The sequence below is a fragment of the Microchirus variegatus genome (assembly GCF_963457635.1).
Source record: "Microchirus variegatus genome assembly, chromosome: 11".
Taxonomy (NCBI): Eukaryota; Metazoa; Chordata; class Actinopteri; order Pleuronectiformes; family Soleidae; genus Microchirus; species Microchirus variegatus.
The window spans coordinates 19,539,979-19,612,067 of record NC_139812.1 but is presented as its reverse complement, the minus strand read 5'-3'; the positions used below and the strand labels follow the sequence as shown (position 1 = coordinate 19,612,067).

Below are 72,089 nucleotides of genomic sequence, written 5' to 3'. Positions count from 1 at the left end.
AAAGGACAATCAATCTGTGACCTGGTTGCCAGTAAAATAATTAAACCGATTGAACCAATTAAATTTGGTAAAATAAATTGCACAGTTATGCAGGGTTTTATCCACTGCTAATAATAACAATAATAATAATAACAATGACACTTGGAGTAAGTTCACCAACATAGTAAATGGTAAATGCATTTCTGCTTCCCATCTTCTCTGGTAAGTTTGAATATTAGTCATACAGTATTTACTAATATATTATCAACACCGCAGTATAGGCAGATTGCTGGTTTTCAGCAAATGTATTGTTCTTTTTGGTTTTCTTTTTCGAGTGTAAAAAAACTACTTTGCAAATAAGCTTAAATCTACATAATACAGCATTTACACTCTTTCTCCCCTAAAAATCGAAACAACAGCCACCCGGAGTGAAAATAGCCAGTTGTCCACCCCCCCACCCTCATTGTGCTGTCGATAATTTTTTTCCCCCATGAAAACACTGGGGCTTGCGCACTGGTGTTTATTTGCATATCATTTTCTAGTAATTGATTTTTATTGCTCCAAACTCATTAACACAGTTCCACATGCTGTTGTTTTCTCCTTTATATACAACATGGCACTCCTTTTCCTGTGTGTACGGGTTTGTGTGTGTGTGAGCATGTGCATTCTTCCAATCCGAGGCTCTCTGAATCTGGGATTTTAACCTCTGTGAATAAAACTACAATATCACAGCTCCCTCCCTGCAGTGTTCATCATGGAACATGAAACATCCACGGGGATTTGATTACTGAAATTACATTCATAATTACCCCAGACATTTTAATAATGGAGCTGATTAACGAATATTAGAGAGCATTTGGCAATACTGCCGATAGCAGTGAGGGGAGGATGATGTGAACGGAGATGCGTGACAACAACCAGCAGAGCAGATCTTACCGACACACCCAAGGTGATATATCTGAGAAATTCACTATTTTACGAGATTAAGGAAACATCCATCCATTATCTACTGCTTTATCCTCCACCAGAGGGTCGCGGGGGGTGCTGTGCCTATCTCAGCTGACATTGGGCGATAGGCGGGGTACACCCTGGACAGTTTAAGGAAACATGTTGAACTGAAATACTGCAGAATAGATTTTATTTTACCCTTTGGTTGTGTTGGTATTTTGCAGCAGAGCAGCTAGTTACCAATGTCAGAGATATTGAACAATACTATAGTACTACCTTTAAGGTACTACTTAACCATTTGGTCGACAACACTTTAAGTTACTATATCTCACTGAAAAATGCACAAAGCTGAACTCACTAACACTTAATGTGAATGTTGTGATTGTTGTACTTTATGAATTATGCAAACCAGATTTACTATGAACAGACGTCTCAACCGTTTCTGATTTCTGTATCTGATATACTGTTGGGTATAATTAAAATATATATATTGATTGTCATTATTGTTATCAGAAGTAAGTAAAATAAAATAATAAAAAATGCAAAGAAATAACTTTCCCATTGCTTTTTTCTAGGTGCATACCTTAAAGGGTTAAAAAGCCTCACTACCCCTCTGAAAAACATCTTGGATATAGGAGAAGAAAAACAAGGCTTGCTGCCTCTCTCGCTCTCTAGCTCCTTATTGTTCCAGTGTTGACTCCTTAAATCACGTGATAATTCTCTGCTGCCCGTTTCTGTCATGAGACAATGAACCACATCGGCTCAATGACCATAAAGTTAAACAGACAGTGGGACAGCTACGTATGAGTGTAATGTTGAGTACAAGTGCAACGGCCAGACACGGTGCTGTGGACTCCAGCTGGAAAAACCTGCCCTGTTAATAGAGCTTACAGTGCCATGGGAAGAGGGGTTGGCGACTGCCCATGAAAGGAAGAGGGCAAAGTATGCAGACCTAGTGGCAAAGGGCAGGGAAAGCAGATGTGTCCGTGAAGCTCTATTGCTACAGGGAGACAACCTCCACAAGGCTATCAAAGGAGGCAGAGAAGGCAGGTTTCTGACTATTGCTGAGAAGCTGCGACCAGTCTTGGGGAGTTAATAACACCTAGAGAAGGTTAGCTGCAGGGGGTGGTACCAGGAGATGTTCCAGGATGAGGGGTGAAACATCAAAGAGCGGTGGTCCCCGTCTGATGATCCTGCAAATCATTTGGTATGCGGTCCGGGTTAAGCCCAATGTATACTCCTGCGTAAAGCGCTCTACGTAGGTTACGCAGAGCACTCTGCGTTGACGGAGAGCTTGTCTGAGAGTCTCTGCGTCGTCTCCGACTGCACAAAATATTTTATTTTTTTTTAAGTGTCCGTCACTCCGTCAAGGGACAACGGAGACGGCAAGAGCTGCGATTGGTCCTCAGGAGAGGCCGAGCTAAGCTGCTCTGTGCCGGCCACAGTGTGCACCGAGCGTCCACAGAGGCGGAGCTGATCACCGCCGACAACGTCTCTGCCAAACTACAAATACGTCATATCTTAATACACACAGCACATGTTTAGACTCTAAATGGCCAATTTCTCGCCTCAAATTATCTTAAAACTGCGTTCCGTCACACAGAAAAGTGAGAAACAGCCACTGTTTCAATGTTATTCAGCTGCAGTCTTTCTCGGACGCCATTGCTCACTGTAGCCAGAAGCACCACAGCCTTGTGTGGCGACCCCTACTGATCGGGCGGGAAATTGCAGCGCGTATCTGTCACCACGACGGAGAAGTATGAAGGCTCGAGTGGTCTCCGTGGTTACGCAGTTGGAGAAGTATAATGTGGCCTTTAGGCCCAACTTCCCGGCCTGTACAGACCTCCACCTCTTATGTCTGTATTTGGAAAATCTGGCAAGCACACTGATTGACGTTACTGTTTAACACTAAAGGTCCGCGTGTGATAACACAAGAGCATGCGCTGATCCGATTGGGATGGAATAAAATAGAACGTCAATTAAGTTTTAAGTATGAATGAAGTTTTAGTTTCACTCCCAAATCTTGCATGACCACACACTCTCCTTTGCCATTTCAAATGGAGTCAGTGTGGATTTTTACGACGCCCACCCAAACGCTCTCACTCTGCAGCACTTTAACCCTGTGGCTCAGGAGGCCCTCATACATTATTCTGTGTCCATTTTCCATGTCTGCTCACTGGAACACTGAACTCTAATAGCAGTAGGTAGGAGTCTGCCCAGCTCTTCGGTGACAGCTTCACCAACACAGCCAGCTGAAGGGCACGAGCTGTACCCTGACGTACAAAAAACAACATGGTGTTCAGGGCACGATAAGAAATATGGTGCAACAGGGAAAAACAACCCTAAAGCAAAGGTCATTGCAGTCATTTAAAAAATAGTTTGCCATCATGGGGATATACATTTTGTTTTAGTCCATAGAAGGGTCTTCAAGAGTCTATTAGTTCTCCCTTTGCCAACATTTAAACTGAAAAATGTAGTCCCCTTTCCCCTGTGTGTATTTGTGTGTCAGCAGGAGTGTGTGTCTGTGCATCAGTGCGTCTTGCATTTTGATTAATCTGTGAGGGGAGCGAAAATAACGGGGTGAAATTGTGAGTTATTGTAGATTATTACAATTTGCTTTCTCTGGCACTCACTGAAAAATAACCCAATTATTTTCCAAGGTTACTACTTTTCTTTCTCCCTTCTTTTTTTTTCTTTTTTTAATCACAGCCCTGGAGTGAAGGGAGCCCAGAAGTAGCATTTGAAATCTAAAGAAGCACAGAGATAAGCTATCACTAGAAGAGAGGCTGGAGTTAAATAATTCAAAGTCCTCTAATGAAAGGCATATCTTGATTTGCAGTTATCTGGAATATTCATGTATACTTTACATACACTTGCCTGGCATTTAGTTGTAATTTAATGTACATGTTGTCCTTTTCAAGAGCATTTCCATGTTATTAATTTGTGAGGTTTCTAAACATCCCAGTTTGAGATATTTCCTAGCCTGGCTAACACCAGACTGCATCTCCATCTCATTTAAGGTTGGATATTCAAAGTAGTAATACGAAAAACAAAAGAAATATGACACTTGTACTGTATATAAAGTGCATCTTAGGGTTGAAGAGACGGCTTCTTTTCTGCACTTTCCCAAAAGTAGCTTACAGTCTAGTATCTAACATCTAAGAGAGTTTATTGCCTGAAATTGAATATATTACCCAAGACAGTTTGTTTAATAAATTGCTTTAACATATATGCAACAACTCTATGTAAACAGTGACAATAAAGTCATCTTACTTTACTTTGCAAAGATTGTGATCTAGTGCAGCCATGTTTTACAGCAGCCAAAATGCACAAAACAGTCAGCCTATCATTTGTGGGTTTTGCAGCATAAGCTTCCTATATGCAAATGAAGAATATAACGCCTCTGCCTTCACAAACAACGGAGAAAATGGGGAAAAGAGTTGAAGTGAGTAGTAAAATAGTGTTTCCATCATGGCTGAGCAGAGGAGTGCTCACCGTTGGATTCTAATACTTGGGACTTTTCAGTCCATGATGGCTATTTTGATCTTTAACCTTCTTGACCTCAATTACATGGACAAACATTTGGTGCTTTTCCACTATACAGTTCAAGCACCACTCGGCTCAACTGATTTTTTTGGCTTTTCCATTCGGGATAGTAACTGGAAACTGGTACTTTTTTGGTACCTGGTCTGGTGAGGTCCCAAACGAGTTGAGCCGATACTAAAATGTGACGACGACAGACTGATTGATTGGTCGGAGACTGCCATCGCTGAGAGTGTCATGAGAGCGACATCTGACACAGGAATCAAACCAAACGATGCCGAACTGTAGATCAGTTAAAAAGACTTAAAAATCCTGCAAATGTGTTCATTCTCAATATTTAACAGAGGAGTCTGGTGTTCGGCCGCTGATCCTGACCTGAATCTCAACTGTTAGGCCATTTTTCAGTTCAGTGACTGTGTCAGACAGAGTCTGTGCTCCTGTCACTATAGTGTTGTGTCGGTCAGGAGTGATTTGTTCATTTGAGTGAACGAACTGACTGGGATCACTTCATGAACTGATTCGGTCCTTTCTTAGTTCAGTTGAGCTCAGCGTGGTGGCCGGGAGTGGAACTGCCACGTTCTGTGAATCACTCGTGAAGTCGTTCGCCGACGCCGTCACTCACTCGTGAATCTTCGGCAAACGACGCCAGCCAACGTGCGCCGAGCGGGGAGGGAGTGACTAGTAAGAAGAACTCTGTCTGCCGTGCTGCTGTGATTCGTTCGCGCCGTCAGTCACTGACTCAGTCATGATTCACGAACGAACTGACACACAGAGAGCTGGTGAACTGTGGCTGTGGACGTGAATCTCGTCCGTGCTGTCACTCACTCTATGACCCGGGGGGGGGCGAACGTACTGCACTCAGGGAGGGGTAGAGTCACGTACCAGGGCACTGGGCTCCTGCTTAACGATTCGGTGAACAAATCTTTTGAACAAATCATTTTAATGAACTGATTCAGGTGATTCAGTACACTCAAATTAACTGCTGATCCCATCACTACTGAACTAATCTTTATTATTACTAATTTCTAATGATTCAGTACACTAAAACAACTGCTTTTCTCGTCAATACTTAGTGCATGGAGCATATAAAATAACGTAACAACAGTTTTGCGCAGCCCCACTATGGCGACCCCATACTATAGTAATGGGAAGAAACGTGCCTAATACCAAACTGTGTAGAGTCGAGACGAGTAGTGCTAGAACTGTATAATGGAAGATCGCCAATTGACTGAGGCCAGGTGGTTTGATTCAACTTTGAAACGACAAGGATCAAAGATATGCTAATGTACTGCATGGGTAAAAAGGGACAGGGTGGTCCATGTTGGTGTCCAAAGAGAGGTGAATTCTGCCTGAAAGTTCCTGAAAGGGAGAAACATTTTCACATGAATGTGTTTAAGTAAAAGAAAATGTCCAACTGTGAGGTAAATTAAACACATGTCATTATTAGGCTTGCACAGTCGTGATTAGTGTGCGTCTATGATCTTGTTTTGGGAGAGAGGCCAAGGACTGCCTGAGAACCTCCTACGCTAACTCCGAGTGACACTAATTAATGGCTGCTCTGATGGCTCCTTCTGCAGAGGCACCTGGACAGCAAACAAGATTTCAAGGTGAAACGATGACACTAATGTAATTTTTTAACCAAGCAGGGTGCACAAATACCCAATGATGTCCAAACACGAAGAGACACTGTACTATCCATTCCTAATACTGTGCCCATCTGGTTAAATATGTTCTTAATTTGCATTTAAGACCCTTTGTCCCTCGAGCATAATAAAAGGAGTCGGAAGCACAGTGCAGCCAATGTCATGTGGAACAGATGTGGTGATAAGCCAAGCCCTGGTTCCTCATTAAACCGAGATAGGTTCCCTGCTGTATTGGTTCTGACCCAAGTCACTGGAGTCAAGTAAAGAAGAAAAATAAACCTTAATAAGTCTTAACTGAACCATAGGGAGCTTGTGTGCGAGATAAAGAAATTGTCATGATTAAGGGGTAGAAATGCAAGGCATTCATTTTACGGGTAAACATTTACCCTTGTGCATCGCTGCACACTTGAACACATGGGGATATAGGGGCACGTCGTGCTACAATATCACGGAAGCAGTAATGATCATTACTTTATCTGCAACACGGTGGTTTAAAAACAGCTCCTCGGAGGCCAGTGAGGGTGAGCATAAATGCAAAGGCAAACGAGACATCGCGGAAGTTCAGAGAGAAATATGCAGAAGAGGTAGCCAGCGCGAGTGGAGATGCATGGTGTTCCAAGAACAAGACATGCGGGACGCACAAATCCATCACACGACTTATTTTCGGCTTTTAGAGAGTAATTTGCTGCCCACGTGAGAAGGTTAATGCATGTTTTACATAATCCCCACATTGAAACGTTAAAACAAAACCACATTCTGTGCACAAAGAAAAAAGGCAACTGTCAATCATCGACTAATTAAGCCAGAGATAGTCGAGGTTGAACTACATCATACGAGGTTGAACTACATCATACTTCCACAACGGACGTTATTCTTCTTCTTCGGTTCAATGTACGACCAGGACGATCTGCTGTTCCGGAGAACCGGTGTTTACGTAACCGGACCAGGTTTTTTCAGAGATCTCGCTGAGCCAGATGCTATAAGCAAACAAAAATGTCCATATATTGGCTCCTTGTGGCTTTAGAAAATGGTGTGATCACAAAGAAAAACTGTCTGCTGCAAATCACACAAGGTCTAAAAACGGTATGCTCTCCATAGTCAGCAACACCAGGAGGCTGCAGAACCTGACACGGGGCATCATGACAAATATATATTATACAAATCTCAGAAATGGGCCATTTGCCTTAACAGAAATTGTCAAACACAGGAATTGGCTCCTGCACACTATATGGATCAACTAATTTGGCCACACTAGATGTTAGGTATTGAATTCAGGTGTTTCAATCAGGGTTTGGGCCAGGCAACTCATCTACAACGAAAGGGCAATCTGAACACATACCAAAAATGCTATGATTCCAACTTTGTGGCAACAGTTTGAGGAATGCCCTTTTCTATCACAACATTACTGTGCCTCAGTGCACAAAGCAAGGACTTTAAAAACATGGTTTGACAAGTTTGGTGTAAAAGAACTTGACTGGCCTGCAAAGAGTCCTGAACTCAGCCCCATCAAGCACTTTTGGAATGAACTGGAACAGAGATTGTGAGAACAACATCAGTGCCTGACCTCATATTTGCTCAACAGAATTCCCATAGAAACACTTCAAAATATTGAGGAAATTATCCAAAGAAGAGTTGAAGCTGTTACAGCTGTTACAGCTGCAAAAGGGAGAACAACTCTATATTAACGTACTGTACATGCATCTGAATACATATTTACAGTCCCTGTTGGTGTACTGGTCAGGTGTCTGAATACGTTTGTCCATATTGTGTATACACTACCGTTCAAAAGTTTGGGGTCATTGAGAAATGTCCTTATCTTTGAAGGAAAAAAACTTTTTCTCCAATGAATATAACATTAAATGAATCAGAAATACACTCTATACATTGTTAATGTGATAAATGACTATTCTAGCCAGGTTTTTAATAGAATATGTACATAGGTGTATAGAGGCCCATTTCCAGCAACCATCTCTCCAGTCTAATGGTACATTACATGTTTGCTAAGGCTATTGGATGATTAGAAAACCCTTGTGCAATTATGTTAGCACTATTCTATTCATTTTGACAGTTTGTTTATTCATATTCTACTCTTTTGATGAATAAAAGTGCGAGTTTTAATGGAAAACACAAAAAAATTGTATAGGTGACCCAAAACTTTTGAAGGGTAGTGTATATGTTCATATGGAACACAAAATGTGAAATTCTCCAGATAATGTCTAGTGTTAGGTGGCTGCAAAAAGCTCATGTTACGTTACATTACAGTCGAGTGTAGTTTGTACTCGTGTTGAACACACTTAATAAAATTGAATTATTATTTTTGCTTACCACGCAGTAGATAAGAGTTTCTTATCAGCATCTGCTTCCACCTCACATGCAAACACAACAGAAAAGCCCTCCTTCACTGCACTGCTAATCAGCCGCAGTATTAATGGAACATCACCCCGGGCTTTTTCCCCTCTGTTAGCTTCTTATCACAGCCGTGTGACAGGCAGATATACACACATGTACTGTGCTCCACTCAGAGACAGGATTACGCTTCAGCTGTGGGGGCGGGGGCTGCAGATAGAAAGATAATATAGAATGCCTGAATCTCTTTTTTTTTTTTTTTTTAAACTCATTATATGCTGTTTATAAAGCTGCAGAGTCAATGATAGACGGGAGCTGTAGCACAATTTCACCCAAACACGGCAGAATTCTACAGCGAGTTGACAGGCTTCCCCAGAACATGCAGCCAAGTCAGACAAACTTGTCGTCTTTCTTCGCGGATGCTCATTTTACCTCTCGCTTACCTCCGTGTTCTGCTTCCACCTCTCGCCACAGGGATCCGTTTTAACTGAGCAATTCTCTAATGATCTCCCAGCGAGATGCAGAGAGTCACTCATAAGCATGGGCATGGTCAGAGTGACACGCACACACACACACGCACACACACATTCTTGTACTTGCCACATACTGAGGACCAGCATTTCCACTTTATAAATCAACACAATTACAAATATCTACTTCATGAATGACACTTCATGGTTTTTTTTGGTCCAAAATTTGACAAAATCTTTGACAAGAAATGTTTGATCCAACATTTGACAAAAACATCATACTATACTATGTCATTCAAAAGTCGAAATACACATTTGAAAAAAACATGGTGGTCTAAAATTTGAAAATAAAATTTTGGTCTAAAATTTGAAAAAAAAAATTGGTCGAAAATTTGGAAAAAAAACATTTTGGTCAAAAATTTGAAAAAAAAAATTTGGTCGAAAAATTTAAAAAAAAAATTTGGTCGAAAATTAAAAAAAAAAAAATTGGTCTAAATTTTGAAAAGAAAATGACCAAAAATTTTTGGTCCAAAATTTGACAAAAACGTCACACTATACTATGTCGTCCAAAATTTGAAAAAAAAAATTGAAAAAGAAATTTTGGTCCAAAATTTGACAAAAAAGTCATACTATGTAGTCCAAAATTTGACAACACACACACACACACACACACACACTTATCCGAGTATCCTCAGGGATAATTGAGGGAAAGTTCTCTCTTAGTTCACCGAATCATCTCCATTAAAGCATGGAGCCGTTACTGTGCTGCTACATTTGGTGAACTGGTGTGCTATGACGGTACACACACACACACACACACACACACACACACAGACACACACACACACACACACACACACTTGGCTGCACATGTCGAGAACCTGTCCATGAAACTCCTCACAGCCTTGAGAGACGGAGAGTAAGGAAGCTTCAGACGGAAGAGAAAGAGAGGGACTTGAGGAATAAACCTCTGCCAACATTTTGACTGAAGTTCAAAATCCTTCTCCTCACACTCAAGGCCCAAACTCGAGATCACTTTGCAGCAGTCATCACAATCCAGTCCCACTGCTCCTAGACTGGTGATAGGCAGTAACCCTCGTACATATACCAATAAGCATTAAGACTTTAAGGTACTGTTGTTGCTTATGTAGAAGTATTTTTGAAAGTATTTGAAAGGATTGTCACGCATTTATACAACTTCACAAGAAATCTGAATATACAACATGTAAAATATAAAACATGCAGTGATTGTTGCCTTTATTAATTCATTCATCGACTCCTGCTTCTTCCTCCACATGAGGGTCACAGGCAGAGGCGATTCTAGAGTCTGTAGGGGCCCTAAGCAAACATTCCCAGGGGGCCCTTCCAACCAGTGTTCCTCACCATTATGTTACAAATAATCCAACACCAACGAAAAATGTATGAGTTCAAAATGATGAACTAACATGGAAAAACCTTGTATGTGAAAATATAAATGTAAAGAACAATAAAATACTGTAAATAGCTTTTTAAAAAACTATATTAAACTTAGTAAAAAAAAAATACATTACACTGTAAAGAACCCACATTATAAAACAACATAAATATATAGAACAATAAAATACTGTAAATAACTGAAAAAAAACATATATAAACTGAGTAAAAAAGATATGCATTACACTGCAAATAACCCCCTAATTTTCCAACTTGCAGAACGATAACTTCAGGTTGTGAGGTGGTTCCCCTTTAGGGAGGTTTCCTACTGAGATGTCATTGCAAATCGCCCATTGTTGTTTAAGGGGGGCGGGGAAGCGGCTGGTCACTGCACATTTCAGTAAAAACAGCCCTCAGGTTCCGAGTGTCGGGGGCCCCCTGTCGGCTCGGGGGCCCCTAGCAGTTGCCCGCCTTGTCTGTTCACAAGCTGTGCCTCTGGTCACAGGGCTACTGGAGCCAAACCCAGCAAAAGGCATGCAGTGAAAGGTGGGGGTTCACCCTGGACAGGTCACCAATCCATTCTCCCATTCACACCTACGGTCAATGCATAGATTTGGGGTTGTTTTTATTTTAACTTAATATCTCATATTTTATAATTGTATTATTTATTTCAATTTATACATAAAAGTCCCAATATTTGGCATTAATAAAATACTATTCCCTATCATCTAAAAGGTCTATACAATAGAGTGTCCAATTAGCCTCTGCATGTTTTTAGACTGTGGGAAGGACCTGGAGAAAACCTCCTCACACACAGAACATGCAGAAAGTCAAATAGAACCAGGATCCAAACCAGCAACCCTCTTGCTTTAGGCAAGTGTTCTAGCCACATTGTTGCTTTCAATCTTTGCGTATAATTCTACTTTACTTTCATCACAGTGTAGTTAAGTTCTTTTGATTAAAAAAAAAAAAAAAAAAAGATCTTCAAGAACTGTCCTTTTATGAAATTCTATAAGCAAGAGATTGAATTAGATCCAGTTTTCTAGAGATAACAGGGGACCAAACTTGGACTGAGAATGTTCTGGGAAAAAAAGAGAAAAAAAAAACCTCTTCAATTAATCATACAAGTCTGGCTGAGAACTTGTCATGTGTCCAAATCTTAGCTTAGTGGGCTATCAAAATCCTTCGGTCCCAGATTCAACAGCGAGTGCCAACGTATTAAACTGCAGCCCATGTTTACCGTGCTCTGCCAATGTCCACACTGGCAGCTCATAGCTTCCCCTCACTGCACAGCAGTTAAAAAAAGTGCCACAGCGTGAGGGAAGCAGCAAACACCTACTTGTGTTAAAATCCTCTCAAAGCCGCCACATTATCTCCACAGCACATGTACTTCTGAAGCGCTCTCGGTCACATCAGTAGACCGGGCTGCAACAGGCCGACCGACTATCAGAGTGAAGCCTCTCATCTTAAAGAGCTCATGGGAGAGAATGTTCATTGACTATTCATGTGCAATATCGTATTGTGACTACAGGGATTATTCACTTAGTTCATTTTGAATATAGTTAAAAGAGAAACTTATCTGGACAGTACGTCACTTTCTCTCTTATATTCATTCATTCATTCTCATATATTCCAATCACTCAGTGAGTTTTATACTGACGACCTAAATCCACACAGTTATCGAGCAATATTTTGATTTTTATCGGGATTAAAAGCACTTACAACAAGTCAATCGTGGTGAATTTCTATTATGATGAATGAAGGAAAACCTCAATATGTCATGGGAGTGACTTGAAAATCCCGTCCAACTCCCCACCATACAGTCCTTGTGATTAATTTTCTTAACGTGCCACAATGGGGAGCTGCGTCTCTCCTCGTGAGATATTATTCTGTGATTATTTTACACACAAAAAATGTGTGTAAATCTATTTGTGACTAAAGACCAAAAATAATCTTTTTTTAGTCATTAAATCGCAAAAAGTTGGCCAGGTTAATCGTGAAATAAACTTTTAAAGTTGTCCTATGCCTACCTATTAATGGAGTGTTAATTATTCAAATTAAGAGTTTACATTTAGGTGTAAAATTAGCAGGATATAATAAATTACTTCAGACATTTATGCAGCATACGGCTTCTTCCAAAAGACTGAGTTGCAGCGATACAATTTAAAAAAAATGCACATCCTTGTAAAAAGTTTCTAATCTTGTGTGTGTGTGTGTGTGTGTAATATCTGCATCTATTCATTTTCTTGTCAACGCAAACGTTGCGTGTGCACGTATATACTCACAAGTGACAATATCTGCTTAATCACATCATATGTTGTTCTCATCGCTCTTGGATATAAACATCATCAATCACCTGAGGAGGTGACATTATTTAATACGAACATATTTGTTGGATTATTGAAAAGATTTTATCAGCGTGCGACTGAATCAAGTGCGGCGCGAGCATGAAGGGAGACTCTCTAGAAAAAGAAAAAAAAAACACACACAACAATAATAAGGCAACACATTTCAATTCAGTAAAGACCTTTCAAGGCAGCGCGTATATGATTCACACCGGTTATGATGATGAATGTGTCCGTTAGATGAAAGATTAAAGTTTCAGGCAATAACGTGGGTCTTATTTAAAAGCCACTCATTGTTGCACGTCCTCTTTCTACTTTTCCAGTAATCTGAGATCACACATGCAGATCAGTGGACATTTAGAAAATGATGGTTATCAAACAGAGGAGGTAAAAAAAAATAATAATCTCATTTACACATGCTTTTTTTGTGTCACACTCCTCCTCTTAAGTTTGTTGGAAACGCTCAGCCACACTATCTCATGTAGTTTATTGGGTAAGAGCTCGTTTGGAGCTGGAGCCTGAAAATCCCACCGTCGATAGTAAACCCTGTTTGAGTCAGCACAATTTATATAGTTCCATTTTAACTTTTTTTTCACCCCCTGACTAAGCTCGCTTTTCAAAAATCATGTGTCTGCATCTCTTGAGTCCAAAAATATATGTCGTGTTCGGTTGTTTCCCTGCGTGGGGAAAATACTGGCAAATAAATCAACAGTAATCAATGTTATGCTTTTTGTATGTCGTCCAAACTTTGACAAAAATGTCACACTTTAGTATGTCGTCCACAATTGGATAAGAAAGTCACACTTTAGTATGTCATCTCAAATTTGACAAAAATTTCATACTTTAGTATGTCGTCCAAAATAGGACAAAAAAAAAAAATCATACTTTAGTATGTTGTTTCAAATTTAACAAAAAGTAATACTTTATTATGTTGTCGAAAATTTGATAAAAAGTCATACTTTAGTATGTCATCTCAAATTTGACAAAAAAGTCACACTTTAGTATGTCGTCCACAATTTGACAAAAAGTCATACTTTATTTTACTATTATTATTATTTTTATACTATTGGAATATTCATGTTTTTTTATTATTGATAGTGTGTGAAAAATATCCTGAAAAGTGGTCAAATGTGAGCCTTCCCACATATTTCAGAGTGAGACTAACCTACCTGGATAATGTGATTCATAGTCCGATTACTCCTGCATGTATACGATTCCTCGGACTGGAGTCAGACTTTGGCGTTCTCTACATGCACCACAATATCCTCCCCGGTCTTTGACCTGGAAGAAGGAGGAGACGACGTATGAACTGCAGTACCATTGTCGGAAAAGAGCAATGACACGATGGCGTCTGCGAGACTATTGGACTAACGAAGAGACAAGATTTATGGTTTAGAACCACAGCACGATCCTTCTCACCGTCCATCTCGCCGTTCCTTGCAGGTGCATGTATACTCGGGGTCCGCAAATTGTCCGATTGACTGCCTTAGTCAGACTATGGTGTTAGCTTGATTAAACTGTGCATGTAAACGTACTGATTGCAGTGAACTGACTCTGGCATATTACAATGGGAAAACTTGTTTTATGACTGCACCTTAAATCAGCCCCCATTTTATGTCCTGTTGCACAAATTAAAAAATGGTATTAAGCATCTTTAGCTCAGGTAATTTATGCTGCCTTCCATCGGGAAGTGGGAACTGGTAACTGTGAGAGATGTCACGCATATTATTTTGTGCAATAAAACATCATAACAACATGTCTATGGTTAAAAAGTTGGACATCTGAGTTGTGACTATATGGAACGCACCATTATTTAGCTGTAAGCGATAGGTTGAAGAATACAGTAAAGTAAAGATGATTTGTCACATGTGAAATTACACTGAATTTTAGCAAAATGTCATGTAACATGAGTAGAATCAAAATGAGCAAAGTCCACCTTTAATGAGAGCTTTAAATGGTTCAGTTAAGTGGAACTAATTTTCCAGATCTGCCACGTTTTGTATCCACTTTTAGTTGCTTTTGTCTGCAGTTTCTTGGCATGGAGCAGAAATTCAGTCCTTTTTGTGTATGCATGTACATGTCCATGCACCTGTCTCTCTGTTGGCCCTCCATACGTGCATGCAGGTTTGTTTACCATATGCCATAAGGGCTCTTTGCAACAGAGGTACCATTATCCATTTATCAAGCCTACAGCATCAGTGTCTGCCGGTTTTCCTCCGCTCTGCAATTTAATTTACACTTCAGACACAGACTCTCCTCGCTCTCAAAGCCCTCGTTGATATTAAAACAGGAGCCACAACTATAAATCTACTAATGCTGCTGAGCCCCTGCATGTCAATATGCTCCCATTTTTAAAAGCAGCACTTTTGATACGATGCACGACTAAGAAATTTAAGACAGATGGTGGGGAGATAGCGCTGGAGATGGTGAGTGAAGTCGGAGATTAAAAGGCATGTAGTACACTCTTCTGATCTAATCTTCAAGCTTAAAGAGTGACAGACATTGAGGAGAGAAAGATGGTTTCATAAACAGTCAGTTTTCTCACGCCCTCACACATTTCCTTCACCTCTTTTATGGCGGCAGAGCAGGATGTGCCAAGTATGGACTGTTTATGGAAGACTAATTAGTAAAACTTTGGGAATATTTCCAACTTTGCTTGCTTTTTTCCTAACCTTTATCGTCAATATTATAACATGACATGTAATTAAAGCGGCTTATCTGCTTATTTAATAAATAAACAACTGACTATATTAGTCTACTTCTACTTCCCTTCACTTTCAGTGCAGTCTTTACTTGGATAAACACACAAGCAAACATTAGGCAAAGGTGTCCATGTGACACAAAGCAAAAAAACACACAAATATATTCACACACAAGAAGAAGAAGAAGAATCCCACAAAGAATAAAGCTTGTAGACTCACCGTTGAACTGTAAAGACGAATTGGCAGGAAACAAAAGAGGAAAACCTGACACTTTAAACAGGAAAGTGAGATACTGAGACACAGGTAAGAGGGAACACTTAGCAACAGGTGAGGCTAATCAAGGAGAAACTCCAGGGCAGGAAGTGAAACTAAGGAAGACACACATACTACAAAGTAAAACAGGAAGTTATTTTGACAAAATACATATGGAAAGACCTACAAAATAAGACCAATAAGGCAAAACTTAAATTAAATACACTAGTCCTATGGGCACCGTAACCCTAACCCTAACCCAAGTAAAACTAAACTTAAGGGACAGGAAACAGCCACAGAGGCTACTGGTACAGGGAGCTAACAGCAGTTAGCATTTGGAAAAGTGATAATTTGCAGGCTCTAGCAGGCACATTGCCGTCATATATAACACGTATCCACTGGACAGATAAATCCTCTGAGGCTGGAAGTTTGTGTAGGACTCTGTGCTGCACTGTGGAGCCAAGAATACGGACTTCCGGTTTTCAGACTGATAGCGCTTGTGTGTTCTGACGGCGCCCCTGCCTGGTGTGGCGTGATAAATCAGCGATGTTAAAATTACTCAATAATAACGAAAAAATCAAGGACGCACACCATCGTGCCACGCTCAACCCATATCCAACATCTTAGGACATCTGACTAACGGTCATCGAGATATGCCCGTCACAGTCAGACACAACCTGCTTGATCGATAGATAGATAGATAGATAGATAGATAGATAGATAGATAGATAGATAGATAGATAGATAGATAGATAGATAGATAGATAGATAGATAGATAGATAGATAGATAGATAGATAGATAGATAGATAGATAGATAGATAGATAGATAGATAGATAGATAGATAGATAGATAGATAGATAGATAGATAGATAGATAGGAACTTTATCTGAACAGGAAAACAAAATCAGTTCAGAGTAAAACAGGAAATGGTGAATAAATTCATCATATGATACAAAATAAAACAACACGAAAACAGAAACATGCAGTCCAAATAAAATGGCCACTGTGCAATTTGTCTTTATTTATTCAACACTGACAAAAACCCTGTTTCAGTCAGCACCAAACCAGGTTTAATGCTCAAATATACCCAGGATGTGGGGTTTGTAAATGAGGGAAAACAAATAAAACCACAAAGCAAAAACATCAAAAACACAAAAAGACTTCTGGAGAGCCAGGGGGGGTCAGCTGTTTTTTGTTTTCCATCAGAAGATCCACAGGCTAAAGGTTCATAGGAAGAAGAGGTACAAACACACACTGACAGGAGGAGAAGTCAAACATTGATCCAGGTCCAAGACTCTGCGGTATCCCTCACTCCCGGATCCGATCTTCTCCACAAATGAGTCTCCAGACAGCTGCCTTCTTCATCCTCTAAATCCTTCCTACCGCCTCTTTCGACCTCTACCTGATCAGCCCTGCTCCTGGCTCCTCCGTTTGCCCACAGGAAATCATTACATCCATTGTGAAACCCTCCACCAATCTCCTCCGTCCCCTGAGCTCCACCTTCTTCCAATTAAGGGATATGCCGGCTGACTGCTAGACACTGCATCTCTGAACTCATTCCTATATACTCCCAAGGTCTCCAAATTCTGCAGTGACTAATGACAAAAGCCAATTAAGCCTGTAATTTACGGCCCGTCAGACACGTGACGTTAATATGAGCGGTGGCGTTTTCGTTTGCATGTTGTAATAAAGTTCCTTTTTTGTCAATGCTGTGGGGAAGTTTGTGGCTTCAAATCATGCCCAACTAATGTGTGGTGATATCAGTTCAGTGGTGTTCTGTTGCCATGTCGTTTGCTCATAATGAATGTGCGGCGTAATGCTGGATGTCTACCCAGGGACCTAATTTATCACGCAAAAGGCCAACAGTGTCAAAGTCATTTCCTTGTGAGATGCGGCCCCACAGCCAATGAGTCCAAAATACACAGGTATAACCATATGTATTTTTTTTTTTTTTTTTATGACTATTATCCTCCCCAGCAATCGCGCGTGGGAAATCTAAATGTAAAAGGCTTGCACGGGTTTGCTGGAAGAATAATTCAACAGGACAATTCTCCTATCATTGGAAAATGCCTGTGATTATCTTTAATCTAATGTGGTGTGAATATTTCATGGTTTTGTATTGGAGCGATCTCAGTGTTGATGGTAATGGTGAGTGTATAGTAATGCAGTGTGTCCACATGAGCTTTTTTTCACCTTCATTTTGAAGAGGAAAGTGCAATCTGTCAAAAATGGTGAGTTGAGTATTCTATTAAATACATCACATTAAAGATTAGAAGGATATGTTCTCACAGCAATCATCACATGTGCTTTTTATTTCAGTAACTCACCGAGACTGTGGCAGGTGTCACGTGCGGGTCGTGGGGAGTTCACCAAATAAATTTGCAGGATTTGCTGCAGCCTGTTAAATATTTTCATGCATCCATCTATCATCTACTTCTTTATCCGATTTTTGTTTGTCCAATTTGCCTAAGATTCATTTTTCAAATATGCATCTTTTGGAAATGTCTGGTTTTGGTGTGACATAAATTAAATTAGAATCGTTTGAAACTGTGATTTGGATCATAAAAATTGGTTCCCTACACAAAAACATTTGGTAAATGCCTGAAGAATTGGACCCATTCACACATGATCGATGCGGCAGGAGATAATCTGGGGTGAGATGTATACTCACAATAGCGGGAAAATCTCTGGAGGATCCAGGTTTATCTCCTGCTGCGTACTCACACGTGCTCATTCGGACATTATCCGGACATTAGATGAAGAGGCTGGCAGGCAGAGGCGATTCTAGAGTCTGTAGGGGCCCTAAGCAAAAATTATCAGGGGGGCCCTTCCAACCAGTGTTCATCACCATTATGTTACAAATAATCTGACACCAACGAAAAACCTTGTAATTAAAAAGTATGTGAAAATATAAATGTAAAGAACAATAACATACTGTAAATAGCTTTTAAAAAACTATATAAACTTAGCAAAAAAAACACATTACACTGTAAAGAACCCACATTATAAAACAATTTAAATATATAGAACAATAAAATACTGTAAATAACTGAAAAAAACTTATATAAACTGGGTAAAAAAGATATGCAAATAATCCTCTTCCTTTTCCAACTTGCAGAACGATAAATTCACAGAGGTTAAAGGTGGGGCCCCTTTAGGGAGGTTTCCTACTGAGATGTCATTGCAAATCGGCCATTGATTTTTAAGGGGGACAGGGAGGCGGCTGATCACTGCACATTTCAGTAAAAACAGCCCTCAGGCTCCGAGTGTCTGGGGCCCCCTATCGGCTCGAGGCCCCAAGCAGTTGCCTGCCTTGCCTGTTCACAAGCTGCGCCTCTGCTGGCAGGTGAATCTCACCAGAGCGTCTGGAGTAACTTGTGTGGACATTGCATTCTTATGTCTCTGGAGAATATGCAGACTTCATGTCTAGAAGATGTTTAAATGTATTTCATTTCCATTTTGAAACGGCTCCTGAGTAGTACTCTATTTCCACGAGTCAAAAAAACTCATTTTAATCCCAATTATAAAGTGTTTTTTCACCAGTGGAAATGTGTTGGTTGGCATTCGCTCCCAGCACAAATAACTCTGCAAAAGCACAAGGGTTTTTATCTGCTTTGGCTCAAAATGGCATCAGTGGGAACTCGCTTATCTCTTCTTCTTCTTCTTCTGCTCATCCTTTTTTTGCGGTGCAGATCTACAGTACGACACGCATTCATCTCCCAGCCTCTAGCATAGCAAGAAATTTTAAATTTGGGACAGACCTCGATATTGTTTATTTTGTGAATCAGATCATCGAGAGTTTTCAGATTCATAATTCATACGTGTGATGCAAGAGCGAAAAATCCGGGTAATACCCACTCGTTTTAGTGTAGAAGAGGCTTAAAGCTCACATAGAGTGGTCCTGTTACACATAATATGTTATCTACTTACATACATTAACTTGTTTTTATGGTCAAAAACCTCCTAGTTGCTGTAAACGAGCCGATAGAAATCTCTTCTTAATGACGCTCTCGTCAGCCGCGCTGTTTCAGACATAAATCTCACCCCCAGAAGACAGAGTGTGTTGTGATTGGCCAGCCAGCGTAGAGCCTTCCCAACTGTCTTGTGATTGGCCAATATCCGGAAGTGACATAATCAGCACACCCTCTCTCAGAAGCGCAGCTCCCCCCTCTGGAACGGTGGATGCACTGCTACTCATTATCAAAACATTGATTTAACAGTGTTTAAAAATAGCTTCTTCACGACTCCCCGCCGCAGTCCCTTTTATGACTTTGACCCAGAGTCAGAAGACACTGTCGCTTGTGAAACACCTCCACAACGGACATTATTCTTCTTCTGCGGTTCAACGTACGCAACCAGATGTACCCGGACTAGTGCCCGGAGCAGGACGATGTGCTGTTCAGGAGAACCGCTGTTTACGTAACCGGACCGGTTTTTTTCCGAGATCTCGCTGAGCCCGAGATTACAATAAAACACAGCGTTCTCAGCAGTGGCTGAACTGTTTGTTTCGAAACTTCAGGGCTTCGTAAACAAGGTAATGACGCAGTTACACACTAAAAACAGCGTTAATTTGAACTTTCGGTCCAGGTCCGCTCAAACAGAACTGTGGTCCATCGTTCACTTGCCCTAACTGGAAATACTAAAGAGTGGATGTCTGACCTGAGCCTGGACCTGATAGGAACTAATGAAATCATCCATCTGTTTCTGAACTTTTAAGTAGGAGTCCTTTAGCTAATCTTCTGAAACTTCTTGTAACACAACACGAGAGTTTGGAGCGTGTCTGCTTTACATTCAATCTGATCCTGGTGGCAGCTGACAGTTAGTATTTACATCTCCAGTATGATGTGTTGTTGTTGAGGCAAAGAAAAATGATAGATTCAGGCATTTTAGAGCAGAACATACAGTATCTGCGAGTGTGGGGGAGGAGGGAGCGAGAGAAAGAAGACTGTGTGTGTCTGTGTACGACTGCCTGTATGTGCAAAAGCAGGGAAGACGGATGCTGTTGTTAATGCATCTGTTGCAGCCATCATTGCCACCTATAAAAGATTACAAGCACAATAACGCCGTTTCTGAGAGCACACCAGACATGATTTCAAATGCCACTGAGTTTTAATGTCCCGGCGAGGCATCGTCGTTTCACAGCTCATCGCCGGTTTGCCTGCTCCTCCTTGCCTCCCTCCTCTCGTGTATTTGGGGCAAACTTCACAAGAAACCACGAGCTACATGCTCAACAAACACATGCACCAATAATTTTTTTGTGTACGTAACACGTGCACCTGGATTTAAAAAGGGGGGTCTAATCATGCCGAGGTGCTGTCAAATTCACCTCCAATCGCAGGCCTTTCAAGTGACAGCATCAGTGTTTTTGTGGATACAGAGTCAAGTAAAATAGGCCAAGGCTGCAAAGGGGAGGGATACATGCGTGATCAAAGCGTACACAGACACTGGTTTGACTGTTCCGTGGTGCCGGGGTGAGACAGATGTGTTCAGAGGCAGAAGCATACATTGCATTTGCAAGTTGATTTTTTTTTTTTTTTTACAGCGATTATACCTGATGCCTGGGACAAGAGAAACAGAGGCAGAAGAAGAGACAAGCCGAGGCTTTAAGAGAAAGAGTGAGCTCGAATGCCAGCGCTGGAGGGAAGCCGAGATGTAAATTCTGGGCTGATTAATGAAGAGGCGCTGAGGTGTAATGAGCAGGAAAGGAAGGGAAAAGGAAGATGAGGCTGAATCCTGTTCTTTGATCTTCAGCGGGACTCAAAGCTGCGGTGAGCACACACACACACACACACACACCTGTTTCCATCACATAAAACACATAAAATGTCTTGTTAACTGGTGAGTCCTATTGCCACAATCACAGGAGGAGAGAGGGTTTGATAGCAGGATTCACATGCACTGTACTTTGAACCCCGCAGGATAAACGGTTAAGCACTTCAGCCGGCACAAGATGTGTGCAAGAAAAGTGATGGCACGACCCGCCTTTATCTTCTCATGACCAAGCCCAGCTGTGACTAAAACTCTGTGGCTGCACCAATAAAGCCACATGCTGCCCACCTGTGGTTAAACACAGTACTACACTTCTTTTTTTCTCTACTTTTTATTTATGCACACAAAAAAACAGGGGGGTTCATAACTAATATCTAAAATATACTTCTCTGTAACACTTTAGATTAGGGAACACATGTTCAACATTAACTAGGTGCTTACTATATAAGTAGCATACTAGCCCTTTATTAGTAATCATTTAGCACATATTAACACACTTATTCTACCTCTATTACGACATGAATTAAGATTTTTCCTACATAAGGTGTTAATACGTGCTTAATATTTACTAATAAGGAGCTAGTATGCTACTTTTATGCATGTTAGTAAGCACCTTAGTTAATCTTAAGTGTTACCTAAATTTCATTAAAAAAACCTTAAGAGATGGCTGTGCTTACTATATTACTATATACGAGTCAGTCGGTCGTGTTTTTGAAATGATGAGGTGATTCGATTTTCCAAAATAGAGGAACACATTTATTAGTTTAAAAATATGAAATGAGGATTAAAAGTCTGTGTTTTTGCCATCTACGTGAAAATTATGAATGCAAAATAAAGACAGGTTTTTAATATTTTCTTGAAGTCTTTCTGTAAAGTTGATTTAGGAAAAAGTTGCATTGTAAAAATGTTGTAGTGGGGCATCTTTAGAGGGTTAAGACAGAATTTGCCTCTTTAGTTTTGTTGCATGTTAACGGAAGAATGTATAATTTCACGTAGCTTTTCCGAGTGTTTGTTTTTGATTGCTTTTTCTTGTGAGAACAGGATAGAAGATGGAGGGGAAAAAAGATGGAAACCATATTATCTCCCAAACCATGTCCCACAATGATCCAAGGGCCATGAATCCGGTTAATAGTGTGATGTGAGTCAGTGTATGGATCACTGGTGTAAAATATGCTGCTAAATGAGGAGGCACAACTAACTGTAAATGCTCTGTTCTACAAATGGCCAATGAGGCAGTTATATTATATACAGTCGCGCAGACATTTCATCACATGCTGTGAACGCTCATCTGGGTTCATTAAGAGAAGAATTAAAAGTTTCCCTGCATGTTTAAAAAAAAAAAAAAAAAAAGTTCTGGGATAGTGCTTTGAAAATGTATTTTCGTTTTCACTGCAGTCTTGTTTTTGCAGCAAGAAAACCCAAACGAGGGCTTATCTGCATGTGGTTTGCATGTTGTTCCAGTGTGTGTGGGTTTTCTCCAGGTTCTCCAATTTCCTCACACAGTCCAAAAACATGCAGGTAAATCGGTCACTGTAAAATTGACCGTAGGTGTTGGAGAGACTGTTTGTCTCTATGTGGCCCTGTGATGGACTGGGGGGGGGGCCTGTCCAGGGTGTACCCTCATGTGGAGGATGAAGCGGCAGACGATTAATGAACGCATAAACGTAAAATCGCTCATAGCTCAACGCTTTTTGTTTTCCTGTTGAACACCAAAGCTTCCCTCCCCTCTGTTCTCTGAGAAGTTGCCGTGTGACAGTCAGTACCGATATCAAGATCAATTTGTCACATGCATCGTTTTTCACTCATATAAGCCACAGTGAAATGTCACTCTAAGTCGCTCCAAGACTGTACAACATACAAAAATATAAAGAAATAAGGAAACATATATGAAGAAACTAAACTGAATATTCTAGTTTGTACAGACTATAAATATCTGTGTGGGTATATATATATATATATATATATATATACACCCATATATATGTATATATATACATACTAAGTGATAAAGGTCTAAGGGCCAATTCCAATTCCTATCTTAACCCTCAATCTTAACCCTGAAGCTCAACCCTTAATCTTAACTGGCCCTCAAAACCAAGTGTTAAGTTGTTGGCTTTCGGTTTTCATCATTTTTATATCTCTATTAACAAAGAAAATACTTAATTTGTATCGCACTCGTTTCGCTGCTTTCGGCACCATCGTTGTTCTGTCAAAACACGCAATGCATTCTGGGTAGCCCTTGCTCCCAAGGGTGGTCTCGGAAAATCTCAATATTGAGGGCGATACAACCCTTAAACTTGCCCCTCAACTTAATTTTTCTGAGAATCGGGACAGCACTTGCACTAGAGGGAGCGCGCATTTTTGAGATTGAGGGTTAAGCAAGGAATTGAAATTCTAAACATAACAAAAAATGAAAGTGGCGGTGATGTTAAAGAGACATTGTGCATTGAGAAACATTGTGCTATCTGTATTGATTATTGTCTCTATTGTGTTATCATGTTGCGTATCGTCCATGTTGTCCAAAGCTATGGTTATTCAGAAAAGTGGTACGTTCCGATTGTGTGCACCATACATGTGAGTGAGAGGAGACGGCTGCCTTGTGATGCCCGATATGTATGACCATGTGATTTTCATTGAAAAACACAACTTAGATTTGATGCAAGTGGGAACTCTGGAATAAAAAGGAAAGCTAGGGAAATTATGAAGAAATACATTGTCTATTTTCTCTGCTCCAGTGAGTTTTCATCCATACAGTTAGCTTCTTTGGCTTTTCTATGAAGATCTATGCTGCCTCCCTCTGGATATTAAGCGTACTTACAGTGATATACATTTAGCATATGATGTTGAATAAGTTAATCTTGTGAAAACGTAAGGGGAAAAATGTGACCAGGACAGTGCAACACATCCTACTGCCACAGATAAATGTGGATGCAGTGCAGACACAGTGGAACTTCCATCATGATTCGATTAGGTTATTGGTTTCACAAGCTCGTCTTTGGCTTCATCATCACTGGGGCTTTCCGAGCATAACCAGAGGCGCAGCTTGTGAACAGGCAAGGCAGGCAACTGCTCGGGGCCACAAGCTGATAGGGGGCCCCCGACACTCAGAGCCTGAGGGCTGTTTTTACTGAAATGTGCAGTGACCAGCCGCCTCCCTGTCCCCCTTAAAAAACAATGGGTGATTTGCAATGACATCTCAGTAGGAAACCTCCTTAAATGGGCCCCACCTCACTTTAACCTGTGTGAAGTTATCGTTCTGCAAGTTGGAAAATGAAGAGGATTATTTACAGTTATTTACATTTTTTCAGTTATTTACTTTATTTTATTGTTCTATATATTTATATTGTTTTGGAATGTGGGTTTTTTACAGTGTAATGTATTTTTTTTAGTTTATATAGCTTTTTAAAAGCTATTTACAGTATTTTCTCTAGGTCATCGATGGTAAAACTGTCTACAGCTACAGACAACAAACCTTTTTAACCCTAGAACACTATCGCTCAAATTCAAAACACCATCACTAACGTCGGGTGATTTTTACCCGAGATAATAAATACACCCAATAAAAAGTACTTGTCATCAAAATATATCAAAATGAAAGAAAAACATAATGAGGGGACCATATAAAAAAATGCTCCAAAATTACTGGAAAATAAGGAATTTGGGAACAAAACATTTCTAAAAAAAATAATAATAATAATAATAATGAAGATGAAAACTTGGTTTTCATGAAAATCACATAAATGTATTTGCTCAGGTGAAAACCAGGGTTCTATGGTTAAAGTGGATGCATTCGACGCACATGAGGAAACCGGCAATGTTCCTCATTTGTTATGCTCTGAATTATCCTCCACGTACACGAGGAAACCAGATAAAAGTGTGTTTTATTGATTTCCCCAAATGTGAAAGCAATTCAGTATCTTACTCAAGATAAATCTCATTCTAATGAACACACTGACAGAATGTGTCAAAGGTCAGTGTGAAAAAGGAAAAGTGATGCCTGCTGGTGCAAGAAAATGATCTGTCAATTTCTTCAATTAAGCAGCAACTTTTTTTCATTTCCATGCAAAAAAAGAAGCACTTGAATCATTATAAATAGATGGTGATCAATGTAATAGTTGAGTCATGAAGGAATCGATTCATGGTTGCAGTCATTGTGAAAGAGTACAAAACAAACTTAGTTTGCTTTTCTCGTGAAGAAGAAAAATGATAATATAGATAAGTTTGAATATTGAAAATGCACACCAAAGTACATCCCCAGTGCCACAAGGGGGCGCCTGCATCTTTTGTTTTATTTTTTCACGCAACAAAGTAAATCATAATTAAAGACACACAGTGACATGACTGTCATTTCCTCCTGACTTACTAGTGTACATAAAATGACACTTTTCAATTATATTTTAAATTCAGAATTACATCAACTACCATTCATTTTAAAGCATGTGTGTGTATAGTTTATCTGCAATTACTTACAACTTACTTATTTCTTATACATTTACTGATTTTTTTTTCTTTCTTGATAGATAGATAGATAGATAGATAGATAGATAGATAGATAGATAGATAGATAGATAGATAGATAGATAGATAGATAGATAGATAGATAGATAGATAGATAGATAGATAGATAGATAGATAGATAGATAGATAGATAGATAGATAGATAGATAGATAGATAGATAGATAGATAGATAGATAGATAGATAGATGTGGGTTTGCAGTTGCTCTTCTCTTTGCCTTTTCACACTCTTTGTCCGCATGCGCGTCGTCGTCGTTCGGCTCCTCCTCTCCGCACTCAGTATCCGGAAATTAACAATCTCGTGATGTCAGGGGAGTTCTCGCATAGAGTTCAGACGAGAGCTGTTACTTTTTGACGGAAAACTATTCGGCGGGTTCGACAGTTGTTGTTTTTGTTTCTGTTTTGCTTTTTAGCCCCGGTATCGTTTACAGACATGGGGCTGCGAGAGTGGAAGACTGTCGGTGTATGTATCCTTCCGCACGGAGCGTAACAACAGCGGGATGAAGCGCCCCTCTCTGCCCCTGGAACTAGCGGGATGCTGTTCATTTAGCTTCTCCGGGCTCACAAGCTAACAAGCTAATCAATAACGAGTTCGCCAGAAACGGAGGAGGTCATGGCGCAGTTTGTCTTGGAGCAGTTGTCAGATTTCGGCGACTACAATGACAGCGAAGAGCTAAGTGAAATACTGGGACTAATTAACGACGCTCTGTCGGACGTTCGCCTGAGCCCAGATGATCGTCACGTCCATGTCATCCTCCGAAAGCCTAAAGCCGGTCTTGTGACTTTTGACAAGTATGAAAGAGTCCAGCTGGTCCACAACCAGAAGAAACAGGATTTGCGTTTGACACGGACTGTTCCCATTGTGGATATTTTATATTTGGACCACAATAACAACAACAATGTCAACAACAGTAGTAGCAGTAAAGGCACAGCCACAGTTGCAGTGGTTTATGAGAATGGAAAAGCTGAGTTCTGGAGGTTCCAGGAGTGCAGAGCTGGCTGGCATCTCCTGCAAACATCGGATTTGTGCAACAGTCCCCGGGCCAGAGTGGTGTCAGTGTGCGTTTGCTCCAGTCTGATCATCTGGTGCGAGGAGAGGCCACCTTCAGAGAGCTCCCCTGGCCTCAGTTCCACCAGGAATAAGCTTAGATACTGTGTCTGCAGACGTGATTTTGAGGTGGGGGAGGGATCCGTCATCTTGGGAGGAGTGAAAATCGCCCTCCACAACAATCCCAGGTTCACCTTGGTTGCCTCAGGTGAATATGTGCATCTTCTCCCTGACTTGAGAGTGAAACCACAGCTAAGCTTTTCAAAAATTTTCATTTCCTGGTCCCCTCGCCTTAACTCTTTTAGGATCAGTGTGACATGTAAAAACACTCCTCTAAAACTGCTCTCAGCTAAGGAGTCTGACTTTAAGAAGTTGGTGACAGACTCTCTGGGGTATTTATCCACTCTCGAGCCGCCTGAGATCTTCAGCTTCTCCCCCACACCGTGTGGAGGTCTGCTTCTGCTGCTCAGCACAGGGTGGCTGTGTCTCCTCCAGAAAGATGGGATGCTGCGGCAGGTTTACAAACAGGCAGACCGCTGCTTGGCAAAGTACGGCACACACACTAGTCTGTGCATGTACAAGGACACGCTGGCACTGCTGGCGGGGCAAAACCTGCATCTCATCGACGTGAACTGTGGGAAGGAGCTGCAAACTGTTGCGCTAAAGAGAGAGGGATTGTTATATTCAAACCGGGCTGAAACACGGACACCTCACCTGCTCTTAGAGACTGGACTTTATGTGGTTGTGAACAAGGAGACAGAACCCAGCAATTCTAAGGTGAAACCTGAACCTTTTCACCATGGAGCCCTCCTGGTTGAAGCTGTGTTTGAGGAGGCGTGTAAATATTACCAGCAGAGGAGCCTGAGCAGCACCCAGCTCACTGTCGACACACTGAAGAAGGGAGGCAGGTTCCAGGCTCCCATATCTCTAGCCTCCATCCTCAGGAACTACTTTGACACAGGGTCAAAGTTGAAAGGAGCAGAGCTGCACCAGAATGGAGGAGGTGGATGTATGGCAGGGCAGGACAAGTTAATGGGCTCCTTGGAGGCAGAGCTGAAAGCTCTGGTCTCGCTGGAGGAGCTGAAGGGCAGTTTAGTGAGGGGAGGTGTTAAAGAGGTGGAAGCGGTGTGTGAAAGTCTCGTTGAGAAAGAAGTAGCCAGACTGATGTCATCCCCAGAGCTGGATAAGGAGTCTCTGCTTTACCTCAATTCCATTTTCAGCATCTTCCCTTGCCAGGCATGGAGGGCAGCACAGGCCGCCCTCCAGCTACGCTACAACAGTGAAGGTTCTCTGTCCAGCAGTGCTCCAGCTGATGTGTGGAAAACTGTCCTCAGTTCTGCCTCAACCTCCAGACTCCCAGCTGCAATTCGACTATCAAATGGTGGGCCAAAGCACAGTCACAGTGATTCCGTAGCCAACTGTAAAGTCAAATCACCAAGCTCCACTCCCCCAGCTGCCCTGCCTGTGTTTGAACTCCTCTGCCACTCAGTTTTACACTTCCGACCCAGTTGGCTGCCCAAGTTCCTTGAGCTTGCACAGCAGCAGCAGGGCTCAGTCGGTCTGGGCCTGAGTCTGGGCTCTTCCTCCTGGAGCTTCTCTGGAGGCAAAGGCAGGGAGGGTGGGGACAGCAACGTGCCACTCTACAAACGAGCTCTGTGCGTGCTGTCCAGTCCGAGCTCAGATGCAGACCAGCACCATGACCTGGAGGTAGAGCTGCTCCTGGTCAGCGGGCGTCCTAATGCTATCCTGCAGGCGATGAGGGTCCTCATGGCCAAGCAGGAGTGGGAGCGGGTCACCCAGGTGGCGCAGAAGTTCTGCAAACAGAGTCCGCTGCTCAACAAGGAGATATTCACTACTCTGCTGTGTGAGGTGGCCCATCACCGGGATCTGGATCCATACCTGAACCTTTTGTGGACTCTCTGCCCTGAGGACCTCACTGTCACAACCATACTCAACTTGGTGCTGAAAAGCCTCCCCTCCTCCTTCTCCGTGTCCACTTCAACCTCCTCATCCTCTGCTCCCTTTGCAGACTCCAACAGTAGCCAGCTGACCATCGGGCTGTTGAAACCTCTGCTGAAAAAAGTCCTTCAGCGGGAGACCAAGCCCAGCCAGCACTATGCTGACATCCTCCAGTCCCCACTGTTTCCCCCTCCAGCACCTCCACGTGAGTCCGCAGAGCAGCTCGCGACCACCGCAGATCCGGAAGCAGACTCTGCTGAGTGCAACAGCGTCTCCGCAACCTCTCAGCAGCAATCGCCCACACATACAACTGCTCAAAGGGCCAAGGTAACACTACCTGATAATCCTTTGTGCTTTCCATGAACAAACAAGCACATCCCCAAAAAAACTGTCATGAAGTATTCAAGATAAAATCTGTGAAGACAGTGTTCATGTGTGTTGACAAAAACATTATAACAATAGGAGTTATATAAGTTATCAATAGTGTTATGCAGTTAGTGAAGAGAGCTTTGTCAGCAGAATGGTAATTTCACATGAAGTATGACAACTAAAAAGTATGAAATGACTACTGAAGATCTTACCCGTGTAAATGAGACAGGTAATTCTCATGTGTGCAAACAGAATTTGCAATTGTTATTTATCTCTGACGCCTTAAGTGCACGTGGACGAGAACGTTAAAGCATTTTTTGCATTGAAAGAGCGTTGTCTTTGTCAAAATGTCATCAGCAAATAATAATAATAATAATAATAATAACAAAGATAATAATACTAGTGGGTAGAGCGGCACAATTAATCACAGAAATAACTGAAGTTTCAAAATCTAAAGACAATACAGTGACAAAACGGTGTTATGGAGACATTCTGCAGTGCTGCAGAAATTTACAGACCCACAAATCTCTCTCCTCACATGAGAAAACAAGTTTGTCAGCAGACAGTTTTTATTTTTATTTTTTGTCTTTTGTGGGAAAATGAGAATTAAAACAGAAATATCGGTCAAAATAATTGCAATATGATTATTTTTTTTAACTCGTGTTGCATCTCTAATAGTAACCTGGTGAGTTATGTGTAAAGCAAAGCCACTAACTCCGATATGTTGGGGTTTATTGTGTCTGTGTGTAGAATAGTTGCCCAGTCCAGTGTAGCTTGAGTCTGCTAATTGCAGAAATTGCCTTTCACTCGCTGATGTCAAAGTGCATTCCTAATCTACTGACTTTTATCCTGACAAACTGCCCTTTGTGTTTGTTTGGTTTTTTTTTAAGTGCAGATTGACAGGAGGGGGGAGGGGTCCAAGGTTCCTTTGCTTACTTCTAGTGTTTGTGTTTAACATATTGTACGGTTTTAAATATTAACCCGATTGCGACTGGGGTCAGGTGTCCTGTGAAAAGACTGCTTGTTCCGGCTCCTCTCACTCTCTTGACTCCATCTTGTCCTCTCTGTCCAGCTCACATGACATTCCAGACGGAATACCCAGAAAAAAGTGACTCACAGTCCGACTTTAAATTGAATTAAATTAAATTCAAGTGCGGGCTGGGCACATAACGACTAACACAGGGCGGCCCTGCTGCTTGCGTAAGGTCCAGTAACGTTTGCCTTCCTTCATGGAAGCATCGAGTGTAATGTTATTAGACCGCCATTTTCTCCATGCTCTGAAATTCATTGCACTTTCAAATCACAGCCCCAGTCAGTGTTGCTCGTTTTGTACGTTGCATTTGTTTTTTTGTTTGGTTTTTTTCAGATTAAGTGCTGTGAACAAAAGTATATTTAAGTGCCTGTTTCTTCTTTGCCTTCCTATGTTGTTTTTTACTCGCACATAATGGTGGAGCCTGTCAAAACAAAATGTTATTTATGTTGCCTCAATCAAACAAATCAACGCTACTGAATTAGTAGTAGCCTTTAGTTATCTCTTTACGCGCGAGTAACAATCGAGACTCCAAAAAAGCTGCACAACAGTCGTGCCGTTTTTTCCCCCCACAGTGCTGCTCTTCATTTACAAGATGGTGTGACATTTGTGCCCCGTCTTCTAAACTCCAGTCCCGCTCCACACAAAGAACCAAAGGTAGATCAGTGGAGCTGTGACGTAGAGAACACATTTCCCTTTTGTTTGTTTGTGTTTTTAAAAAGGTGTAATAAGCTGTCGACGTGGGGAACAGCTCTTATCCACTTATTCTGGTTTGATTTTTGTCTTTATAGTGTATTTCTGATCTCTGAACACCTCAACAAGCATGAAAAAAAACCGGTGATATCAGCTCAGTGCTACATGTGTCACTGCTGAAAGTAAATGGTAACTCCCTGACTTCCTTAAGCAGGCCACTGAGCCCGCTATCTTTGACTTGTCACGTATTAACTATTAATTGCCTTTGAACTTTACTTCTGGTTTCTGTTAACAAATAAAGTCTCGTCTTCCATTTGCCTGACAGAGTTTCACATCTGCATGGTTACTTTGTCTACTTTTGGCCATGCAGTATTTGAAATAAGATAATGTGTACTTATAAGTATTTATAAAAAAAAAGGATGCTGTATGCTATTAAACCGAAGACAAAACACTTAATGTCCTGAGTTTTACTTTTTTATTTTTTTTTACCTTAAAGTAACAGTGTTAAGATAATGTTTGATGACTTGTAACTGTATCTCCAAGCACAATGTGCAAGTTTGGTGACTGGGTAGGAACTTTGTTTTAATGATGAATCAAATGTGACAATCAGGGTCCAGAGGTGATAAAGTATAAAACTGAACTGAGGTCATTTAAATAAAATCATATAAAAACAGCTTTTTATCATGGCATGTTTTGCTACAGCCAAACATTTACAGCGTTGCTTTACTGGCAATAATAATCTGTCATCGTCCAAGTACGTGTTGTTCATTGTCATCTATCTGTCAAATCCCTGTTTGACAGACTGCTGGTACACTCGCAGATTTATGAGATTAAAAATTGCAATTCTGTGAGAAAAAAGTCACAGATTTATGAAATTAAAAGTAACAAATCTGCAAGAAAAAGTCACAGATTTATGAGATCAAAAGTGGCAAATCTACAAGAAAAAACAGATTGATGGGATTAAAAGCAGCAAATCTATGAGAAAAAAGTTGCAGTTTTATGGGATTAAAAGTAGCAAATTACAAGAAAAAAGTTGCAGATTTATGGGATTAAAAGTAGCAAATTACAAGAAAAAATTGCAGATTTATGAGATGAAAAGTAGCAAATCTATGAGAAAAAAGTTGCAGATTTATGGGATTAAAAGTAGCAAATTACAAGAAAAAAGTTGCAGATTTATGGGATTAAAAGTAGCAAATTACAAGAAAAAGTTGCAGATTTATGAGATTAAAAGTAGCAAATCTATGAGAAAATTTGCAGATTTATGGGATTAAAAGTAGCAAATTACAAGAAAAAAGTTGCAGATTTATGGGATTAAAAGTAGCAAATTACAAGAAAAAATTGCAGATTTATGAGATTAAAAGTAGCAAATCTATGAGAAAAAATTGCAGATTTATGGGATTAAAAGTAGCAAATTACAAGAAAAAATTGCAGATTTATGGGATTAAAAGTAGCAAATTACAAGAAAAAGTTGCAGATTTATGAGATTAAAAGTGGCAAATCTATGAGAAAAAACTTGCAGATTTATGAGCAACAGTCCCTTGTGCAGATGTAAGTGAAATAAAAGTGTGACACTCAGGTCCAGTAATTTGATTATAAAACTGAACTGAGGTCATTTAAATAAAATGGTATGAAAACAGCTTTTTATCATGGCATGTTTTGCTACAGTCAAACATTTACAGCGTTGCTTTACTGGCAATAGTGATAATCTGTCATCTTCCAAGTATGTGTCGTTCATTGTCATCTATCTGCCAAATCCCTGTTTCACAGACTGCTGTTGATCTGGTTTGTTCAGCTGTATCGGGATATTCCGCTCACACCGCACTGCAAAAGACACACTCACCCTAAACCCACTTTATTATTAGGTACACCTTTACATCTGCTGGTTAATGCTAATGCTATCTCAGCGAACTATTCATATAAACTGTATTTTGCTGTACTGACAGGCTGCCTGCGTGATACATCTATAATTAGGGACTTAAAGTGAGTTGCTAGCATTACAGCAACAACATGACTTAAAAAAAAACAACCTTGTAATATGAGATGCCAGACAGAATCTCAGGTTGAAGAGGAAAAGCAAGTGAGACAAAGAGCAGGAGATGGATGGATGGATGGATGCAGGGAGGAAGTGGAGGGATTTTAGGTGTCAGTGCATGTCAGAGTCTTTTTACCCTCTAACTAACGCAGCGTTTCCCAAATTTTTTACCTGGGAACCCATTTATTTAAAGATGATTCAATCACTGTGTCCTAATTCACAGTATAACGCATGACGAGCAAATTTGCGTTATGTTTCTGATTCATTTTGATGCCATTTGCAAGAGATGTATTTTTAAATCTCAACTTAATTTAGTGTAGATGTTTAATAATTATGTCATTTGGTGACACTGTACCTCCTCCTCCTCCTCCTCTCCACCTCCACGCTTATTTGCACAGCTGTGATTGTGACCTCACATGCCCATGTGCAAACTGGCTGTGGGATATGAGAGCCAACAGCGGCACACACACACACACACACACACACACACACACACGTACATTATCAGTGCCCTTTTCTCTGCTTTTGTTCGTAGCAGTAAGTGACTTAGTCAAAAGGGTGGCCTCTATTTCAGGAGATTAATGGGTCGTAGCTGAACATTCCTCCTCTGGTTCTCGAACCTTGAAAACATTCCTATATATTTACACACTTTAAATCCTTCCAGTCGATCACACACACAGACATGGTCCACATTACATTGACCTACATTGATAATCTGGAGGCTTACACAACCTTAAGCATGACTACTACTGGCCTCATCCTAACCAAACATGTATTTATAGTCACCAGAGGTGGAAAAGTAACTCAAGTTACTGTATGGAATACTTGTTTTGTGTATTTTGTTTTTTTTTAAGTACAATTCAAAATCAGGATTTTGTATTTTACTTGAGTACGTATTGACTCAAGTATTGTACTTATTGTACTTTATAAATCCTATCCGTTTACTGAGTAAAAATATACAATTCACAAAACACAATGAAGACCTACAGGGGGAAAAATATACACCAGAACCAGACGAATGATGATGTGATTAGCACCAGCACTGGTGCGTGAACATAGAGGGCGCGCAACAAAAGTGACGTAATATCCTGTGTCACACCGGGCGCGTGAGCTCCAAAATAGTTTTGGATTTCTGAGCCCTTGTCATATTTCTACTACCCTCACACCCCACGCAAAGTAACTAAGTAACTTTTACTTAAAGTACATTTCAAATTTTACTTCTAATTGAGTACATTTTCAGATGACTACTTTTACTTCTACTTGAGTAATATTTCATCCAAGTATTGGTACTTTTTCCACCTCTGATAGACTTGTGTGGAAAACACATAGCAGCTGTACGTGGATATGTCCGTCCATCCATCCATTTTCTACCTCTTTATCCTCCACATGAGGGCTGGACAGTTCGCCAGTCCATCAAAGGGACAAACATAGAGACAAACAACTGTCCACTCTCACATCCATGGTCAATTATGAGTGTCCAATTTACTTAATCCCCTATTTTGCATGTTTGTTTGTTTTTTGGACTGTGGGAGGACACTGGAGAACCTGGAAAGAAAACCTTTTATACTCAAGTACTGTACAGTACATGTCATATACAGTACTGTGCAAAAGTTTCAGGCACCACCAGGTCTGTTTTTTTTTCCTGTCTGTCAAATTCTGTGGTTATTGGAATGTGGAATGTGGAATGTGACTTAAAGCTGGCTATCTGGAAATTACTGAGAAATGATTGTAGTGTCTAATAAGCCCATGAGGGCTGGGCACCATGGTGTTTGACACTTGAATAAACAAATCAATCAATCAATCATATATATAAGCGAGCTGTCAATGAGTTTAACTCATGCAACAGGTGTATATAATGCTCAAGCATGTCTTGAATAAACCTGGCGTAATCTGGGTTTTTTTTACAGCAGATATTTCTTTACATGAAATAGTAGGACAAACACAGGATTTACCAGTAACATTAATTAAGGTTCCACTCCAGTGTTAACAGAGCTGTGTTCAAGTGTAAGGGTAGTTCATGCTAAATACTTGACACCTGTAGACAATGTTTATTTTATTTATTTATTTTTTATTTATTTATTTTTTAACAAAAAACTGCATATATATTTTCTGGATGTGTTCCAGTAAAATGAAATAGAAATACTGATCCTCAATTGTCGTTATAGCATTGCTAAAACAACAAATCTAATGGTGGCCTAAGACTTCTGCACAATACTGTACGTTACGACTTTTACTTCCATAAAATTCTAATTAAAGTGATTTCAACTTCTACCAAAGTCGTTTTCAAGACAAGATCTCTTTAAAATACTTTATACAAGACTGTATATGCATGATTCGGTATGACAACAAACAATATTTACTTGAAACAACATCATGAACATCTTAAATGTGATATCATGGCATGTGTTATAATTTTAAGCTCATTTTTTGCCCCATCACTATTTAAAAGTTGGGTTTCCTCTAGACGAGACTAGACGCTTATTGCCTCCCCGGTCATTTGAGTTTGACACTCCTGCTTTAGCTTTAGCTTTAGCAGTTGACTGAATAGCTGCATTTAGCTTATAAAGTGTCTGGAGTATCATCACCTGGCGTGTTCTTCTTCTTCTTCCGCTGCAGCCCGTCTGCTTCAACGCGTGTTCAGAGACGGTCTTGACGTTTTCTCTTTTTCAGAGCATTCCTCGTCCTCTTAAAACACGTCCACGTGCCCTGCGTGGAGTGAACTTCTGCCACGTGATTGGCAGAGTAGATATCTGTGCTAACGAGCAGGTGAACAGGTGTTCCTAATAAAGCAGCTGGATGACTGTGTAAGGTTCTTGACTGAGAGTTAAACTCAGCAGAAAATCACTCCATTACCTTATTCTCTCCATTGACTTCATGTGTGCCTTTTAGAATTCAAACTTTTAAGGTTTGTTTTCAAAGCACTTAACAGTCTCGCCCCAGATCCATTTAACTGGAATTTTAGCCCAGGTCAAGATATAAACAGCGCCAGATTCTGGAATAAGCTCCTCCCCCCTGAGATTTGTGTTATCACTGACCTGGGCCTTTTTAAATCCAAACTTAAAGGGCCAATGTGTAGTATTTCTGGGTTTATATAATCCAAAATCCACTTTTTTATACATATTATGTGCTCCTGCAATGTCTTGTCGCTGTATAATAGTTTTTGTTTCATTTTCGTAGTGTTTCAAAAAGTCATGTAAAAACACTTGGTCGCAGGCCGCAGTTGCATAGCCACTGTTAGCAGTGAGACGCCATGTTTCTACCGGAGCCTGTAAGGACAAACGCGAGAAAACAAATCAAGCGTCTCTTTACTTGTAGCGGAAGTCCCGCCTCCACTCTCTCCGCTTCGTCTGCTACGTAGCTCGCCCTCTCCCTCGCCTCACGAACCTCATCTGCTGACACGGAGAAAGACGACGAGGACGACATTTGACATTTGCGACATTGCGGATACCGTAGCGCTCAGGGAAGGGAGGGGGTGAGCAGAGGAGCAGTTCTTTGTTGTAAATTTCAGCTTCTCCTCTAGATGGCACTATAAACTACTTACTTCACCTTTAAAACATATTTATTCAGAATGGCTTTTAATACCCAGTAGTGTGATGACAGTTTTTAATCTTTTTTTTAATTATTCTTGTGTTTTTTTAATTGGTATTTTCATGTTGTCATTGATGTTTTTTGTGAATTCTGTGTTTTTTACCGCCTGCCGTTTAATTTGTAAAGCTACTATGTTACATAATGACAGAAATGACAATGTTTGTTGTAGTTTGGCCAACAAAGAAATCAAGGTTAAATGAGAAAAGCTTAAATCTGCCTCTCCACCTATTTTATCCCCCTATTTTTTATTTTGTAAGGGTTGTGTAATGGTAAATTCAATTTCTCTGTCTCAGAGATACAACTGCCCATCACCCTATACCATACCAGGTCCTTTGTGTGTAGTGTATTGTATATTGTGTATTGTGTCTAGCCTGAACTGACACCTTCCTGTAACGTCCGCAGGGTGTCGGCTCCCTGATACCTACAGTAGACAAAGAGGTGTGAAAACACCGCATAAAATGGCAGACTCTTTGTCTACTGGAGGAATGCAAAAGGGGAGTTGCTCAGGTATAAATGTGGAGGGTTCACTTTGCTCAGGGTCTTTCTCCAGCCAGGATCACTCCTGTGAAGATTGACCTATATTCCTTGCGACGAAAATAAAAACTTGTCGGCCGGCAGAAGTTCTCGATTTCATTCTTCACCAACAGCAGAGAATTTCCCCCCCCTTTTTTTTTTTGTAAGGGTTGTACTATTTATATTGCTTTGTGCGGCAAAAAGCGACCATCTCTTTGTGTCTAGTCCTTGTGTCGTGTCAATAAAGATATTCTATTTTTCTGAGTGTATGTGGGACATCTGTGTGCTCTGTCTACGGACTTCACGCTCACAAGCGACCGATCTGACGTGAAGGGCATCGGCTGCGATGTTAGATTCTATAGGGGATCAACTTGGGGGATTCTGTCGCAAGAAGATTTCCGCGTGAAAAAGCATTTTCCGCGCTTTGTGCGGACAAACAGAGATTCCACTTGTGCTGCAGGCAAACGGTGGAAACATGCGAAGCAGCACTCGTCCAGGACATTTTTTTTCTATTTGTATTTATTTATTTATTTATTTATTCATTCATTTAATAATTCACAGAAAACGTAGCAAAACACGTTATATCAAACACAACGTTTACAAAAATAAGACGCATGTTTTGAAATCGTAACAGTATGGAGCTCAGTAATTTGTCACACAGACAAAACAAAGGGTAGAAATGTATGTGCCTAAAAAAAATAAGGTCTCTCATCATTAGTGCAGTATAATTTGGTCTCTGCTCTCATTTTGGTCTCTCGAGCTTAATTCTATTGTTTTCCTTTAAGACATAACTAAAAAAAAAAAAATCATCTTCACACTAATAAATTATTTATTATTATTATTAGAATCTAATAGCAGGTTTGTACATCAAACACATATAAAAGATACAAAAATAAATATTCAAATTTGAAGTCCCTGACGATTCCCTAATGCCCTGAGTTCACATTCAAAGACACAGCGTGGATGTAGGAGATGTATCACGACTAGGGCTGCAACGATCGTTCGCTTATTAATCGACTACTAAATGAATCATCAACTATTGTGATAATCGACAGTGAATAAAACATTTTCTGACATTTTACCGGCCAAACAAGTACTCGACTGATCGAGATTATGAAAATAATCGATAGTTGCAGCCCTGATCCCGACCAATGCTGTCAGTGAAGGCAGTGACTGACGTACAGATGAATAAAAACCTCTTCTTCCCTTTCAGTCTTCTATCGTAGCTGGCGTCCCTGGTTGTGGGTTCAATTCCCAGCTCCGCTAGCTCCTTGCGTGTGAATGTATGAAAAGTGCGAGCGAATGTGAGTGTGAGCGGCCAAACTGACGTGCAAAGCAGCTTTGAGTCGTCATCAAGATGAGAAAAAGCGCTATATATATAAACATATACATATTACCTTTTCCCTTGCCTCAGCCTCACGTTTTCTATGCAGTGAACAGTGTGAGTGAACTTTTTTTACGCTGGTGTGTCACATCTGCGCTTCAGTGTGTGGTTGGTGGGGAGGCCACGGTTGCATGTGCTCTTCCAAGTACTGTGCGTCTCGGACGTTCAGCTCATTCTCGTTTGGGCTCATGTCTAGTTTGTGCGATGCGATGTCGTCGTCACTGAAACAGAGACACCAGCGTTGGCAGGCTACAGCGGTCAAAACGTGCACCACGTCACACCGAGTATTAAGGTTATTAACACTTTGTGACGTCTTAATGGGATGTTATAACACACCTGCATGAATCTATTCATTTCATTTGTAGGATCTATTTCTCATGAACATTGCCAACATTTATAAATGCCTTGTTGCAAAGTGGAAAAAAAACACACCACTATTTATTTATGATGATGATTCGCGATTGTTAAATGTGTTTTGAACTACAGTGAGACTTAATCAATGCAGTCTCCTGGTGTTTAGAAACCCTTAGTAATAGCCTTATAATAAAGCATTTATAACATTTCTATAAAGGGGAATAAACCTGTTGTGATTCTTGCATATTATGTGCACATAGTGAATGTGTGTTTATGGCTCAAGTGAATGAGTGCATTTTTTCTTTTCCTTCTTACTCATAGACATCAGAAACTTTCATTTTCCTGTAGTACTTGGCGAGTTTGATAGAGAATATGATGCTGGGGATAAGGAACAAAAGGCACCAGCCCAGACTGCACCAGAACCCATTCTAGAGAGAGCGAGAGGAACAAAGAGTGAGTTTATTTAGAACAGAATTCACAAAAAACAATTGGATTTGTAGCCATTTGAGAAACAAGTCGTTTCCTGCTCGACACCTTCTTCTGTGTCTGTTAACCCTTTAACACCGAGTGTGTCGCAGACGACACGTTTTGCATTAGCGTAATTGTGCTAACCGGGATTGTGCTATCGGAAAAAATTCCAAAGGTTTCTGAAAGCCGAGATGTGGTTATTACGGTAATTTCACTCGCGCTGTTGCAAGACGCTGGCAAATCAGCGTCACCAGAGAGGAGATAGTTGGAGAAAAACCTGGACAAAAACTCTTAACAAATATTTATTTTAAAATGTTTTACACTTCAAATTTCAAATTGAACACGCAAAATTATCTGGTGTTCATGTAAAACTACGTTTTTTTTCTTCATTCTAAATTGTTAACGCGGACCTAGATCGGGGGTTCCAATTAATGCTGTTTTTTAAGTGTGTATCTGTGTCATTACCTTGTTTATGAAGCCCTGGAGTTTCTAAACAAACAGTTCAGCCACTGTTGAGAACGCTGTGTTTTATTGTAATCTCGGGCCCAGCGAGATCTTTGGAAAAACCCGGTCCGGTTACGTAAACACCGGTTCTCCGGAACAGCAGATCGCCCTGTTCCGGGCACTAGTCCGGGCACATCCGGTTGCGTACATTGAACCGAGAATAACGCCCGTTGTGGAGGTGTTTCACGAGCGTCTTCTGACTCTGGGTCTGACTCTTAAACATCGTTAAAACAATGTTTTGATAATGAGAAGCAGTGCATCCACCGTTCCAGAGGGGGGAGCTGCGCTTCTGAGAGCGGGTGTGCTGAATATACTGGCCGATCACAAGACTCTGTCTTCTGGGTGAAAGAGTTGAGTCTCAAATCTTGCGGCTGGGAAACCGTCAGAAAAGAGGATTTCTATCTGCTCGTTTACAGCAACTAGGAGGTTATTGACCATAAAAACATGTTAATGTATGTAAGTAGACCTCCATAACTAACATATATGTGCAACAGGACCACTCTATGTGAGCTTTAATACACTATTTTAACATGCATACATGCCAGATATTGAAAGTTATTCTGGAAAAATGGGCAAAAGATCTTAAAGGTGCATTATGTAATAAATCTAAAGCAACTGGCCATAAAATCAAAATCAAATGTGAGAGACTCAGGAATAATGTTCATATACCAAACTGAACTCACCAACAACAACAGTACAGACAAAATATTTGCATTAAAAAAATATATATTTTGCAGACTGCAACTCATGTTTATGTTTTGAAATCATGTTTTGGCATGTGGCGCCACCTACCGCCATCTACCAATCATTGCAGCCAGTAGAGTCTCAGCAGCCCAGGCAACCACGGGTTGCCAGTTACGTCAGAAAAAAAACTAAACCTAAAAGACCTCGGTATTTTGAATTTGAGCGTAGCAACCATTTTTGGCCACATTCTTACATATGGCACCTTTAACTCACGGGACATTTTCCGGCCCTTTTAGGGTGAAAATATTTTGAGTCTTAGGTGTTAAAGGGTTGAGGTTAGCAGAAGGTGACGGGAACTCACCAGAGGCCCCAACAGGTATGAGCAGAGGATGACCTCCAAGAAGTCCACAATCTCTGCCAGAGGTTTACACTTTCCCATCTGCCGTGTGATCTGACGGGGGAGAAACATGCAGTTCAGTCAGACCGGGTTCAAAGAAGAGAACTGTGACAAACACCAGTGCAGACAAAGACTTATTATCATTATTATTATTATTATTATTATTACCATGAGTTTGGCCCATGCAATGTAATTGTCCAAGTGAGACAGCTGACAGTCCAAGAACGCTTTGCTTTCCTAGGATCGAGAGAAAGAGAGAATTAAATCCACACTCACGCTGAAGAGTGGGAAGTCATGAGGAATCAGGACTGTCTCACCACCTCAACAATGAAGGAATTCAGAGGAAATGAAAATATAATTGTATATGGTGCTGAAAGTGTTATCTTATACAAGTGTGACCAGAGGTGGAAAGAGTCGTGAAATACTCAAGTTAAAGTAATAAAAAAAAGTAGCTTTAAATAAAATAAATAGAAATAATAAAAATATACACATAATGTATGTGCTATATTTTGTTTTTTTTTACTATAACTGCACACTAACTGCGTCTAACCTCAGAACTACGATGCACATTTTGTTGTAGACTGTTATATTTGATTCAGGGATGGTTGTTCATCACATTCTTTTTTGATGACACAGCAATACTTCTTATGACATAATATGTGCGGGGTAATATGGAGAATTTGCACCTGGCAAATACTCCATATTACAAAAAAACTAAACTAAAACTAAACATTTACAAAAAAAAATTATAATAATATAAAATAATAAAAACTAGCAAACCCCGCTCTAAAAACGAAAAATGATAACTGTGACAATGGAAAGTAAGTAATGACTTTTCCAGGGAACCGAGGGTTCACATGGAAGGAAATCAGAAGAAGAGTCAGAGAAGCGTTTCTACTTTAAATCCTATCCAGTGTGCTATTGTGTGATTGTTTTTATCTTTATCTATCCGCATGACTAGATATTACACATAGAATTGTGTGATATATGTAATATCCCTTCAGAGGTCGCAGTAATGGACCATTAAAATACACAAAGAGCTGTAATGAATGTAGAAAATGACATAAATACTGTAAACCACAGGGAGCACTGTTTTTCTTTTCTTTCCACCCCCCCTCCTCCCTTTTCCGATCCATGCAACTCGTGACTCTACTCACGGTCTTGACAATCAGTGAGGTATTTGTGTTGAGGAAGACTTGTGCTGCCTCCACGTTAGTCAGCACCGCACTCATTAATCCCTGCAAGAGCCAGAGGAGAGAAATAAGCCACAGAAAGAGGGAAAGAGGGCGAGCGGACGACACAAGTCTCTCTTCTCAGTAGTACTGGGTGGGAATCCCTGGACTCACCTCCATTTCGCTTGCCTTGGCGGGAAATTCAGTCGCAGTTGAGCGCAGTTGTTTCTTGGGAGGGACAAAAGCGCAACGTGGAGATGTTTATGTTGAAATGTTAAATGTCAATGTTGAAAAATGCAGAACCAGAATGGAGGTGATCAGGTGTAGAGATGGCAGCCAAGACTCACCATTTGGGGGATGAGGACTGTTTCTATTCTGACTTGAATCTGCCTCAATTCGTTGGCATGATTTCGGAGACGTACTGCAGTTGAAGCGGTAGCGGGTGTCGCAGGCTAAGAAAATAAATAAAAGTGTAGTCACTCAGAAGTATATAATACATAAAAAAGACTGTTTTAAGGATGCACTGATGCTGTACAACTTTATTTAGATCGAGTACGAGAATGCCAGCACTCAAGGTTCGTATTCTGTCAACGCTCTATCTCTTGATCGTCTGGTTACGTCGTGTCCCTTTGCTTTACTGAGATACGGTGGCCTTGAAGGTCAAAACACACCGTTTTGTGTCATCATGTCTTCTGAAATGTTGTTGTGTTTTGTCCTTCAGAGCCACCGTACTGTGGTTTAAAAAACTGAACAAAACATTTTCGTCAACTGAAACAAAAATAAAAACTAGAGTTAAAAAAAAAAAAAAGTGAAAATGTGCTTTGTTTTCGTCTTTGTAAATTAATTTCATAATAATTTATTTATTTGTTTTTCATTTGTTTACAATGCTGGACGTACGGCTCTGCAAGTTAGTTCATTGGGTTGAGTTTGTTCATCTAAGTGAATCAAACCTATAGTCTTTTATTGGGTTTATTCTTGTTTTTTTTTTTCATTATTTTGCTCATGTTTTTCCTCTCCTGGCTCACAAATAATGTGATGTATCTCATGAGGGATATTTATTATTATTATTTATGTTTTATATATTTTACATTTTCTTGGAGAATGTATTTGATTCAGGGATGGTTGTTCTTCTGTCCTAATACATCTTTAAAAATGGCATCTTTTTACAACAGATTACTTTGTACCCCCTCTTCAAACTAATTAAAACTAACTAATTTCAAAAACAGTCAAAATTAAGAATCTGAGACATGAAGTGTGATACATTATTTTGCTCCTTGTTTTTTTTTTCTATCTTTCCTTGGTTTCTAGATAAATATTCCATTCCATTGGAGGTTTGCATTTTTATTTTACACCAAACCTGAGCTAGGAGGAGGAGGGGGATTTCTTCTTGTAACATTTCTTCTTCTTCCTCCAGTTTCGTTGTTTGAGTCAATCAGGAAGTGACAGTATATTGCGAGACGCTGGTTGCGTTGATGGGAAAATGAATCTGACGACATCAGTTTTTAAAATTGTGTTCCAATTTAGAGAAATAGACAATAAAAGCTGAATAAATGCAGTGGGAACACAGCAGTATCAGGTATCAGGTATAATTGTACAAATACATCCACCTCATATCAGACAAATACTCAATACTAGTATCGGTATCAGTGCATCCCTATCAAAATAAATGTAATACTTTATTTGACAAAATGTTGTAACTCACTAAGGTGTTAGCAGCCACATCAAGTTCATCCGCTGTTTCATTCAGATTAAGCGCCGACATGACGTTAATCTGAGAGACGAGAAACACAGAGTCACAGAGATACAACGATGTGCACGTGATCCTGTGGATTAAAACAAAAAAACACTGACCTGCTCTGTGAGAGCTTCAGAGTCCATTGCGCTTGTATCGATGGTGAAGCTGCCGAGGGCGTCGCTCACTTCAGGGCTTAGGAAAGAGGTGGTGGACAGCTGAAGGTCCATACTGTCAAACTGCTCCTGTATGGCTTCCGCGTGCTGAGTGACCAACAGAGGAGAGAGGGAGAGAAGAAAACGCACACCACATAATGTTTATTAAAGGTGAAGTAAGTAGTTTATAGTGCCATCTAGAGGAGAGGCTGAAATTTACAACAAAGACCTGCTCCTCTGCTCACCCCCTCCCTTCCCTGAGCGCTACGGTATCCGCAGCCGATCAAATGTCGTCCTCGTCGTCTTTCTCCGTGTCAGCAGATGAGGTTCGTGAGGCGAGGGAGAGGGCGGAGCTACCGCGGCCGTAGCAGACGAAGCGGAGAGAGAGGAGGCGGGACTTCCGCTACAAGTAAAGAGACGCTTGATTTGTTCTCTCGTGTTTGTCCTTACAGGCTCCGGCAGAAACATGGCGTCTCGCTGCTAACAGTGGCAATGCGACCGCGGCCCGCGACCGTGTTATTTTACATGACTTTTTGAAACGCTAAGAAAATGAAACTAAAACTGTTATACAGCGACTAGACAATGCAGGAGCACATAATATGTATAAAAAAGTGGATTTTGGGTTATATAAACCCATAAATACTACACAATGTCCCTTTAAGTCCTTTTAAGAGTTTCCGTTCAGTCGCTCATATGATCTTCTGGTTTACACACACACACACACATTCACATATATATATGTATATATATATATACATATACAAAAGTTTTAGGTCCCTTAGAAAGGTCCTTATTATTATTTATTCAATGAATATAACATTAAATGAATCAGAAATACACTCTATACATTGTTAATGTGGTAAACGACTATTCTAGCTGCAAACGTCTGTTTTTATATGGAATATGTACAGAGGTGTATAGAGGCCCATTTCCAGCAACCATCTCCCTGGTGTTCTAATGGTACATTGTGTTTGCTAATTGTGTTAGAAGGCTATTGTTAGCACAAATCATTATATCCTAATCTTGTCAATGTCTTGACTATATTTTCTATTCATTTTGCAACTCTTTTGATGAATAAAAGTGTGACTTAATGGAAAACACAAAAAAATATATATATATAATATATAGGTGACCCCAAACTTTTGAACGGTAGTGTGTATATACAGTATATACCTTAAGTCTGTGGTTCTCAAACTGTGGTATTTGTACCACCAGTGGTACATGAGTGTCCTCTGGTGGTACTTAGAGGAAAATCAGAAATACTGTTCTCCTGTATATACCAAGGTCTGTGATCGGAGTGCTGCTGAGGAATTTTGACCAGAGAAAACAAAAATCACCTCATCTCTCTCCATCTTCAATCTGTATTTCACTATCCCAGTGTGTGAAGTATAATATACTTCACACACTGGTTACATGGTTACGGGTTACATTTTTCATCATGAACAGTTGAAAAGGACCGTAAAGAGAACTCACATCAGCTGTATTTAAGACTTCGTCAAGGTCTATCAGTTCATTCATTTTGAGTGTTTCCCACACAGTCTGGTTTGCCGTACAGCCTCTGTGAACACAATGAGACAGGATATGAAATTAAGTACAGTGTAAATGATGTATATACAGTATATCATAGACCAGTGTCTAGCGCGCCAGCATCAGAATAATGCTTAAAAAAATTTCCAATCGAGTTCAGAGCTTTTATTCTGAACAAATATTAACTTAAATATGAAATAGATTCTGCTGCTGGAATTTGACAGTTAACCTAAACTGAATGTTTGTTTTGAAAAATAAAAATAAAAACACTGCTGTTGTCATGGACACCAGTGTGATTGTTTATTAAGTGCCTGTTTGTCATGTCACTGGTCAAATTCACAACACTTGAGGCTTCACAGTAAGTTTATTTTGAAAGCGGGACTCTTAGTATGAGGCAAAGTGAAAGAACATACCTGTAGATGTGTGTGATGCCGATTTTGCTTTTCACCCCCAACATCTGACCTATGTCTGGAACCAAACCCGAAGAATCAATTAGCTGTGGAGAGAGGAGGCGACGACATTAAGCGATAAGGTGTTTTCACCACATCCAGCGTTCGATGCCTGCAGTGCACACATATTATATGTGCACGTGGTTCACCTGGAACAGTTGTCCCGTGCTCCACGGCCGACACACGAGAGTGTGGACGTGTCCTCCCAAAAGGAAGAGCACGAGCACCAGTAGCATCAACAGCCAGGAGAAGAGGAAGCTGAAACCTGCGCTCCTGCAAAAGCACAAATAAAACACACAGTGACAATTACAATCTAACATTTGTTTTAAAGAACTTAGGAGAAGTTGTTTTTGTTTACCCATTTTTACTTCTATGGCTTTCGACCCAGTATGAGAAGTTGTTTTTTTTTACCCGTTTTAATGTTTTGTTTTATTATTATTGTACGACTTGTTCATTTGTGTTGTTTTTATACTTTCTACAGAAAAGCCACGATACACTCTTAGAAATAAAAGTGCTAAGTAGAATCATATAAGGTTTTTCGGCCTCATAGGAGAACCTTTTTATAAAGGTTCCAACTTTTGGAGGGTTCCACCTAGAACCCTTTTAAAACCCTTTATTCAGGAAAGGGTTTTTCAGAAGCAAATGCTTCCAGGTAGAACCTCAGCCCTTGTAGAAGAACCCTTTTTGGAACCCTTATTGTGTGCAATGTAGTTTAGCTCGCAGTTGTTATGCATTTACATGTTAGTGGGTTGTGTCATTTTTAGCACGTAGCTCTGTGTTTAAGTGTAGTTTTCGCGTGTTTACTGTTCATGTAAAAGAGTTATGTATAAACCCTACATACAGCACATCAGTTGACGAAGAAAAACGAAAAGGTTAAAAAATAATGATATGCATAATATTCTTAAAATAAAGAAGTCACTTTAGAGTAATACACTCAATATGTTTTATCTTATTTCTAATGCATTATCCAGCTTGGTTATAACAATGGTAAAAGTGTGGTAATGAGCGGATAATATTATAGTGATATCATGTTATAATATGGAGATAACAGCTTGGTAACAAGGGTTACCATCAGTGTAATACCGTCACATAAAATAAAATGCTGAAATGAATCCTCCCATATGTCTGTGTGTGTCTGTCATTGCCAGGCTGTTACTATGTATGGACATAATATTACTTCTTTATTTAAAAGTTATTATCATACTAGTGTCATATTTGTACTGTACTGTGACGTAAAGTGTTCCTAAATAAGTGTTTTATTCGGTTTTTTTTTGTCTGCCCAGGAGTTGACTACACACATGCAACAACAAATGTGACTGCTCACATGATGAAGAAGGTGCCTCCGCTGTCTGCCGTGCAGGAGCGCATTGTGGGGTCCGCTTTGGGTGTCAGACCCAGAGGACCCAGAAGCAGACCCAGGGCGTTACACACCACCACCAAGACCACTACGCAGCACAGAGCAATGCACACTTTGTACCTGGACAAGAAGACATACACACAGGGTGATGGATGATTGATTTACTGAACATTTATTCCTGTGATCATGTGCGTTTTTTTTGCATTTTTTACCTAATGTCCTCGGCGTACTTCGTGGAGCGACTGATTTGGTCTGCGTACTGCTGAACCGAAGCATCCATCGTGTTCGTCAAAGCCGAGATGGAGACGGTCCCGGTGACATTTGAGATCTTGGTTTTGACCTTCTCCAGCACCCCGGTGGCTTCTAAGACAAGCGTAAAAAAACGTGCAAAGTAAAAGGCTCTCCTTTAGCTGTCGAACAAACCTAAATCTCTTAATATTTAATATGACGTGTGCTGCTGACCTCTTAATGGGTTCTACCTGGTTAAATAAAAGTGAAATAAAATTCTGTTTTTCTTTTATTAATCTAGGGACACGGACAGAAAAGAGAACTATCTCCTTTAGATGTAAGCCTCAAACAAGGAACTATCAACAGTTCCACCCTGAAGCAGGGGTCTCAAACTCAAATGACCTTAGGGTCAAGCAACTGCAACTATATGAGCTTAACATGATATGATATTCCATAATGATATCCCAATAATGTTATTGGTGACCATATTTCACAGAATATAAAAGTGATTGTTTTGCTGTGGAACTAATGTAGTTCACAATAACATCACATGCTTATGTACAAAATGAATTTAGAAATGAAAGGAAACCACGGGAATAACTTAATATCAAGTGATGGGCCACATGAAATTAACAGGGGGCCGGATTGGAAGTATAACTTTAATTTGACATTTTAATCAATAAATAATAACGTGCTTTAATATTTTATTTTATTTTATTTTAATGATAAATTAGGAAATTCATGGATGCCAATTATATTTTAGCATTAATTAAAAATATCCTCATGGTTAAAGACCTTTTACAGAAACTTGTGGCATAAACCGTACATTGGGGTCATGGTCTAATAAATCTGTTAAGCTCTATTTACACAAAAAACTTAGGACTATAATATTTGAAGAGCTTACGTTGAACTGCATCCCTGCTTACATTGGTCACGGTCTGTGGGATGCTGTTGAAGTAGCCTTCTGCCTGATGGAGTGAAATGAAATGGACATAAAACAATGTGTCACAGATAGTAACTGCACTATCTGTGTTGAGAGGGGGGCGTGTCACTGACCAGCGCGATTTTTGACGGCAGATCAATGTCGTCAATTCGCGTCAACGATTGATCGAACGCATCGGTGCTGGGAGTCTGTGAACACAACGTGTTATACCTTAATTCAACAGAGGGAGGCAGCGAAAAACAAAACACGTGCACACGAACCACAAAGCCACAGTGAAATGAGTTGATGACAAAGACAAATAAGGAAAGGGTATCTCTCCATTTTCTGTTAGGAGAGGATAGGAAGTGCTGTGTGAGCCATAGATGGAGGAGAGTAGGAGGAACGAGATAAACTGATTGACGAAAGCCAAAAAAACCACACGGTGTCAGCCTGCGTCAGAGAAGCTTTGACCGCATCAATGATTCTCTCTGTTTCTTTGCGTCGCGGTGACGTTCTGTCAAACCTGGCACGATAATACACTCGACTTGAGGTGAGCGGGTGTTCAGAAAAACCTCAATTTAATTCCCCCCCCTCACGTTTTTTTTTTTCCAGCTCATCATACAAAAAGAAGAAGAAGAAGAAGAAAACAAGAAGGTCACATGACATACAGGAACACACAGAGGTGAACTTACAGGGCTGGTTGGGCCTAGCGTCAGCTCATTGAGCCCTATACCTCCCCTGATATTATCACAGGGAACACCACATGTATCCAAAGTGGCAGTGATTCCATCTCTGACGCTAGTGATGTCAGTCCGCAGGTTTGTGATGCTGGCCTCTTGTTGGGTCAAAAATGTGCCCAGATTCTCGATTTCACTCTTGAAGTCTGTGACCCCTGAATGAAAAACACACATATGCAAGCTTAATGGAAGTTCCACATAACTTATATAAATCAGGGGTCTCAAACTGGCGGCCCCCAAATCAATTGCATGTGGCCCGCCAATTAATATCGACTTATGAGTTTAGAGCTGAAACAATTAATCGATGAATTAATTAAATTAATCGCCAAACTATTTAGATAATCGATTAATCGGTTTTGATGCTTTTTTTTAATGATTAAAACAAGATTTCTGATCCTTTTAGCTTGTAAAATGTGAATATTTTCTTCATTTCTTTGCTCCGCTTAACAAAGAAATCCTTAAAACTGAATCATTTTGGTTTGTGGACAAAACAAGGCATTTGAGAACATCGTCATTTCCAGGTTTGACAAACACTGATCAACATTTTTTTTAACATTTCATAACTTTCTGACATTTTCTGGACCAAACGATTAATCGAGAAAATAATCGACAGATTAATCGGTTACGAAAGTAATCGTTAGTTGCAGCTCTGAATCAGTTATTTCTGTATGTTTTTTATTACTGTTATGTTACTATGCTGCTATGATGATTACTGTCATAAATACAATTATATTGTCAACTTTTTTTTTCGTACCAAATTTAAAAACAATCACTTTTAATGTGAAATTATGTGAAATATCATCATAAATATTAATACTCAGAAAGTTGGTCTTATTTTTTATTCACCGGCCCCTTACTGACCAAAGTAGACACTCAGTGGCCCCCAGGTCATTTGAGTTTGAGACCCCCGATATAAATGATAGCCTGATAGTAGAGCTAGAAATGTATAATGGAACAACTCGGCTGGACTCAACTCTGGTATCAGTCACATTGTTTTTACACATTACTATAGTACCTCCTCAACGTGGGCGGGGTCGCCATCGCACGAAACTGCCGTGACGTTGTTTAACACAAAAACACAAACTAGCGACTCGTAAAGCAGTTGTTTTCAGTGTAACCGAATCATTAGAATCCGTCTGAGTCTGAAGAGGTTGTGATTCAGCTCACGATCGCCAGTGCTGTCGTTAAATACACCAGACTCCCCTGTTAAATATTGAGATTTTTGAAATTCCACTAGCTAAATGTTGGAGATGAAGGCCCTGTAGCAATACCTCCCCTAACCCTACATTTTCCCCCTAACCCTACACCTTTTCCCTAACCCTACATTTTTCCCCTAACCCTACACTTTTTCCCTAACCCTACATTTTCCCCCTAACCCTACATTTTTTCCCTAACCCTACACTTTTTCCCTAACCCTACATTTTCCCCCTAACCCTACATTTTTTCCCTAACCCTACATTTTTCCCCTAACCCTACATTTTGCGCGTTCACGTGTAGGGTGAGCAAGGGGAAATGTGATTTTCCCCTTATAATCAACCCTCAAAATGTAGTGAGCTCTGATGCCGGCTTAAAAAGAAGTGGAAGATGAAATTACCCATGATGCTTTGCGAATTCAGCCGGCTGATATTTTTCAACAAAGATTGCGGCCACATCGACCGAGGAACATTTTCGTTCTAATATATGTTCGCAAAAATAAGCACGTTACGATGTCGAATTGTGTTGGAATATGTTGGTTTGATATACATCCAAAGGACCGTTAAGCTTTGAACACTAATGTCAGAAAATAAGTGACGATTTATGAAAGCAGCTAGCTAACTAGCTAGCGCTCGGCGGGTACGCCCGCCACTCAAGAGCTGCATGACGGGCAAACGTTCTCGAAGCACCCGGCAAACAGCCGCCAGCCAGCTCTGCTACATCTGGGTAGTTTTGTCAGTGTTTTGGATGTGTGTACCGGTGTTCACTTGAACACGAATACCCTGGACTTGTCCGATTTCAATCGCATTTGTAATATAGCTTTTACGAGGACGGAGAAAAACAAATAGCTGGATCTGCCGGCATTTTTCCTGAATGAAAATAGTAGCACGCTCCACCGCTAGAATTGTCAACATGTGACGTAGGTTAGCACATCCGTTGCGTTCACTACGCTAATTACCACTTCCCTCAACGAGGGGAATTTACTGTTGGGGGCACTCAAAACCAAGGGGAAATTTTAAGGGGGAGGTATTGGGACGGAGCCTAATGCATGTTTTCAGGATTTTTAAGTCTTTTTTTAACTGATCTACAGTTCTGCATTGTTTCGGTTGGATTCTTGTGTCGGACGTCACGCTCACGACTGTGACGACACTCTCTGACCAGTGTTTAGTTTCAGTTTCGGCTCGCTTTGGGAGGTAGTATCACCAACGGAGTAGAGTCAAGTCAAGCCGGGCCGAGTCGTGCTAGAACTGTATGGTGGAAAAGTGCCACAAGTCTTTGTAATGTTTGACTGAGAGAAAATTACATGCTGTGCATTTAAATGCAGTGTATCTTCACATCGCAGGAATGAGCCAGATCCCAGCGTCTGATCTGCTAACGTGACACAAGAATCGACATGCTCCGACTGAAACAGGACAGAGCACGCAGACGCACCCTACCTCCGTTGAGCTGCCTCAGGGAGTCCAGCAGTGGGTCCATTGTTCCACGGAATCGCTCCTGGATGCCTGCTCCCAACTGAGGCCCGATGTCTAAGTCATACACAAAGTTGACGGTCGATCATGGGATGAGAACAGACTCTGCTTTTTTCTATTGTTTGACTTACTGTTAAGGTTTGAGGCAATCGTGTCGATGGTTGTGAAGCTCTCGTCCACCACGGTCTGAATTTGCTGGATTGAAGCAGAGGACAAACAGTGTGCATAAGTGAAGTCAAGAAAGAAAATTCCCATTACTCTTTACTTTGCATTGTGATCTCATTTGGCGTTGGATTGAATGTCATTTGTTAACATTTAATAGTTACGCACTGCAGTTTTAGGGTATGGTTGCAATGCACGTCGTGGTATGTTCTGGATAAGCACGTGGAACATGTATCCTTTTTTCCGCTCTCTTGTAGCTGAAGATATACGTTTTATTGACACAGCACAAATAAAAAACCTGGAAAGTGAGAACTGGGGTCTGTTTGCATCCAACACAAAAGAAGATTGATGGAGCTCACAATAATAACTCATTCTGAACAAACACCAACACCTTTGTTCAGTTTTAGTTGCGCTTACTAATACGATAAAGAGTTGATATGTCAGCCAGTATTCTGACCTTTGTGTATACTTCAATGCACTTTCATCAGCAATGGGTTGTTTTTCTTACCGGAGGCATAGACTTGATGAACGTGTCAATGTTGCTTATAATTGCGTTGAACTGCGTAGGAATCTGAGTCACGCTCACATTCAGGTCTTCATTGCTTTTGAGCATACAAATGTTCCCGGCTCTATAAACACACACACGCAGGTAATGTTGACCCAGTAACACACACTCGAGCTTCAGCCCTTTTGTTTTTTTTTTTAACATTACAGCCAACAAATAAAACTCACAGGATGACGGCTGTGACGGCAAATGTGCACCAGTAGAGACATCGTCTGCGACAGTGAATGGAGGGCGTCTGCTCCTGGTGCATCTCGCCACCGCAGTTGCCACAGCAGCGGCAGCACGCCAAGAACATGCCAATTATGGGCATCAGAATGATGTAGAGGAGGCCAACTATTGCACATACCAGGAAGCCCACTTCGTGCAGCATGACCTTGAGGGCACAGGAAAACACACCCAGATGACATGTAATAGATCTAAAATGGCACAAATACTGTTGGGAAACGAAAATCTTGGTGAATGTATGTTCATTCCATGGACTTACTTCCTTGATGTTTTCTGAATCTGTCAATGAGAATTCACGGATTTGTTTCAGGATCAGGTCTAGAAAGAAATTACATTAAGACAGAAACGCAGCTTTTAAGAGCCAGACATGGATAATTACTATCTGCACTCCTGCACGCAGTCATCCTCATCCATGTACAAAGGCCAACATTTGAAGGACATTGTGTCTCGTGATTTATACAAACATTTTAATCTCTTGCTTTGTAAAAAACGGAAAAAAAAATGGAAATCTGACACCTCCATCTCCTGTGGTTACTGGGAAACCAGAGGGACGTTCAGAAAAGATCTATATACTGAGACAAAAAAACTCAAACAAAAACCACCATTTGTGGTTTCACTTGGACCTGTTATTAGTGGGGAGTGCTGCCAGCTTTTAATACGATTCCCTGTTCTTTGTTTGTCCACTTTCAACCCTTTTCTGGTATCAACACATTCATGGCTTTCAGTTTAGTTTTTCCTTGCTGTGTTTCCCTAAATGTTTCACGTCGCCAATTGTATGGCGCTGGAAAATGAACTGGAGTTATAAGCAATTCCCAACTGCATTTTCTACTACTTAATACAGTTGCATACTTTGTCCAATTTCAGTCATTCTGGTATCTGGTATCATGCTTTGGTCAAAATACCTTAAGGATGAAGCACCACAGCAGTTCAATCACCCTGCCAAAACAGCCCTGTTCAGAACGCTCGCTTTTAAATCGCATATATATATAACGTCTCTTTAAATGCAAATGAGACACCGGAAACTACTTCAGCGTCACTGAGGCTCCGGCAGCTAACAGCAGTTAGCATTTGGAAAAGCCATCATTTGCCGACTCTAGCCGGCACATTGCCGTCATATATAACATGTATCCACTGGACACGTAAATCCTCTGAGGCTGGTAGTTTGTGTAGAACTCTGTGCTGCAACTGTGCTGCCAAGAATAGAACACTTTGCAGACTTCCGCTCTTCCTCTCCTCCGCCTGCACTCATGTATTTTTTCAGGGACAAAGCCGGAGCTCCGCGATACAAAAATTCCAGAAATTTGCACAATGTGACGTCAGATTGCGTGCAGAAGTCAACATCGTATGTATTATCTCCTGTACTTAGACTGAGAAGGACCACAAAAACATGACTGAGTCATCTTTTCTTCACACTTTTGCCTAGTCATAGTCCAGAGTCCCAAATATAAGTATTTAAATGATTAAAAAGTTGTTTTTGCTTAATCTGTCCCCTTTAATTTTTTTTTTGCCATGTTTTATCACTGCAAATGGATGGAGATGGTTGCCACCCTCATTTGCCTTTCATCTGTTCTTGGGTTGCCGTGGTGAGAAATGACGATTATCAAACGGATTTGCCGTAAGATTGCGCTCGTAAGCAATGTCACATTTTAACAGTCACTTTTTTTGGCCAGGATCTTGTTTATATGACGGACATGACGTGTTAAGTCTTCACCACCATATCCCAAAAATTCTCACTGGGGTTACGGTCTGGACACTAATCCATGTGTGAAAATGATGACTTGTGTTACCGGTCTTTCATAGTTTGAGCCCAATGAATCCTGGCATTGTGATCAGGGAATCGTTATTGTGGAAGCTGGACCTGACCATGTGAAGCAACACCTGATCATGACACCCAACCCCCAGGGGCTTATAGAGTATGTGCCGTTTTTGGCCAGGTGGTGTTTGTTTTCCTGGTCTTTGTCGGGTTAAAAAAATCACAGGAATGTTGAACATATTTCTAGTTCAATTTACTTGACAGATCTTTTTTTTTTTCTTTTTGTCCTGTGTGTTTGGTTTTTGAAAACCAGTGCCGAAAAGGAAGTAAGATGCACAATAGAGACGTTTGTATGGGGGCGTCTGAGTCACAAGTCACACTAACTAGTCTGAAAACATCAAAGCGAGGGGGGGGAGGGGGGGGGCATACAGGTTAAAGATTGACAGGGCAGAATAAAAGAATGCCCATTAGCTTATTGATCTACCAATCCTCTCAGCCTCTTTGTGTGGATAGTATTACCTGAGGGCAGGAAAGGTTAAATCTGATGGTGTCCCTTTGCCCCAGTGTTTATGGCCTAGCACAGAACATGGTAAATAGCAGTGTGGTTGCACCTGGTTGTTTTATAAAAGAGGCTGGACAAAGTGATGAGGACATGATACCAACCTTTAGGAAATGGGTTCGGCTGGACAGTGTGGAGGAAGGATCGAACCAGAGGCGCCATGTAGCCAAAGCCAGAGTCCCGATACATCGAGTCGTCGTGATACAACGAGTTGTTGTACTCGGGCTGAGTGAGGTTCTGTCGAGCATCACCGGCCGTACAGGAAGTCGGTTGAGGGACAGTCTGGGACCGGCAGAGTGTCAGCAGCATCGCTGCGACGACGGTTCTGAGCGCTCCACCGCTGCCCAGCCACGCCCGACCCCTCATACTCTCGCAGAACTCTCCCATGTTTGAAGGGTTCACGGTTGGAGCAGGGTTTGATCATCGCATGGCGTCAAGTGCGTCTTCATATCAACTCTGTGATAGAAAATAAATGATTATATAAAAGACATGAAAGGGAAGTGACGCCCCGCACTTTCCTTTCAACTACAACTAACGGTGTCACCATCCGGACTCAATGAAGAAGAGGTCTTCATGATGAGAGGGAAAACAGAAATGCAACATTACAGATATTTATCTCTGCTGTAAACGGCAACAACAGTTCAGAAAGTGAGGAAGACAAGGAGTAGAGGCACAGGAAAGATAAGACTGCAGTAATGCAACATCATGGAGGCCAACTGACCTAAAACAAAAGACAAAACTTTTCTTTCTTCACTTTCTGTGATGGTTGTTGGTGGAGTTTGACAGCAGTTTGCCATTTGAATGTTGCATTACTGCCTCCTTATTCCCTATATACTGCATATCTTCCAGTTTACGGTGAAAAGATCCTACTTTATTCCGTTTTGGGATTCAGAAAGTTTGGAAGGGAAGCAAAAGAGGCAAAGGAAAGGGACGAAGACGAAGAGAAATGGCATTCGCAATGTTGCATGGCTGCTTCCTTCTTCGTCCCCTTTTCTCTCTTCTTCTTTTCTGTGAAAAAAGAATAAAGAAGGAGAAGAGGCAAGGGGAAAGAGCAGAAGGAGGCAGTAATGCAACTTTACAGTTACACCACCAGCAAGAATAACAACAACATCATCATCATCATCCTTCGCCAATTCTATTTTTGGAAAAATCTAAATGTTAAACTAACACCTATTTAGTTACTGAGAAAGGTTCTGTCATCTAATCTAATGTCTAATCCAGTCTGACTGAGGTCCGTGTTCACAGTGTAAACACTGCCTTACCCTCAGAGACCTGCATCACTGCTGTCCTTCTAAAACAACCCTGTCCGCCACGTACCCTGATCAGACCTGAGATATATATATATATATATACATATATATATATATGTATATATATATGGAAATTTCCCAAAACTAACAGAAAACATCTTGCTTCCTACTTTTTTAAATCGAATAAACCCAGTAAAATCATAGAAACAAGTCCATCACTTCGTTGGAAGGAAATGTTCCAATCGCAAACAAGACAACTCCCCAAGAGCTAACACAGAATGTCCTTTGGATGTTTACTATACACATAAGCATGAGACTGGGAATTCAATCACAAGTCGAGGCAAAGGGTGCAAGAGTGGATTAATAAAACAACAAAAAAATAAAACGACAGAATGAGGCTTTAGATGTTTTCTTTCAGTCAACTCACCCACCTTGGCTGGACAGTGTGAAGGACAGTTGCAACTGCTCTGCGCTCCAGTAACTCACACACACACGGAGAGAGAGAGGGAGAGAGAGACTACTGCAGACCTGTAGAAACCTGATATGCTCCGACTGTGTTGACAACTTGTGGAGTTGACTGTGTGCGAGTCTGGAAAACACTGGCACAGTGAGGAGGGTGGGAGGGTTTTAGAGGGAAGGAACGGATTATCTTAAAAAGGTAAATCCTGAAGTGGGTCCGGGTGTAAAGACAAGGATGTCCATCCAACTTGTTGGTAACACTCAGTGAATTGTCTTTCGTAATTGGGACAAGAGGAATTCATTTCTGAAAATCTGGTTCAAATCAGGAATTGGCCAAAAAGCATCACAATCCATAAAGTTTAGCCTTTAATTTGTTTTTTTTTTCTCATTTCCAGAGCACAACTGTAATGTAAAAACTGAAAACGCTGGCTTGTTGGAAAAGCAGATACTGTGGCTGTGAAAGACACTCTTTGGGAAGGGAGATTTGTGAACATACAATCTGATCGTTGCCAAAAGTGAAATCCACACAAATATCTCAGTCGACATTGTTGGCCACAGCGGAGGGATTTTTTTTTTTCTTTCTTCCCATATCAATGTTGTCAGAAAAGAAAGACGACCGTGCAGCCGAGCGGGCCAAGAAAACACACAACTATTGAATGGACTGAACTCCAGCGAGGATAAAAGCATCTTCAGGAGAGAAATGACATGTAATTAATGTCTTTTGCTGTTTCTGAAATTGAGGGGGAACTTTTCCTGCTCTGTGTGTCACACTCTTTAAAATATATTTGCATGTTAATGAACCTCATGAACTGATTACCATATCTGACCTCAGCTGATGATACATAAAGTGGAAGGACACGTATACTTCCTCCTCTCTCATTTGCTTCCTCCATCAGTGAGCGAAATGTCTGTTTGTGTTGCAGTAAATATGCGATCACTCACCCTGCGTGTGGATATGGATGTCTGATGAGTCCTAAAAAAAGAAAGAAATAATGCTCTTGTGCAACATGACAAAAAACCAACCCAGGGAACACTGCCATGCAATGTGTTACATGTTGCCCTGCTCCAAAAACACCTGATTTGGATGAAACATTACATTAATTAAAAAAATAAAAAAAAATGTAACAAAAGTTGATTTTTTTTTTGAAAACAAAGACACAAATTGAAACATTACATTTTTGGGGGAAAAAAATAAAAAAGTTGAAACGCAAAATTAAAAAAAAAAAAAAATTTGACAAAAGTTGAAAGATTGATTAAATATATATATATATATATGCGATCTAGTGGCGGTGCCGTCACTTTGCGGGTAGCACGATCACCATGCATTGTGGGAAATGTAGTTTGCCTGAAAGCATCCTAGACCGAGACCAGATTTTAGCACAGATTATTAAGACCCCACTCGTGGGGCCACATAAAATGACGTGGCGGGCCACATCTGGCCCCCCGGGCCTTGAGTTTGACACATGTGCCCTAAAAGGAGTGAACTGCTGCCATGTGATTGGCTGATTTGATATATAATAATAATATTAGATATCTAACGAGCAAGTGCACAGGTGATCCAGTGGAATGACTTTAAGGTTACTGGCTACATGTGTGCTTGTTTTTAAAGCTCTTGACGGCCTCGCCCCCAGCCATTTCACTGAAATTTTAACTGTGGTCGTCCAACCAGCTTATGGTTGTTGTGCCCAAGTCAAGATATAAACAGTGGGGTTTCAGAGCCTTTTCAGTTGCCATCCCCAGATTCTGAAATAAGCTCCTCCCCCCCTAGATTTGTGTGATCTCTAACCTGGGCCTTTTTAAATCCAAAATTAAAGGTGCATTATGTAATAAATATAAAGCAACTGGCCGTAAATATCCTCATAATATGTCACAGAGATTCAGGAATAATATTCATATAACAAACTGAACTCACCAACAACAACAGTACAGACAAAATATTTGCATTTGAAAAAAAATCTTTTGCAGACTGCAAATCATGTTTACGTTTTGAAATCATGTTTTGGCGTGTGGCGAAACCTACCGCCGTCTACCAACCATTGCAGTCAGTAGAGTCTGAGCTGCCGAGCAACCACGGGTTGCCAGTTACGTCTGAGAAAACGAAACCTGAAAGACCTCGGTATTTTGAATTTGAGTGTAGTTATGGCCACATTCTTACATATGGCGCCTTTAAAATGTATTTTTTCAGAATGACGGTTTTTATTCTTTTTTTTGCTTTGATGTATATTTCATGAATTTATTTTTATTTTATTTTTTGTACTAATGCTTTTATTTTGTAAAGCACCTTGGTCACCTGTGGGTGAAATAAAGCACATTACATTACATAATGACAGAAATGACAGGGCGAATGTTGTATCACTTTCATTTTCCCTATATCTATCTTTCCAGCTCTGCCTTTTCCTTTATGTAAAGAGTTAAATATCCCACTTTATTCTGTTATGGGATACAGAAAGAAACCATTTTACATGCTTCTACGACCTTATGTTGGGTGCTTTGGAGCTGACAAGCTGTGGATTCATTTCTGTCATCGTTTCTGAAACCCGTAAAAACCACAAAGGTTTAGTGGTGATGGAGACAGAGTTAATCGTACACAACATGCGGCTGCTTAGTGTGGATTTATGGACAGTGTTTCTATCTGACATAATGATGGAGGAATTTCCAACAGGCTCGCCTCTCGGATGTCTATAAAGGGGGCTGAGTGAGACCCCTGCTGGGAGAATGTGCAAATTACCTGAGACTGTGATTTTTTTCCATTCCATGGTGCTGTTGTATGTACTGGACTGTATGCCCTGATGACCCAGCAGCGAAAGGTCAAGCACAGTGAGGATTTTCAGCGCATGAATGTCGCTGATGTCAACAGATATTTTGATATTATTGACTTGTCATGAACAGATTTTAGATGTGGAAGTTATGATAGGTATTTTCCAATACATATATACAGTATACAAAGTCTTCATACAGCATTGAGTCTTGTGTGCTTGACATACACACACACTGAATATATATGTATATGCACTGTGACCTGAGGAAACATCTTTTTTTTTTTTTTTACTGGACTGGCGTTAGAGTCCAGCGAGGCGCGCGACAGATGACCAACAACCAATTATTTTCTTCAGTCTGCATTTAATTGGTCATACTTTTGTCATAATAATATGAGAATTAAAAAATGATGCGTTTCAAAACCTGGTGGGTTTATCTCACGTTTTAAAGTGCCATACACTTATTAGGAGCAATTTAACGGTGCATTATGTAATAAATCTAAAAACGGACCATAAAATCCTCCTAATATGTCACAGACACTCAGGAATAATATTCATATAACAAACTGAACTCACCAACAACAACAGTACAGCCAAAATATTTGCATTAAAAATGTATGTTTTGAAATCATGTTTTGGCATGTGGCGCCACTTCCACAGTCTACCAATCATCGCAGTCAGTAGATTCTCAGCTGCCGAGCAACCAAGGGTTGCCAGTTACGTCAGAAAACGAAACCTAAAAGACCTCGGTATTTTGAATTTGAATGTAGTAACCGTTTTTGGCCACATTCTTACATATGGCACCTTTAAGATTACAAGAGAAAAGTGTAAAAATGCAAGAAAGGTAAGTACAGCTTTAACCTTTGTGTTAAAGGGGTGACGCGTGGTATAACATCCTCCATTTCCTGAAAACACAAAACCATATAAGTCACAAAAGGCTGTATCATTGTGGCAGCATTCCGTCATTTTTACGACCAACCGTCATAATAAAGGAGACTTCACAAAAGAACAAAAGACAACGCGCATGTAGACGTTTTGTTTTTCTCTGAACGTGGTTATTTATTGGTTTTCAGTGCATCTGATGTCTTCAGATTGACCACAAACCTACAACAGCAGAGAATGGCTATCAAATCTCTTTACTGTGAACATATTAAATCAATGTAATAAACAGGCGCAACTGGCCTGGGAGCCACATGTCAAAGAAGAAAAGTAATGGAATGAGCGTCATTAGCTTTAACCGACTCAGCAGCCCCACAGGCTCCTTTATATAGTATCATGGGTATTGTACAGGTGGGTCGGACCGAAACAGAATGTCCATACATAGAAAAATAAATACAGTTTGCTAAAATGAGGGCAAAATTCTTTTTATCAGTGATTGTACCATTAAAAATCACGTTTAAAAAAAAAAACTTTTAAGAGGCTTTTCCATCTCTTTACATTAGATTGAGTTTCTCATAGTTCTAGGGAGGACTACATAGAATTACCTTTACAGAAATGACTAGCTAAAAATATACAAGCACAGACACAAACAAAGTAAAGCCAACAAAAATTGATTCTTCATAAAACATAGAACAGCGCAACGTGTAACCAATATCTAAAGACTCTTTACATGTAGCTCCTTGGTCTGCAGCTTTCTTAAATCGTGATTAAAAACATTTCTGGGAAACTTATGTAATTACAAAAGTCTTTTTTTTTCTCCTATTTTACAATCCTGTCAAAACTTATCTTTAAAATATTTTGTGTAGCAAATTTGAGACACTTTTTTAATGTATTATTTTAAACTGTATTTATGTTCTCTGAAGAGAAGACAGAGATTCACTTGAATACAAAGCAAACAGTTCTGCAATGACACGACAACAGATCCAAACCAGGCGCTTGATGGAAATTTAGTGGGTCAACTGGTTTCCAGAGTGCTGATTTTGGACTCGCGTGTAACAGGATGTAAGCACAGAATTAGAACAATAGCCTTATTCTCTTCAGCACTGAAGCCAGTGGACCTGGTGACCGTGTGACATCAGACACAGACGGATGGGACATATCAAGCATAGACTTACATGAAAGTTATTACCATCACAAAAAAAGAATGAATTATTAGCAATACTTATACATTAATATACTGCAGGATTCAGATGTTTTACAGTTCTCACATTAGCAACAATAGAAAAGAAAAGAAAATACACCGTCAATTGATAAGAAAAATAGATAAGGAGTTTGATAGTGGAAAACAGTGCAAAGAATATTGGGGGGGGGGATTTTTTGTTGGCTTGCTTGTCTATTTTTTAAGAAATTGTTTACAAAAATTAAAAAAAACAAAAAACAAACAGGACAACTGAGAAAACAAGTCATAGAAAATGAAAACACACGCCTGTAGCGTCTGGTGTAGTGGTCCAGACAGGCTGCATACCACCTCTCTCCAGTACCTCAGTGTTTTATGCTGTCAGTGTAGGTGAGAGTGTGTATCTGTATTATTGTTTGAGTGTGAGAGCAAAAAGAGACAGAGGGAGAGACAGAGGGAGGGAGAGAAAGACAGAGCAAGTGAGAGAGTGTGAGTGTAAGTGAGTGAGAGTGTGTGTGTGTGTGTGTGTGTGTGTGTGTGTGTGTGTGTGTGTGTGTGTGTGTGTTTAAGATTTAGCGTAGTGGTTCTCAGCTCCGGTCCTCAAGCTCCGGCACTGTACAGGTTTTTGTTCCAACCAGGTCCTACAAAAACAAATAATTGAGTTTTTAAAAACCGAACGTTGAACGTTTTGATACTATGAGTGCACACAGTTTTCTGCAGCCTGCAAAAAAATACGTTAAATAAAAGCTTTAGCATTTCTTCCCTGTGACATGAGCACAACAGAAAACAACGAGGTGCGTCGTCAAGGACAACGCACGCTTTAGAGACCCGAGGTTGGAACAAGAACCCAATGGCAAGCACTTGGATATCAGGATATGCCAACTTTGGCCCAAACACTTGTGGTGAGTGATGATGGCGGGTAAACACACACACACACACACGTGTCAACTCGCCGCTCTCACACCACATCTACGAGGACTGACTGCAGCCGGGCAGACGAGGGCCAAGGCTGAGCACCACTGACCACGTGCAACAGTGTGAGGGAGCGAGAGTGGGGTTCTGCTAACCGTGTCCTTCATGTGACAGATGGTCAGATAAAGATAATCAGATATCAACCATTTGCCTAATCACGTTCCTTTCGTCTTCAAAATTATATAAAGGGAACATAAACAAAAAGGAGTTTTACAGAAGTGCTCCAGGCTACCCTCCCTGATTCCTCTCGCTAGCACATTGGCTCAGGTAAGACCCAGTAAGGTTTTAAGCATTGAAAAGGGCCCTTGCTGGGACTTCGGTAGTCTACTGGGATGACTGGGAGTTGTCGTTCTTGCTCTCCTGACTGGAGGGGGCCTTGTTGTTCCAGGGTGACTGTGCCCCAAGTGCAGGTGAGCTGTTGAAACTGTCCTCATCCTCCAGGCCATTCGCGTCATCGTACTGCGTGTTCTCCAGTCGTGTGATCAGACGCTCGTCCTCGTCACCAAACTCCCCTCCCATCAGAGTGGGCTCTCCCACCATCATCACGTCCTAGAGGGGACAGCAAGGGCCGGTACATATTATCCCCATAATACAGGGGGGTGCGCGGAATGACTGGCTGCACGGACGAGCTGTAACCAATGGGGTGTTTTTTGTGCAATTTTACCGCGTTCAATTTCATCCTGACAATTATTTTATTTTTATTTTTTTTAAATCAGTGAATTAAAATGATACTTGGTTCGTGAAAATAATACAAACCAAGTGTTAAATCTTAAGTTTTAGTGCCCTTTCGTTCTGAACACAATCACAATAGGACAGTGTCTCGTTAGGGCATTTTCCCACCCAACACTGCAGTAGTCCACGTCGCCCCGACTACTTGCCCCAATTCCACGAACCAGTTGCCAGTTACCTACTGGCCAGCAGTGGGCATCCCTGATCCTTGAGTGCTGCATCACGGGGATGGGGGACCGGGGATTTGGGGGATATGGGGGGGGGGGGTTTCATTCCACCTCGGGTCTCGTTCGCTCAATCAAGCAACCAAGTAGGCAAAAGACAGCAGTGCTGTGTGAATCATGTGATCTGATAGACTTGGTAGTGAATATTTAGAGAGAAGGCCTACATGTCCCACTGGAAATCAGAGCAAAGGAAACCCATCCCATGGCCTCAAAATACCATAACTATTACTTGGGGGTCACTTGTACCCCCTTTCTCTATATATAAACCCATATAGCCCCAGAGGACCAGGGACTGCCCATCACATGAGGGGATAATAATAATAATAATAATAATAATAATAATAATAATAACAATAATAATCCTTATTAACTGTACAGAGAAGAAAACCCCACCTCCAGATGCCTCCCTAAGCCATCTCTATCCTGGCCTGCTGCTACCCCAACTCCGAGGCAGACTTATAACCCTCTACACAGCCTTCTTGCCCTTCTTTACAACCCCACACCCCCTGTCTCACCCTCCCCATGGAGGTGCACACAGAGGTGAAGTAGATGTAATGCTCACAGGTACCTGGTTGGCGAGTGAAAAGCTGTTAGCTGGACTCTTCTTTTTGCTGTTGGTGTTGTTGTTGCCGCCTCCACCGGTGCTCACGTTGCTTCCACCGGACACCTTCCTTTTCCGCCGCTTGTTTGGAGCTTGTCTGGCGGGTTCAGCTTCAAAAGAGGTACAGAAAAAGAGAAAGGACATGTTTTCTAATTCTATATTTTTTTACACCTTCAGTATTCATTTTTTTCTGGGGTAATTTGGAGTAGAATGTATGCATTTTTTTAAATTAAAATGTACTTTATGTGGCTGTAAATGTGTGAATTACCTGGCGGGGCTACCATTCTTTGCCACTTTTGGAAGAGGCAGGTCTTCAGGCAGTCTCTGGGGCTCAAGCTGTAAGTCTTATGTCTGGACATCAACTCCTGCATGGGCTCCAATATCACGCATAGCTTTAGAGAAAACAAAGAGAGAATCGAAAGAACAAACATGAATACTGATGCTGCAGGTATAACCAGGTGCAAAGTCGGATGTTATAACCTCCATTGCTTGCACCTTTCTTGCAATACTGACCTTCTAGAAAGAGTCATTATCCAGTCACATAGTTTTCGACCACTAATATTCCCTTATTTATATTCAAAATGGCAATTTTGCTGCACTAACAGGGATTGACTTTGACTAAAAAAAATGTATAGCTTTGCTTACACGGAGGTAGTTGAGCGTGGAGTTGGACAGCCCACATCGAGTGATATTTTTAGCCAGCTGATCGAGCATCTGGGGATCCTGCCAGGTAAAATAAAAGGCAACACGGTTAATTAGATGTGTATCTCATAGTGTGTTTTTTTGTGAGGGTTTGGGGTTTGAGACTCACATGCATAGCCAAGATGCTCCTTGGAAGGACCTCTCTGTGTTGTCTGATGCTGAAGTGCCACGTCTTGATCCTCATCATGTCATCGAACATGAACTCAAGATAGAGACGACCCTCAACACAAACCTTACCCAAAGGAGAGGGCGAGATCACAGCTTAGATTTCGACAACAACAGGAGGGGGAGAGAGAAAGTACGGTACTACAAACATACCTGCGTGAACATAGGTTTGCCGTTCTGAGTCACCATGGTGCACTGATCACAGTCGAGAGACACAAAGTTACTGTGGAAGGACTCCTTTGGATGCTTCAAAACATAGAACAGCTCGGTGGCGCCGCCCTCAAAAATACTTCGAAAGTAGCGTGGGATCAATGTCCTGCCGATGGCTGTGGACAAAAATGAGCGATATTTCAAAATTAGAATCTAAAAACTACAGAACAAAGGAAATAACAAAACTCCATATTGATCTTGTCAGAATTCTCTTCAGTGGCAAAATGGCAAAAGTCAAATGGTGGTAAAATGTGCATAGTTCAGATTTAAATAATATTTCATTGTTTAGCAATTGTTTGATTTTTCTGCACATGAACTTTATAAGTTTGATCATATCATTTTAATATGTCCAAATAAACACATAGAAAACTATAGATGAGATACTGTGAATGTGATATGAAGCACTGAAATAAATTGAATTCAGAATATTTGCATTGACAATAACGATCTGAAAACACTAAAAGATTATCTTTAATCTCTTACTGTATCGCTTGGGTCCATCTTCCAGACAGAAAGTGATGGTGAGCATGGCGTCATCCTCAAAAAACTCTGTGGTGAAGGCATCCCACCAGAGATTGTCACAGTCCTGAAAGTAGACAACAAAACCCAGACACCATGGTTTGAATAGGGTAACCCAGAACACTGTCTGGAACAATTCACATGTGGGCCAGCAGAGGGTACAGTGAGCAGCACTCGATCTTTCATCCACATTCATCAGGAAAAGAAGACTGCGGTGTATTGTTGATCTCGGGACCGAGGTTAAACTATTTTTAGTAAATAAACATTTGTTCAAGCGTAGTATTTGGAAAAAGCGATAGCCTTAAGGTACAGTTGCGTGTGCAAGTATTTGTTGCAGTGTTCATATTGACAGACGCACAAAAAAGGTTGAATCGGCTATACACACACATACACAGCTGGCACTCTGATTACATGTTTCACACGATTATCAGACAATCTTATTAGAAGCTAAATGTGGATTAAGTCAGTCGATTCTTGCGGTTCATTTCCCACATATATAATACACAAAATACCAAAGCATGGTTAGCTAAAAAAAAAAGCATGAATTACAGACGATGATCAGAACAAACTATGTCTTTGTACTGAAACACTGAGTGGTGTTGGAGTGACGCTCACCTCTGTCCAGTTCTGTAATCTTTTGTTCAGCTCATATATCCTGTAGTCTGTCTGGTTCCCGTACGGGGTGGGTCTCCTGGAACAGAGCGCAGCATTCGACACTACTTAAAGTCTGTGCTGCTTGACACCCAAATGTTTCAACTGCCTCTCTCAAATGTAAGTATATTACAATTTACAATGTTTACATGTTAACATAAACACAGAGCTCTCTGGATTAACATTTTATAAAATTACTTTCAAGTTAAGACAAACTAGAAGCTGATTATTTCGCATGAGCGTACTTACCCCATTCCAGGCTCCATGTATGATGGGGGGTACATGGGTGTAGGCCTAGGAGGACAAAATAATATTTTTAGAAACCAAGTTTTTCCAAGGACGTGTGTGTGCCAAACTATGTCACCTGTATTAGATGAAACTGCAAAAATGCCGATATTACATGACTAGATTTTCTTTTTCTTTTTTTCTTTTTTAGTATTGTATTAAAACACAGAGGAATGGAATATAGGGTCAAATATTAAGCACTTGCACTTAGCGAGAATTTATTTAACGAGTGCTTTTGAGGTGTCACCGTCACTTTTAATTATGCCGATTTTGAATACATGGCAGAAATGGAGATGAAGCACAAATGGAGTCTGCCTCTCAAAGGCGTGCTGATCAAACTGCAACATGAAACCCACTAAAACAGAATTCACAAAATATCAATCATGATGAGCATCTTAATTGGAAATGCTTTATTTCTCTGCATCTACAGTCAGCCAATACATCAAATGACTCTATCAGGACTTCACTATCACTAGAATTGGAAATGTAATAAATGACAATTTAATGGATGAATGAATACAGAAGACAATGTCATTGATGGCATTGTTTCCTGCCAGTAAACATCAGACCTACCCCACATCTCTCTCCAGCATAGCGCCTGGGTGGAAGGGGGGGAAGCTGCCGCCGTTGGGGGGCTCCTTAGGAGAGTACAGCTTGAATGACTTTGACGAACAGCCTGCACACAACCACAGGAGCAGAGGAAGGACCGGGGGGGGGGGGGATATTGGAGAGAGAGCAGAGATTTAGAGGAGATTTAGCTCATTCAAATCACAGCATCATCCAAGTAATTTAATCTGGGATGATTTTGTTGAGATTTGGTCAAATAAAAAGCATCCTGCCAAACAATTTCCCACTGCTTTCATCATCTAATGCATCTTCAATCTGGTAAATGGGCGAGAAAACAAGGCGCAGTCGTCTTCATCACGGGGAGAGAAACGGCAACATTTATTAGCCAGCAGCAAATCTTGGAAACAATCAGTGTAAGTGTGTGTGTGTGGAGGGGGGGGGGGCATGATGGAAATTGTCCTGTGTTTTTCTTTTGTTCTTGTACCATCTGTACATTTATGGGGAACCCTGTGCTCAGCATACAGTCCCATATGATTCTAAACATGTTCTCTGCATTGTGTGTGTGTTTCTCCCCCTCCAGTTGCCTCTTCCACCCATCCCCCCATGGCCTACCCCTGACGAGCCTACCCTAGCAGTTGTTAACCCTTGTCTTTCCAGATAAGGGTTCCAACAATTAAGGCTGTGAGGCACAAAAAAGAACATCAATTCTACTGCACACAATTTTGTCAATATATATAATATTTTACACAACGATGTTTGAGAAAAACAAAGCCAGGAAATTTGATGCAGACTGGTCCAACACAACCACTCTCTGCAGTCAGATGCCCTGCAAACTATAATGTGGCCTGGAAAAGCTGAACATGTGTGGTGGAGATAAATTCATCAATGTGACTGAGGAAGGAACAACCAACGCAGCTCACTTTCAATGGAACGTGCAAAAGCAGTGGTTTAAATTGAGACAAATAAGGGGGAGAAAGGCATGAGCTGGGGTTAAGTATGTCTGTGTGAACTCTGATCAGACCCTGTTCTTTTACGGCCTTGCTCTCAGCTTGTTGAACAACTACAACTCCTCCTTAATTTACTTTCACGTCTTTTATCCTTGCATCGGTTTACCAAAGAGTCAAGGCAGGTCAGGTTCTCCTCCCCATTACTATAAAGGCAAACCAGCTCAGGAGCATCCAACAATGGTTCTCTCTGCGTTACCTCTGACCTATAGACCCAACCCCCCTAAAACGCCACCAGACAGCAATCAAACGCATATGAAAAGACGTCGAGTTGACTGATAATAGGCATGGGACAATACATATTTTTGTGCATCGTAACATCCCAACAACTTGTCAATGCCATCAAGCTGACCAAAATACATGATTTATTTTTTAAGTGCCACAAGGGGGAGCCTGCATGTTTCCCAGTCTGTGGACCTCACCAATAGAACACAATACGACACAACACAATAACATTCTGTAGCACTTTTTGGTAAGTTTTAAGAAACATTATCTGTCCCCTCAGGAGCCACAAGCTTTCAAAAAAATGTGCAAAACATATGGACACATTTATCTAAATGTTTGTGGATACTAACCAATTAAAGAACATTGGTCAGGAAACTGTCCTTTACAGCATTAGAATTAAAAATAACCATATATAACAATTATAAAGCAAGTTTTACAATTATCACTGTAATATTGTGATTCACATTTAATTCTATTAGGATATTCATATCAGGAAATGTTCATATCCTCCAATGCTGGCATGCTAGTGAACAAATATAGTATATTAGTATATATAGTATAGTACAAGTATACATCAATATATAGTATAGTACAAGCATTATTTTTATTCTTTAAAAAAGAAAACAGTCTGCAAATTTGATGACAAGCAGCTTATTCTCACTCCCTTTAAATACTGCCACATCCATCATCAACAACAACAACAACAACAACAAATCAGATATGCTGGTCCATAATGATAGTATCATGCAGTTGCTGCAAATTTGACAGTTAAAATCGAGATTTGCTTCATCAAAAGATGCTTAAGGAACACAGACATTGACGGCATGGAGCCCAGAATGTGCCAAGAAAACACGCCGTACATCATTACACCACCACAGCCTGAACAGTAGGTGGGTTGGATGGATCCATGCATTCATGTAATTTCCACCAAATGCTGACCCAACCATCCGAATGTGGCAGGAGTCATTTAAGACTCATTAGACCAGGCAATGTTTTTCCAATCTTCTATTGTCTGATTTTGACGAGCCTGTGTAGCTTCAATTTCCTGTTGTTGGCTGACAGGATTAGTGCCTAATGTGCTGCTGTAGCCCATATCCTTCAATGTGTGCTGTGCATTCAGAGATGCTCCTCTGTGTCCTTGGTTGTAACAAGTGGTTGTTTCAAGTTAATGTTGTGTTTCTATTATTTTTGCAGGAACCTGTCTGGCCATAACCCTCTGACATCTGGCATCAGCACGGTATTTTCGCTCAGAGAACAGCCACTCACTAGATATTGTTTCTTTGACCGTTCTCTGTAAACCCTGCAGATGTTTTTGTGTAGAAATCCTTGAGTACCGAGAACCATACAACATGAAAAGTCTCCTACATGCAACCATGCTTCAGTTAGGGATTCAGCAGGTCATGGGAGTGTTGTTACACAGGTTGAACATGTGTACCTAATTGACTGGTCAGTGAGTGTATATTAATAACACAATCTGAGAGACTGTTACTCGTGAGAATTGTGCACATGACAGAGATGAATGAGCCTGGCTGCTGCCTGTGAGCGAGCTTGATCCACTCGTAGGCAGTGACGTTTCACTACAGTCGCCATCCATTATGTTGCATTTCAGCTTTCTTCTGCACTCAATCATATTAATCTTGTTTTTTCCTCGTTTGCCTAGGCTTTTAAGATAATAATACCCTTGTAAACAAGACAATGGCTCACGATGGCTGGCTAGTGCAGCAGGGGTTAGCTTTAAAGTAAATCCATCTGGGGGCAGTTAAGTCCGCCCAAAATGTTAACAGCGAACAATGGAGCGGCTCCGGAGGTTGGCCTTCAGCCAACAACACATCCACAGCGCTGTGCAAACACTTCCCAACACAACTGCTCTGTCCGTGTGCGTCAAATGCTCGCAGGTCGATCCGCGCACACGCGCCGTCTACGGTTTAAAGTAAGCCCGCGCTCAATCCACGCACAGCACCAGGCGTAAACTCAACCCAAGGGCCGCATTCGTTAACCGTCTGCGGAGGACGGATGTCGTTGCTAAGCTATTAACCTAGTTGCTAAAGTGTCGTTATCCCCCCCGTGCTTGTTAACGCTCAGATAATTGTGGAGCCGCCGAGGCAGCGGCTGTGAGTTTGAGTTACCTGCAGAGAAAGGTGCACCGAAACGCGGTGTTTCGCTCAAACACCTCCGCTCGGTGTTTCTAGCCAGCTAGCTTCGATGCTAGCCGGAGCGCCTGGATGAGAGAGAGAGAGAGAGAGGGGGGGGGCTCCAGCGCCGAGCGTTGACAACCCCGACCGACCGCTGTCAACACAGTCCCGCGAGTCCAAACAAGACGCCGAGCGAGGGAAGCAAAGAGCAGCCGCACGTTCCCTCGGTTCCCGTTAATCCGCAGCCCCTCGGTTATAACTTTTAAACGTCATTAGCCCGGTTTACAGTCAGTGAGACCTCACCACTACTGCTACAGGACCCTTTGTTCCTGCCAGCCGAGACGCGAACAAACAAAGGCCCCGCCTCCTCCAGCGTCCTCCGCCCATCCCGACACAAACACGGCCCTCCCCCAAACACGGGCTCCGGTATAATAACAAAGTACACACAGGCATTTATTTATACACTGCCATTGTTTTAATTTATGCTTTTATCATTGCTATTATTAGTAGTAGTAGCAGTAGTAAATTATATATTTAAGTTTCCTTTTTAGTACATTTTTCAATGTATTTATATTTTAGCCCATTCACTCCAGTCATTTCCATCATTGATAGCAATTGTGTGAAAAGTGCCAAGCAAATAAAGACTGATTGATCTACTGATCATAATAGTAGTTAGGAACATAAATTCAAATCAAACCTAATTACTGTGCTCACATAGCAAAGCAAACTTATCAATAAGTCAGAGTCAGTCTTTGGTTGCATAGGAGAATCCAGAATCCTTAGCCATTAACGTTTTATTACGGCATTATGTTAATTGACAGTAAAATTGCTGTTTTTGAAAAATGCATGTATCATCCTTTATTAAATCCATGGAGTGTGCCTTTAGAGTTTCAGATTACATTGTTCAGTAAATCTCTCTCTATACATATGCTTTTTAATTCAGGTCTTGGGAAATTATTGACTTGGTTGATGACACAAATCCTTTAGAGCACAGTTTCGAGGCTCAGTTTACAGTATGTCAGGGGTATAATCTGCAGACCCATGTTTGATCGATAACCACTGATGTTGTCAAGTGATATATCTGAATTTGTTGAGGTTTGCACTTGAGCCAGCAGTCAGTCAGTCATTCAGGAGAATAATGTAGCTACACCAGGGATGCAGATAAGAGTAGCAAAGCCAGCCCGGTCACTCTAATCACAAAAACCAACACCAGACACACACAGCAAAGAGCTTCAGCTTAGATCTTGAGATAGTATTGTGGACTCATGGCAAACATATTTGTTCTCATTATTGTTATATTGTTGCCATGTAATGTTGTTAATATCTTGCATCACTTGATTCAATTTTGGGGAAAGAAACAATCTCTGTCTGAGAAAAGTGATCACAGAGTCGCCTTTGACACAAAACAGAAAGCAGAAGAAAAA

General features: G+C 40.8%; 3 protein-coding genes across 5 annotated transcripts; 1 reads left to right on the top strand and 2 right to left on the bottom strand.

The window, feature by feature from the left end:
* Nucleotides 1-26,542: 26,542 nt before the first annotated feature.
* Nucleotides 26,543-29,299, top strand: hps6 (HPS6 biogenesis of lysosomal organelles complex 2 subunit 3; the record flags this gene model as incomplete). The annotated part of the gene is made up of 1 exon (XM_083897416.1): nucleotides 26,543-29,299. One exon carries the CDS (start codon nucleotides 26,543-26,545, stop codon nucleotides 29,297-29,299), a length of 2,757 nt encoding a protein of 918 aa, XP_083753542.1.
* Nucleotides 29,300-37,782: 8,483 nt separating this feature from the next.
* prom2 (prominin 2) lies at nucleotides 37,783-56,890 on the bottom strand. 2 transcript variants are annotated; one of them, XM_083897894.1, is made up of 24 exons: nucleotides 56,836-56,890; nucleotides 55,263-55,614; nucleotides 53,106-53,164; nucleotides 52,789-52,994; nucleotides 52,565-52,685; nucleotides 52,026-52,089; nucleotides 51,862-51,951; nucleotides 49,187-49,386; nucleotides 48,629-48,703; nucleotides 48,477-48,540; nucleotides 47,557-47,707; nucleotides 47,312-47,464; nucleotides 46,137-46,260; nucleotides 45,952-46,034; nucleotides 45,485-45,569; nucleotides 43,976-44,119; nucleotides 43,827-43,895; nucleotides 42,472-42,576; nucleotides 42,299-42,352; nucleotides 42,110-42,190; nucleotides 41,121-41,189; nucleotides 40,917-41,006; nucleotides 39,215-39,327; nucleotides 37,783-38,766 (listed from the first exon to the last, which is right to left on the bottom strand). In XM_083897894.1, the coding sequence occupies exons 2-24, from the start codon at nucleotides 55,543-55,545 to the stop codon at nucleotides 38,631-38,633; spliced, it is 2,619 nt and encodes an 872-aa protein (XP_083754020.1). In that variant the 5' UTR covers nucleotides 55,546-55,614; nucleotides 56,836-56,890; the 3' UTR covers nucleotides 37,783-38,630. The 2 variants fall into 2 exon arrangements, with proteins under 2 accessions (XP_083754020.1, XP_083754019.1); XM_083897893.1 differs by having other exon boundaries at nucleotides 56,840-56,886.
* A 3,802-nt stretch (nucleotides 56,891-60,692) lies between these two features.
* Nucleotides 60,693-70,962, bottom strand: ldb1a (LIM domain binding 1a). Of its 2 annotated transcripts, none has more exons than XM_083898131.1 (11): nucleotides 70,660-70,962; nucleotides 67,311-67,413; nucleotides 66,702-66,746; nucleotides 66,417-66,492; nucleotides 65,766-65,868; nucleotides 65,226-65,398; nucleotides 65,017-65,139; nucleotides 64,851-64,928; nucleotides 64,474-64,597; nucleotides 64,173-64,315; nucleotides 60,693-62,320 (listed from the first exon to the last, which is right to left on the bottom strand). In XM_083898131.1, the coding sequence occupies exons 2-11, from the start codon at nucleotides 67,328-67,330 to the stop codon at nucleotides 62,267-62,269; spliced, it is 939 nt and encodes a 312-aa protein (XP_083754257.1). In that variant the 5' UTR covers nucleotides 67,331-67,413; nucleotides 70,660-70,962; the 3' UTR covers nucleotides 60,693-62,266. The 2 variants fall into 2 exon arrangements, with proteins under 2 accessions (XP_083754257.1, XP_083754256.1); XM_083898130.1 differs by lacking the exon at nucleotides 60,693-62,320 and adding an exon at nucleotides 62,795-63,200.
* Nucleotides 70,963-72,089: the final 1,127 nt, after the last annotated feature.

Bases quoted from the DNA above. Each gene is read 5' to 3' on its own strand.
- ldb1a (XM_083898130.1), bottom strand. From the start codon at position 67,330: ATGCTGGAGAGAGATGTGGG. The intron at 65,869-66,416 runs GTGAGCGTCACT...GTCTACTTTCAG, and splicing joins GATTACAGAACTGGACAGAG to GACTGTGACAATCTCTGGTG. The intron at 64,929-65,016 runs GTGAGTCTCAAA...TTTACCTGGCAG, and splicing joins GGAGCATCTTGGCTATGCAT to GATCCCCAGATGCTCGATCA.
- prom2 (XM_083897894.1), bottom strand. From the start codon at position 55,545: ATGGGAGAGTTCTGCGAGAGTATGAGGGGTCGGGCGTGGCTGGGCAGC. The intron at 48,704-49,186 runs GTAAGTTCACCT...TTGTGTTCACAG, and splicing joins CGCTAGGCCCAACCAGCCCT to ACTCCCAGCACCGATGCGTT. The intron at 43,896-43,975 runs GTCAGTGTTTTT...CTCGTCTCTCAG, and splicing joins CTGAAGCTCTCACAGAGCAG to ATTAACGTCATGTCGGCGCT.